We start from the raw sequence: 72,089 nt of genomic DNA, 5'->3' as shown, positions 1-72,089 counted from the left end.
CCTGCTTTTTCAGAGTTCTCAAACAGAAATTCTGCAATCACACCTGACATTTCTTTCAGTACTTTTGACTCTGGTTTCTCTAGGCCTGGTGATGAACGCAGTAAAGGGCAGCTATCTCCTTTATTCCTGTTCTCCACTTTATTATGGAAGTCATTTCTCCATTAGCTTTTTAAAAAAATTACATCCCTTCCAATCCCAAAAACTAGTTTCTGTAGCAGAGAAAAAAAGAAGCCAAATAAAGATACCAGCATCCCTACTGTCCTATCCACATCAAATACCAATCCATCCCTTCTTTGATGCTTTTTTCTTCCTCAATACAGCTTTTAAAAATGCCTTTTTTGTTTTTTTAAGACTTTCTTCATCAATTTCAACTCAGACTAGATTTTTATACTTCTGACACTTTTAGGAATGTACTTCAGTTTCTTTTCATCTTACATTACCTCATTTTCCTTTCATCTAGATATAGATATAGATATACATGGTGGCCTGGAGCTAGGAAGATATGAATTTAAATGTGGTCTTAGACACTTACTAGCTCTGACTCTGAGTAAGATACTTATCCTCTGCCTCAATTTCCTCAACTGCACAATGAGAATAATACTAGAACCTATGTTACAGAGATGTTGTAAGGATTAAGTGCAATAATTTTTTTTTAAAGAAAAAACCCTTAGCACAGCTCCTGGCACATGGTAGGTTCCATATAAATGCATATCCCTCAAATTCCCTCTTTTTAAAAACATCTTTGTTGAGCAATGAGTTAATTTACTGTGCATCTCCATTGGTCTTTTTAGATAGTTCTCTTTTGTATCCTTTTTAGAATTATTTCTCTTTGTGTCTTTGGAATATCAATTTCTCAACCTTCTTAACCTAAGTCCTATACAGTTTATTCTCCAAATTCTTTAATATCCTCTCTCCTCAAAATTGATGAAACATGTTAGACTAGAGTCTTATTTCTCTATTATCACAAATTCTGTTAAAATATGTTTGCTCTCTCAGAGGGTCTCACCATTTTCTATCTTAGCAGTTATTCCCTCCTTGTTAATGAAAATCAGGTTAAACTTCTCATTTACCTTTTGAAAGATAATATTATCATTAAAGTAAGTCAAGAAATTATTAATTATTCCTTTGGCAGAAAAAATTTGGATAATTGATAACTCTTATCAATGTCATATTATACTTCTTAACAGTCTTGCAATTTATTTCCTGAGTTCCTCATCCATTTCCTTCTGATCAAATGGTCTGTAGTATACTTTAATGATAATATGGCTCTTGTATTTACCCCTTGTATTGACCTTTACCCAATGTTTTCCACCATGCTGCCACTATTTGATTCCTGAATTTCCTCATGGGTATACACCCCTTTTACATATAATGTTCTTTTTAAATAAGGTATGTCCTTCCAGAGTCATATTATTAATATGGATCTCAAATTTTTCCCTTTGCATTAAAATCACTTAAATTCTCTAAGAACCTTCATTTCTTCATCTCTAAAGTGACCTCCTAGAATTCTTGTGAAAGAAGTACTTTGCTTAGATTATTTTATAAATATGTTGTTGTTCTAGTCATGTTTTAGTTATTTTAGTCATGTCTGACTCTTTGTGACTCCATTTGGGGTTTTCTTGGCAAAAAGAAAAAGGATTTTTAAATGATTTGCCATTTCTTTCTAGCCTATTTTATAGATGAAGAGGCTGAGACAAACAAGGTTAAGTGACTCATTTAGGGTCACACAACTAGTAAATGTCTGAAGCTGAATTTGAAACCAGGTCTTCTTGACTCCAGCTGAATTTGAAGCCAGGTCTTCTTGACTCCAGATCCAGCATTCTATCCACTGTGCTACCTAGCTACTCATATAAACATGAACTATTATAATTATTGGCATAAATCTGAGACGTGGGAGAAATCCTGAAGCTCATCTAGTTTAACTTTTCACCCAAAACAGAAATTTCTTCTATAACAGAAGAAATTTTACCTTCCTGTTTCTCATTTTCTCATCTATAAAATGAAGCAGTTGATTTTGCAACTGGCACTCTCTATCTTTTCAGACTTCAGACATCTTACTCCCTGCATATGTTCTAGTATTCAATGACCTGGCCACCTTGCTCTTCCTCACACAAGACACTCCAACCATCTTCTAACTTAGAATTCTCTCCCTCTTCACCTCTCTCTCCTAGCTTCCTAGAGATCTCAGCTAAAATCCCATGTCTGCATGATGTCTTTCTTGGTCTTCCTTAATATCAGTGCCTTTTCTCTGGAATTATTGTCCATTTATCAAATATACACATATACATGAATATATACAGTACATACATGCATATGTGTGTATGCACAGAGATTCACATTCTCTAACCCTTTACATTGTGAACTCTTTGAGAGCAGGATCTAGTTTTGTTTGTTTGTTTGTTTGTTTTAGTTTTCTTTATATTTCCTGGAAATGGAAATATGGTAGGAAAGCATAGAATGGGAGTCTTGTATATAAGGAGTAACAAGTAGACTAGTATGACTGAATTGTAGAGTGTGAAAGGTAATATCTAAGTAGATTGGAAAGGTATGAAAGAGCCTTTATAAAATAAAGAAGTCTATATTTGATCTTGGAGGGAATTATTATGGGGAAGAGAGAAGGAAACTTTTTTTTCCTTGAGCTTTTGGAAAATAATTTTAGTGGTTGTGGGGATGATAAATTGAAGTTAGGAAAGATTTGGGGATGGTCATATTAGGATGAGAATCTGTACTTGGGTTGGGAGTCTGGGGACTAGAAGAATGGTAGTGTTCTCCATGATGATAAGTAAATTCACAAGATGGGGAAAAGAGGTCAGGAAGATAAGAAGTTCTCCTTTGGACTTGTTGAGTTTGAGTTGCATTGCATTGCAGGATACCTATTTAGAAATATCTAATTTTTTTTCCTCAATAGAATTTTATTTTTCCAAATACATATAAAGATAATTTTCATCATTCATTTATGCAAGATTTTATGTTCCAAATTTTTCTTCCTCCTCCCTTACCTCCCCCACTTCCCAAGACAACAAGCAATCTAATATAAATTAAATATATACAATTCTTTTAAACATATTTCCATCTTTGTCATATTGTGCAAGAAAAATCAGACCAAAAGGGAAAAAACAATGAGAAAGAAAAAATAAACAACAAAAAAATAATATACCTTGATCCACAAGAAATATCTAAATTTTTAATAGGCAGTTTGTGATAAAGGACTGGAGCTCAAGAGAGACAAAAAATAGACCTATAGACTTGAGAGTCATCTGAATAGAAGTGATAATTAAAACCAAGGAAGCTGATGAGATCACCTGGTTAGAGAGTATAGAAAAAGGACAGACATTTGAGGAATATCCCATAGTAATTAGATGTTATATAGATGATGATCCAGTAAGGAGAATGAGGAGTGATCAGATAGCTTGGAAGAAAATCAAGAGAAAGAACAATGTTTTGGAAACTTGGAGAGAAAGAGAATGAGGGTGATCAACAGGGACAAATGCTAGAAAGAGGTCAAGAAAGATGGGGATTTAGAAAAGGGATTAGATTTAGTAATTAAGAGATCATTAATGCTTTTGGAGGGAGCAGTTCAAACATGGGGATTTACAAAAGGAGATTAGATTTAGCAATTAAGAGATCATTAATGACTTTGGGGGTAGCAGCTCAAACACAGGGATTTAGAAAAAGAAATTAGATTGAGCAATTATGAGAACATTGCTGACTTTGGAGAGCAAGCAGTTTCATCTGAGGTTGGAAGTCAGATGGTTAAGTAGAAAGTAAAAGAAAGTGGAGGCAGGAAATGTCAATGACTTTCTGAAGATGTTTCATTTAAAAAGAGAGAAGAGACATAGGATAAGAATAAGTGAAGATGCTAAGATCTAGTAAGGTTTTTTTTTAAGGATAGGAAAAAATTGTTCTTGTTTATAAGCAAAAGGTAAGGAGTCTTTAGGCACCGGTTGAAATTAGAGAGAAGAAAAGAATATTTTCAGGGTGTTTTTTAAGAGGATAGGGGGAAAATAGAATTAAAGGTACATGTAAACATAACCCTGGTGAGAAATACCTCTTCAAAAAACATTGGAATAAAGAAGGAATTAGTGAGAGGTAAAGGCAATGGGTTGTGTGATAAGAGGAAGGAAAAAAAGAGTTGATAATAGTAAATTGTTTGGATTTTCTCCATAAAGTATGAGGTGAAAGCCTCACCTTGGAGGGTGGAAAGAATGGATGCTTGTAAAAGAAGGTCTGAACAAATATTGTTGTCAATGGCATGGTAAAGATAAAGAATAAAATTAGAAGGAATAAATAAATCATAAGGAAAGGATGAATATAGATTATTATTAGATAAAGGAAGTTCAGAGTTTTTGATCATGGGAATGAAATACTTATAGATAAAATCAAAAATGTGACCATGATTATTTTAGCTAAGGGAGTAGAGGAATAGGCAGTGACAGCTACATAAATGGAGGAAGTAGGAGGAGTATCAACATAAATATTGATGTTCCCCAATATCAGGATAAGAATTAAAATAATGAGCTAGCATTGAACTTGGTGATAAAGGAGGAAACATGTCTTGGTTGTTGGTAGATAACAAGGATTAGAATTAGGTGATAAATTTAGATAAATTGAATCTCAAGAGAAAACATTGCCCAAGTAATAGTACTACAAATGTTATCTCATTTGATCCTTACAACAACTGTGCAAGAAACTGAGGTAAATAAAGGTCACATAGCTAGTAAGTGTCTGAGATGGATCTGAATTCCTGTGATCCTGACATCTAACTCTAAACTGTCTGAGGATTAGTTGTCCTCTTAAAACAGGTTCACCAAGGGAACCACCTTTGCTCACCATCCCTCTGTCATGCAACACATCAATTAAGTCTACCATTATATGCAATATTCTATACCCTCAGATCCCTACCTCTGTAAATTATAGCAGGTGATGCATCCTCTTACCTTTTCTTCTGGAATTAGGTTGGCAATTATAACATCACAGCATTCACTTTTTGTTGCTATTCTTTTCATTTGAATTATTATAGTTGTTTTATATGTATGTGCGCATATATACAAAAAGAGTTTTCTTGAACTTGCTACTTCATTTTGAATCAGTCATATAACTTCCCATGCATCTTTGTAGTCTTCAAAGATAAACATAGATGTGAGGCAGTCTACCTTTTTTATTGAAGAAATACCTAAACCAAGTAGGATGAAAACAGAGAAAGAAAATTATAAATCAATTTTCCTAATGAATATTGATGCAAAAATCTTAAACAAAATATTAATAAAGAGATTACAGAAAGTCATCCCCAGGATAATACACCATGACCAAGTAGGATTTATACCAGGAATGCAGGGCTGGTTCAATATTAGGAAAACTATTAGCATAATTGACTATATTAGCATAATTGACTAACCAAACTAATAAAAATCATATGATTATCTCAATAGATGCAGAAAAAGCATTGATAAAATCCAGTACCCATTCCTATTAAAAACACTAGAGTATAGAAATAAATGGACTTTTTTTTAATATAAAGAAATTGAAACCATTTCTAATCATATGAAAAGGTGTCCTAAATTATTATTGATCAGAGAAATGCAAATTAACACAACTCTGAGATACCACTGCACACCGCTCAGATTGGCTAAGATGACAGGAAAAGATAATGATGAATATTGCAGGGGATGTGGGAAAACTGGGACACTGATACATTGTTGGTGGAATTTTGAATGAATCCAACCATTCTGGAGAACAATTTGGAACTATGCTCAAAAAGTTATCAAACCGTGAATACCCTTTGATCCAGCAGTGTTTCTACTGGGCTTATAACCCAAAAAGATCTTAAAGAAGGGAAAGAGACCCACATGTGCAAAAATGTTTGTGGCAGCCCTCTTTGTAGTGGCAAAAAACTGGAAATTGAGTGGATGCCCATCAATTGGAGAATGGCTGAGTAAATTGTGGTATATAAATATTATGGAATACTATTGTTCTGTGAGAAATGATCAGCAGGATGATTTCAGAGAAGCCTGGAGAGACCTACATCAACTGATGCTGAATGAAATGAGCAGAACCAGGAGATCATTATACACTTCAACAATGATACTATATGATGATCAATTCTGATGGACGTGGCTCTCTTCAACAGTGAGATGATTCAAACCAGTTCCAATGATCTTGTGATGAAGAGAGCCATCTACACCCAGAGAGAGGACTGTGAGAGCTGAGTGTGATTCACAACATAACATTTTCACTCTTTTTGTTATTATTTGTTTGCATTTTATTCTTTCTCATTTTTTTCCTTTTTGATTTGATTTTTCTTGTGCAGCATGATAATTGTATAAATGTTATGCATATGTTGGATTTAACATATATTTCTATGATGTTTAACATATATTGGACTACTTGCCATCTAGAAGAGGAGTTGAGGGGGGAATTGCAACACAGGGTTTTGCAAGGGATAATGATGAAAAATTATCCATGCATATGTTTTGAAAAATATAAAGCTTTAATAAAGAAAAACAAAGAAAAAAAGAAAAAGAAATGATGAGCAGGCTAATATCAGAAAAGCCTGAAAAGATTTACATTAATTGATGCTGAGTTAAGTGAGCTGAACCAAGGGAACACTGTACAGAGTAAAAACAAATGTGATGTGATAAACAACTTGTGATGGACTTGACTTTTCTCAGCAATGTAGTGACCAAGACAATTACAATAAACTTGGGATGCAAAATGCCTTCCTCATCCAGAGAGAGAACTGTGGAGATTGAATGAGGACCAGAGCATACTATTTTCACTTCTTGTTTGTTTGTTTGCATTTTATTTCCTGTGGTTTTTCCCTTTTGTTCTGATTTTTCTTTCACAACATAACAAATATGAAAACGTGTTTAAAATGATTGTACATCTATAATCTACCAAAAAACCAAATAAATCTAGCTCTGAGATAAAGCTAAAGAGGAAGCAATAATAACAGTGCTCTTAAATAAGATGGCCTGTCATTGGAAATGGAGAAGAGTTTAGATTTATAGATTGCATGCTATTCTCATTCTAAAGCTTCAGAGGCACTTGCCAAGAAATGTTGACGACTCTTTAGCCATCCCCGGAGGGTTCTTCACTCAAGTTTTTCATATTCCATTTATCATTGTCCTCTACAGGTTTATGTCTCTTATGGAACCTTATTTTGCCCAGCTAGATCATAGTTTGAGGCTATTACTTAATGATAAAGTGTTTTGTCTCCCTAGGAAGAGCTGACCTATGAAGAAAGGGCCTGTGAAGGTGGAAAGTTTGCTACTGTGGAAGTGACTGATAAGCCCCTTGATGAGGCCTTAAAGGAAGCCATGCCAAAAATTTTGAAGTATGTTGGAGGCTTGAATGACAAAGGTAAGTGACTTAATAAAATTCAGATTATCAGTGCTTTTACCTGCCCATGAGAGTTTGGCAAAATATATAGTTATTTCATTTCTGCAGCCAAAATTGCTGTTCGGTAGCTATTGAAAACCTGGTGCTGATGGCATATCAAAGCAACTAAAGTTAATACTAAATTAGGTATTTAGAGCTGACTCCAGTTTGATTCGATGAGTTATTGTGAAATAGCTTTGTATTGTAGGAAATGTAGCTTAACTAAGACATAGTCCCTCCTGTCATGGACCTAGTAGGAGGGTAAAACCTGACAGTCAATGACTATAATATCAATCAGCAGCATTTATTTTTTTAAAAACTGTTACATTCTAGACCCTGTGCAAGGCCCTGGAGGCTACAAAAACCATGGTTCCCTCCTCTGATAGAGATAATAGGGATGAGAGAAGGTAGGAGTTTAGGATTATTTGCTTAATAGCAGGTGGCTAATTAAATAACATAGGGAGAGTAGTAGTTTGATGGGAGTTCGCTATCAAAAGGGATAACAGAAGGTGACAGAGTAGAACAATCAATATAAAGTGTAAAGTGGATAGTAATAATTCAGTTTCTTAAGTTTCTTTAGCATTACTAGGATTATTTTTCTTTACAGAATCATAATCTCCAGGATCTCAAGAGTTAGATAGGACATTAGAAGTCAACTATTTCAATTCATATCTCAATAGAATCCCTCTAAAATATACCTTACATAAGATATCTATCCTTTCCTCAAAAATCTTCTAGTAAGGGGAAGTCTATTATCTCACTACCAACTGATTTTGGGACGACTCTTATTGTTAGGAAGTTTTTTCCTTACATTTAACCTAAAATTGTCTCTCTAATTTCTATCCATCGTACCTAGTTCTGTCCTATGAAAAAAAATTTTTCCCTTCAAATACTTGAAGACAATTTTCATTTTTCCCCCAAGTCCCCTATTCTCCTCTAAATATTGCTAGTTCCTTCAGGTGATTCTCAAGTGAATGAATGGATGAATGAATGAAAGGAACATGGGTGGCAAGTCAATTGTGGAAAAGATGCTCTGAAAGTTAAGTGAAAGAAACATAGTGAAAATCAGGCCTGTAAAGAATGGGAGATTGAGGCAATCACCAGTCAGGACAGTGAAGTCCTAGGGAGGTTCTGGGATTGAAAAAATTAAGTCTCCCATGGGACTCATGAGCATGGCTCCTGTTCATCCTGGAAAGGCAGTTTGCCATAATTTCTATGCCTTTTAATATCCTGTTAATTTTCCTGTGGTAACCTATTAATAACCTATCCATGTTATTAATGTCCTTTGTAAAATGTGATACCCAGAGCTGAACATACCACTACAGATGTGATCTTACTAGAATAAATACAACTACTTCCCTAGTCTTGGTCACATATCTTCCTTGATATAGTCAAAGATTAAATTAATTATTTGGCTACTTTACCACACTATGGACTCATACTGATTTTCTAGTCTCCTAAGTTCCCTGGTGTTTTTTTTCCTCCAACAAAGTCATCAGGCCCCAGCTAACCCTTGCAGATTTGATTTCTGAACATAAGTTATTTTATCCCCATTGAATTTCACTGGATTCAGTTTTCAAGCTATCTGTATCCCAACTCTGTCATTCAGCATGTTAGTTGCCCCTCTTGGTTTTGTGTCATCCACAGAGGTGAGAAATACAGCATTTTAAACTTTTATCAAAGTTATTGATTAAAAAACATTAAGGAATACAAGGAACCACCAAGTTCTTACCAAGAGGTAACAAAACAAACAGAATTTCCTTTATCTCTGTGTGAATCTGTGATACAATTTGTACCTTCTAGTATGGATTTTCCTTTGCAGAAAACCAGAAACTGGGACATCAAACTAGATGAAAAAGAGGAACCATTTTAATTTTTAGGTTGCCGCTGGAGGTCTTATTAACCTAGTGTGGTTAATAAATTATTTATAATTACAAATAATCATTTTAAAAACCAAGGATTTCAAAGAATACATTGACCACCAGGAAGTTGTGAAAATATTTTCTTCTACATAATGAGATTATCTTGGATTGGAAGGTATTTTGTAGCAGAAGTTGGAAGTCCTGATGACTCTTCCTTGTCTGTGGAACCTTGAACATGTTATTAATGTCTATTCTCCTCTGTAAAATGGAGATAAGAATACTTGTTCTGAGCATTGGCATAAGATAATTTATTTGAAAGCATTTTCTAAACTGTCAAGTACTATGCAAACTATAGTTTGGATGCATAAAATAGTAGTCTGAATATTTTTTGGCTAAGATTGCACCATATGGTGGTTATTGGGAGGTTTTTTTCATGGGAGGGGCTGGTATGATATGGTCTTATCAGTCCATGTAACTGTGTAGTACTGGCATGGAAACTCCCTTCACTGAAGCAGTTTAGCTGCATGTCTGTCATTTATGTTCTGAAAGGGTTGGTTGTGGTACTAAAATGATAAGTACTTATGGTCATACATCTTGGGTATGTATTAAATGGGAATTTAACCCCCACTCTTCTTGATGCTAAGATCATTCTTCTATCCACTGTGTTATTTTGCCTCTCATTATCATGGTGCTGGACACATAGAAGACACTCTACAACTATACCATTCAGTGTTATATATGGATTTTATACTTAAAACATTCAGCATCAATTCCATTACAAGAAAAGAAGCTATATTTTCTTGACTTTAAAACAATTAGTTATCAGCATGCAGTTGTATCAGTGACCAGTTTTTTAAAAATATTTAATGTCATAATAGAACTAGGTACTATAATTAATATTTGGCTTGGTTCCATGTCCTTGTGTTTTTTTCCCCATTTTTAGGAGCTGGGATGGGGATGACTTCCCCTATATCTTTTGCTGTATTCCCTCATGAGGATGGCACTCTGGAGAAGAAAATTAAAGTCTGGTTCCGGATTCCAAACCAATTTCAAGCTGATACTCCAATTCCCAATGATAAAAGCATTGGGTTGGAAGAAAGGGAAAGCATGACTGTCTATTCCACGTAAGAGAATGTTTGTCAGAGGAAAGAAGTAGAATTTAATTCTTGGAATGATGATTTTTTATATTTTATTTTCTAATTACACATAAAAACAATTTTAGCATTAATTTTCTAAAATTGTGAATTACAAATTGTCTCCCTTCCTCTCTCCTCTCTTTTCTATAAGACAGTAGGCAATTTGATATGTTATACATGTGCAATCATACAAAGTATAGTTCTAAATTAGTCATGTTATGAAAGAAAACATGGATTAAAAAAAGAAAAAAAAAGAAAGTGAAAAATAACATGCTCATCAGTTTTTTCTCTAGAAGTGAATAGCATTTTTCATGAGCAGCCCTTTGGAATTGTATTGCTGGGAACAACTAACTCACTCACAGTTGATCATTACACAGTATTGTTGTTATTATGTACAGTGTTTTCCTGTTTCTGCTCACTTCACTTTGCATCAGTTCATGTTAAGTCTTTCCAGGTTTTTTTTAAAAGCATCCAACTCATCATTTTTTACAGCACAATAGTATTCCATTACAACTATATAGCACAGATTGTTCAGTCATTCTCCAGTTGATGGACATCCCCTTATGTTCCAATTTTAACAGGCTAATTTTAGAAAGGCCTGGAAAATTTATATGAACTAATGCTAAGTGAAACAAGCAAAACTATGAAAACATTGTACATAGCAACAGCAAAATTGTACAGTGATCAATTAAGAAAGACTTGGTTCTTCCCAGCCATTCAATGATCCAAGATGATACTAATAAACTTTGGATGGAAAATACTATCTGCATCCAGAGAGAGACCTATGGAGACTGAATGTAAATCAACACATGCTATGTTCAATTTTTTTCCCTTTTTCTTCTGTTTTTTTCCCTCATGGTTTTTCCCTTTTGTTCTAATTTTTCTCTCCCAACATGATTCATAAAGAAATGTGTTTTTAAAAATGAATGTACATGTTCAACAACAAAAAAAAAATGTTTTAACATGTAACTGGAGAGTCAAAAAAAGGAAAAAAATTCCCAATTCTTTGCTTCCCCAAAAAGAGCTGTCATGAATATTTTTTATACAAATAGGTCCTTTTTCCTTTTTTTAAAAATATCTGTAAGATAAGTTGTCTTCTGTTTTTGAAGAGGACCAAAATGTCATCACTATGTTAGAATCAAGTTACAGTTAATATGAGTTCAGAATGCTCGGCCACAAGTCAGACACAAATAATCCATATGAATATTTGGGGTAGCTTCTCTAATTTTACATATTTCCCATTTCCTTTGGGCTAATTCAATTCTGCTTTGCTCATAGAATACAGCACCTTAAAGACACTCTCAAGGTATCTCTTAAGAACTTTAGAAACAGTTGTTAAAATGGAAGACACTTCATAGGACTACCCAGCATGGCAGGCCCTCATCAGAGAAAATACTGTGCTATATGAGCAATCTCTGTAGAATAAAGACCAAGTAATAGGCAATTAATATTTTTCCAGTTATATAGATATGGTTTTATTTGTGTAAAAAGTGTTTTGTAATTTTGTTCATATTCTTCCTGGGTTTATCTTGACAGGTAGACTCTCAAGTATTTTATATTGTCTACAGTTATTTTAAATTGAATTCCTTTATTTCTTGCTCCTGGACTTTGTTGGTAATATATAAAAATGCTAATGAAAAAAGAAAAAGAAAACCCTCATAGTAATCAAATGAAGCAAAATCCCTCATTGGTCATATAAAAAAATGTCTTATCCTGCACTATGAGTCCATCACTTTTGGGTGGAGGTAGGCAGTTTGTTTCATATCTAGTTCTCTGATAGATTATTGCATTGATCACAGTTCCAGAGTTTTTCAAAGCTGATTTCTTCTGTCATGTTTCATCATTATATAAGTGTTTATTCTATTTCTATTCACTTTATCCTGCAATAATTCTTTGGTCTTTTTGTCTTCAAAGTTCATTTGGTCTTCCCAGTTTCCTGTGAATCTATTTGTTATTTTGTCATTTCTTATGGCAAAATAATATTCTAGTGTATTCATATACCATGATTTGCTTAACCATACTCCAATAGACAAATACTCCTTTAGTTTCCAGTTCTTTCTTTCTATGAAAAGATCTATTGTAAATATTTTTGTATATATGCTGATTATAGTTGGTACTGCTGAGTCAAGGACTGCCTACAATTGAATAACTTTTTAAGCAAAGTTACAAATCTTCTTTAGCACTTACTATGTGCTCAGTACTGAGGATATGTCCGTATATTTAGAGATGTACTTTGAAATGCATGTTAGTTTATATCTATAGATATAGATTTATATATATATTATATATATATATAATATACATCAGTATATCTAGAGATTTGTCCTTAACTTAGGCAGGAGAACTGAATTCTAGCAAAATTTTATAAAAGCTAATCATCTCTCTCTTCCAGTTCAAGGTTTAGTGATGTAGAGAATATACTGGAGCATGAAGCTCTAGCCTGTATATTGCTTCACTTCTCTTTGAATACACAAGGATTGGGGAAGAGATAAGACAGAGAATTTTCATGTAGTGGGATACAACATATTTTATCACTCTTTCCTGTCCCACCTTTTTCAAGGTCAGGGCCATCAAAGCTTATTTAGGGGCAAAGAAATTTAGAGAATACTAACTTTTAAAATGATATTTTTAAAGATTATGAAATATTTTAACTATGTTTTCATTTGTGATAGCATTTCCACTCCTTTAAGCAAAACAAAAACAATTTAGGACACTAGTTAGCAAGAATACTTACACTAAGCTAGCAGTTGATGCTCTTTCTCTTCCTGAAAGCCACACCTGAAGTAAACTTATCCTCACAACAGTCCTGTACTCCTGCACCTCCTATCTGAGCTAACTAAGCCACCAAAAGGTGTCTTCATGTGAATGTATGCATACGGGATCTTCTGTTTCATTCTCTCTCATTGGGCAATGTTCTGAATTCTCCTTTCTTCCCCAAATGATTTTGTTTTCATTACTTCTCATATTCTTTTTTCTTCATAAAAAAATTTTTTTAAGCACCTATGATATGCTAGTCACTATCCTACACTGGAGATACAGAGATAAAAATAGAACTGTCCTTCACTTCAAACTTATGTTCTATTGGGGGAAATATGTATATATAAGATACACATAAATTAAATCTAAGATAATTTTGTGGGCTGCAATGGACAGACTGTACAATCTAGGATAATAAGGAAAGTGGCCCTTAAACTAACCTTGAAGGAGATAGGGATTCTTTTTTTGATCTGTTTGCTTTTTTTATTTGATTTTAACAGAGGGAATAAGAAAGGTTTTTTTCTGAACCCAGGGACTTCTCTTGAATATACACTCTGCTTTTCTGAAGGTTATATTAAATGAATTCGAATAAAAGTGATAATTGGATTTTGTTAAGAAAACCTAGAATGAAATGACATCTATCTTCTACCAAAATATTTCAGAATCTAATTTCAGAGGAAAACCGAATTTATGAAGGTTTCCTCTGACTTCATGTCAGATTGACCACACATAGTCATTCTTCAAATAGCCACCGGGGGGCACTGCATAACCAAGCACAATATCCTACTCTGTAGGACAAGTCTTGTCATTTCTTGTTTCTGTGAAAAGCAGAATTGGATTAAAAGGTTAAGCAGAATTGTTACTTTTTTAAAAAATTAATTAGATGATAAATTGTTGTCATTGCTGAAATACTGTACCCTGAAGTCATTTTTCTAAATTGTGACTGCATAGTAGAGGGTCTATTGATTTACAAATATTATTTATGTTTTACAATTTTGTAAGTGCTCTCAATATTAATAGTGCTGTGGGGAACATTTGAAGTGGTCTTATTAATTAAAAAATAGATCCTGACTATGTCATCTGCACTTATAACAGATGAATGTAAATATCCTTAGGCGAAGGCCTTTGATCATTTAAAGGCTACAGACATACTATACTATCATCCTTTTTAATTCTAAAAAGTATACCTCCAGGTTTGTGAGTTTATTTTCTTGACTCATTTCATTTTTGGTCATAACAGGGGAAAAATTAGCAAAGGAGACCAAATAGGGAAAAAATTTACAGATATCTGACTCCTAAGAATCTACTAGTTCTGTTACAGCAGTTATTCAAACTGTGGACCACAGATCCCAAAGGCTCCATGAACTTGAATGGGGAAAAAATTACATTTTTATTTCAATATAATTTGTTTTCTTTATAATCCCATGTATTTTATTTATGCATCTTTAAATATTATTCTGAAAAAAATCAATAGGTTTCATAAGATTATGAAAGAGTCCATGAGACATATACACAAAGTTAAGAACTTTATGTTCAAACAACCAAAGAAAATTATATACTAGATACTTATCTTTAAATGATTGTGTTCCTGATTTGAACACTAAACAACTTAAGGAGGTGGGTGGAGTACTCTTAGCAGATATTCAATTCAATCTCTAAACTGTCAGGATATCTCAATTCTGACATGTTATCATTGTCATCATTGGTGTCATTGTAGTGATGTGGTAATATAGAGTTAGTAAAAATAAAACTAATAACTTTCTCAAAAGTCAAACTATTGTCTGTAGCATTGCGGAGCTATAACTGCAAAGTAGGTAAATACCAACCAGAGTATTATATGCCAGCATCTCTATGCCAAATATTGTGAAAGAATATATTCTTTAGGTTGATTTTTAACAGATACCAGGTTTGAAAATTTTATTCATTTATAGTATAATCCATCTACTAGTTGAGTTTATGCCATAAAACTCAAAAAGTGTTTTTTTTTAATTCCAATCTAACTGTACCCACCTCATTTTCGAAATCATCTGAGACATCAAGTTCTGTTTTACATTCATTTTATTATCAAGTATCATTTCTGGATTTTGCTTTTAGTGACCTCAGACTTTCCAACAAATTTTTGGTGGTATTGCCTTTATTTATTGGGTCCATGTGACCTCTCTCAATTCATACTTAAAGTCATTGGTCTCTTACTTTTCTTGCTTGAGAATTTCACATTTATTGGATCCAGATGACATTTTCATATTGAAGAGAGCTTCTTTGTGATACATTAGCTGCTTAATGTGTTTTTCAGTAAAGCCATGTAAGTTGACATTATCCATCTATACCAAGTGACTAATAGGATGTTTTGGTATGAATCCTTTGTTGGCTTGAAGTCAAACTCAGTTCTGTTCAGAAATGATGATAATAAATATAGAGATAGGTAAAACCATAACAAGCATAAACAATCTCCCAGGAAGACGTCAGGTTTTATATATCAATTGTTCTAAACATTATTTTGGTGGTATTTTTTAATATAGAACAATTTTCCATGTGGACTTTAACTACACTACTATATCCTCACTGTGCTTGGATCCATTTTGTACATCTGCAGTAAATGACTAAGCCATGAATGCAGAAGTAAGTAAAAGGCTTTCTAGTAATCAACAAAAGAATTGTAAGCAGTAAAGACTTCTTGTTCAGGTATCTCCCATTAATTCCTAATCCTTTTTTAGAGTGAGAACAACTGTTTCATTCTAGGTCAGGTCACAATTCTTCCATGAAGCCTTCCCTGAGTTACATTAGCGCACAGTGACTGCAAATCTTTCAATGAGCTCTGATGTGTCTATTCCAATAAATTTACCATTTAATCATGTATTCACCTTAACCTCCCAACTAGATTGAATGTTTTTTTGAAGATAAATATTTAATCTTGTGCTGTTTTTGTTACAGTGCCTTGTAACAAAGTGAGTACTTCATTAAAATTTCTTGATTAATTTTTATAAGCATAGGAAAAATTAGCATTGGAATGCTTCATGTGGAAAAATCATTCTTAGGATTATAATTAAAGGAATGTGGGATTATAGATTTAGAGTAGGAAGAGATCTTGAAGGTCACTTAACCCAATTCCATAAAGGACTCACAGATGGGAAGGAATAGGACTGCTATGATTCAAACTATGGCTTTCTAATTCTTAAATTCAGCATCCTTTCCATTATATCACGCTCCTTCTGTTACATTTTTTTCCTTTTGTACTTCTGACCCTAGATATCATTCTCCCTACCACTGACGCATCACTTTTACTAGATATTATCACCTCTGTTGTATAACTTTATCTCTTAGAAGTATCTGTAATGACTTTCTTTTTTTAGTTAATTTTTCCTTTATGTTTCCAAAATCTATAGCTTATTGTTCTTCCTTAGTGTTCTTGGTCACTGAATTATTTATTACTCACACCAGGTTATGGCATTGGTGCAGGTAAAATAGAATGACCCATGAGAACATCTTTGAAGATTTATAGACCTGTTAACAGACATAAATAATAATGCCTTGTAATTTATCTATGTATGTATGTATTTCAAGGAATTCAAAGAACTTTACAGGCATTATCTAATTTACTCTCAAAACATCTTCACTAATTAGGAAAGGAGCAAGTACTCTATTATTCCCATTTCATAAATTGGAAGCTGAGGCAGAGAGAGGTGAAATTACTTGTCCAAGATCATCATAAGCTGAGTCAGTAGCACAAGTGGATTTCCTTTCATGTACAAGGACTGAATGATAATTATGCAACATCCTGCTGCTTTCAAAGATTGCTGGTTTGCATTTGGAAGCCAGTATTGTATAGGCGAGGGTTTTTTGTTGGTTGACCATTAGTGGATAGCGTGCTTGTGAGGTGAACCCATATGGAATTTCTACATTCTTAAGCAGAGGCAGTCTGATGTAGTAAACAATGCTAGACTTCAAGACCAAGAAGACCTGAGTTCACAATATGTTTTTGATACTTGCCAACTGTGTGACCCCAAACAAAGCTCTTAAGTACCTCCATGGAACTTAGTTCCTAAGTTGATGTGGCATTTGAGGTGGTAGTGGGAATTTCTGCATTTTTCTGGAATAAAATCACAAATCCTTTATTTATGTAAATAGCATGCAGTTCAGAGATAAAATTTAAAAGTCCTATTTATAATGAGTTTAGGTTCATAATACGACTATGAGAATTCTAAAGAAGATGCATGTTCCAAAGAGTTGTATAGTGAGGAAAAATAGAGCCAGAAATGTTTGTTGAAATGTTCAAATAATTCACTTACTTATCTGGGTTTTAGCACATGGTTTGATTGGTATATATATACTATTGCCATGTAGTTGTAAATTGACAGGGGCTAATTATTAGATGGTCTTTTTAGATGAACATGAGCTCACTTTGCTTAAAAAATATATTTAACCAAATTTATAATAATAAATAACATTTTAAAAATCCTTCACCAAGTCCTTCTCTGATACCGATGGAATAAAGGCTTCATCAACAGGGAACAAACTCTGTCAGTTCCTTCTATGTGGGAAAGATGAAACCTAGAATTTGTTCTAAAAGAAGAGAATTTGGACCAATAGGTGGTAGCTTCTGAGAGGTTATTTCACCTCAACATAAGGAAGGACTATCTAACAATTAGAACTATTTTCAGATAATTCTGAGGTCATCATAGACATTTCTTCCATGGCTGAAAATGTTCAAGGTAGACCCTGAGCAATACCTAACAGAGATCTGAAGAGTTTATGAGCCATCAGACATCTTTTAAAGTCCTACCCAGCTTTAAATTTTGATTGCTAGTAAAGTATTTTCAATATTTTACATCATACTTTATAGTTTAGTGTAGTCTCCCTTAAGAATCATTTAAGAACATTTCAGTCCATTTTTCTTGTATTATTTCATAAAGATGAATGTCAACTTGCTCTCATCCACTATTTCTTGTATTTGTCTTCTCTTCTCTGTAGAAGAAAACATCTCAATTGTATATATTCTGTAGCTTTACTTTATTTCAATATGTCACTGGATGGAGGGGTTACCTCTATTAGGAATGAATAGTATTTCACCCATAGGATCATTGATTTAGAGGTAGACAGGATCTTCAAGGTCATTCAGTTCACTCTCTTTCTTGTACAGATGAAGACACTAAATACTCATGGAGATTATGGAACTTTCCAGAGTAAGAAGTAGGATGTCTGGCCCAAGATCTCTGACTCCAAAGCCTCCTTCTTAGCTGGTGTCATTTTTGTCCATGTCTATCCATAGATCCTTTAAGAAAACATCCACCAATGTGTTGAAATATCTCCAACACTCAGTACAGTGTCTGTAATGTAAAAGACATTTAATAAATGGTTGTTGATGACTTCTAGATCAGGGGTTCTTAACTTTTTATTTTGTCATGAACCCTTTTGGCAGTTTGGTGAAACCTATAGAACCCTTATTAAAATAACAAATGTAGCCTAGCTTTGTAATTGAACAAAATATTAAATTTTCATTAGAGGTTAATGAAAATAAAAATGAAACTTTTTTATGATTCAAGTTCATGAACCAACTGAAATCTGTGGATCTCAGATGAAGAATCCCCTTCCCCAAATCTTTTTTTCCATTTCAAGAGTAACAGTAAATCTGTCCATTCCTTAATTATACTACATCCTTAACCTATCTCATTTTCTGTATTTCCTCAGGGATGATGTGAATGTGGTTCACCATTGGAAATATGCTGCGGTCACTTAGACTCACCATATATCTTTCCATTCCCCTATAGGTCACTCACAATCTAATTTCTCAGAGATAGTAATATTCCAAGATTGCTAACCATGCCCAGATGTTAAAATAACAAATTCCCTTTAAGATGAAATATTGAATGTTCTCATATACCCCCATAATGAAATTGTTGAGTTTTTACTAAAAATGACTAAGCACTTGTAAAGGAACAAGCATGGCTCCACCAAAAATAATACATCTGGCTAGAATCTGCTCAGTGCAAATAGGCTTTTGAGTCATAAAAGCTCATTAGAAATACAAATTTCTCCTGATTCCTCTGAGAGTTGTTCAGAGAATAGACAGAACCCTACATGTGATATGATAAACTTAGGTCACTGGAGAGAATTTAAAGTAAAAGAGCAGTAAGAATCAGAAAGGAAAAGCTTCAATTCATATTTTCCAATCCTTTAGCCACGAAACTGATATAAGAAATGTCTTTATTTTAGGCATTACCTTTTTTTTCATTCTTTATGGAGAGCATAGAACCTTAATTTATGACTGTATTCAGATTGTATAGGTTCTTTTTCAAAGAAATGAATCATTATATGTCACTTTTAAACTGAGGGGATTGTACAAATGGTCTCAAGGCCCTTCCCAGCTGTTAATGTATGATTCTAGGTCCAGAGTTGCTAGTAGGAATCTTAGTTACTAAACTCCCACTTGTAGAATAAAAGGAATGCTTTGGGCCTGTAGCCATTACAGCTCTAAGTTCACTTCTCTCAGATGTTTCTCTTTACTTGGTGCCCACAGCTGGCTGAGGAGAAAAATCCAAGAAAGAGAAAGAGCTAAGTTAAAGGAAGCATTAGAGGTGGCAGAGCAGGGAAAAGCTATGGTCATGGGGTTAACAGAGACCATAACAAAAATTTCCTGACAGCTCCTTATGGAATTTGGGGAGGTTCATCTTCCCATATTTTTCATAAAAATAGCAAACCATGAGTCTAGATCCCTCATCCCTTGGTTGTCAGAGCTGGGGAATGCCATTTCTCAACACAGTCCCTCATTATTTTTGTCCACAGGCTGTTTAGTGGTTATGCTAAAGAAGCCGATTATGTGTCCAAAGCAGCCCAACTACGCTCAGTCCTGGAAGGAACAGCAAACTACCAGACTGATTTCTACTTCTGTGCTGGATATGACCCTCCCATGAAGCCTTATGGAAGACGTAATGAGGTCTGGCTGGTAAAAAAGTGAGTCAATGACTCACTAGGCTCCAGTCTTCCAGGAAATGGGTTTTTTAAGTTAGTTTAATGGTTGTAATTTCTACTGGAGATTAAACTTTGAAAAGGGAATGGAGATACAGAACATAACTTTCTGCCAAGTCAGTACAATATTGTATTCTTCCAGGTCTTTGGGGCTTGGTTTTTATTTTTTGTTTTTGAGATTTCCTTTCTCTGGGTGGGACATTGTACAACTAAAATAAATTGCATTCCTGTGATATTACATTGCCATGTCTATAATAGGCACTTAATAAATGTTTGTTAGTGAATTGAATTGCTTTAGGAAGTTCTGTGGTAAACAAGAGGTTTTTTTTTTTTTCTGTTACTGACTAAGTCAAAAGGAAAGTATAGTGAAAACTACCTTTTTTAAAATATGTCTAATAAATTTTGTATTTTTGTGGTTAAAAAAATACTCATTTTCTTGATACTGATTCTTACAGGTACTTTGGCTTTGAAAAAAATCTGAAAAATAATAATAAATAATCAAAACATAATAGTCTTAAAATAAAATCTCATTATATAATCAATGTTTGTAGGGCCTTCAAATTAAAAGGACAATGTTGTATCAATAACTGTGACACCAGAAAAGCAACAAATGGGGACTATGTCTGTCTCCTTTTGGGCACCATCATCCAATTCTGTCAAATGGGGAACATCATAATTCAGTTAGGTGGGATAGTGGATAGAGAGCTAGACCTGGAATCATAAGGCTTTAAGTTCAAATTCAGTTTAGCTATGTGATGTTGAGCAAGACATTTAATCTGTCTGCCTCAGTTTCCTCAACTATTAAATAATGGGGATAATGATAATACCTAATTCACAGTTATTGTGAAAATAAAATAAGATAATGTTTGTAAAGTATTTTGATAACTTAAAGCAATATGTAAATGTTACCTAATCTTCTCTCCTTATCCATGATGATGATGATGATGAAAAAACAAAATTACTTTTACCATGAAGACTAGACATTGCTCAGAGGAGGTACTTCATTCATCCATCCAAACATTTTTTATAGCTAGATTGATGCTGTCACCCCATAAAGTCCTTCATTGTCTCACATCTAGACTGATTCAACAGTTTGATCCTTCTGTCTTCAGCTTTTGTACTCTATTCTGCCAGACTCATCACTGCCAAACTTATCTTCCTTAAGAATATTTTAAATCATCTCAGAATCTCAAATTAGAAGCAACCTCAGAGGCTATCTTGTCTGTTCCATATACAAATAAAAATCCTCTTTAAAACATAGTGTACCTGATTCAACCATTCTGGAGAACAATTTGGAACTATGTTCAAAGGGCTATCAAACCATGCATACTCTTTGATCCATCAGTCTTTTCCACTGGTCTTATATTCCAAAGAGATCATAAAAAAAGGAACAGGACCTGTATGTGCAAAAATGTTTGTGTCAGTCCTTTTTGTAGTGGCAAGGAACTAGAAACTAAGTGGATGCCCATCAATTGGAGAATGGCTGAATAAGTTATGATATATTCATGTTATGGAATATTATTGTTCTATAAGAAACAATCATCAAGATGATTTCAGAGAGAGCTGGAGAGACTTACATGAACTGATGCTGAATGAAATGAAAAGAACCAGGAGATCATTGTACATGACAACAAGATTATGCAATGATCAATTCTAATGCTTGTGACTCTTCTCAACAATGAGATGATTCAGGCCAGTTCCAAAGATCTTGTGATGAAAAGAGCCATCTGCACCCAGTGAGAGGACTGTGGGAACTAACTGAGTGTGAATCACAATATTTTCTTTTTTTGTTGTCATTTGCTTGAATTTTATTTTTTCTCATTTTTCTTCCTTTTTGATAAAACTTTTTCTTGTGCAACAAGATAATTGTATAAATATGTATGTCTATAAAGAACATACTTTACTAAATTCATCCATTATAAACTTAAAACATTATTTCATTTTCTCAATGAGCATTTATTAAATGCTTACTATGTAATTTCCTAGGTCATTTACTATGTAAGTTACATAGTAACTTATACGTAAGCTTGCTGTGCTTATTGTATAACAGACAATGAGGTTACAGAGGATACAAAACTAAGCCAATCTCTGCCAACAGACAGCTTGCCTTCTATTTGGGGAAATAACATATACATGTAACAATTCAAAATTGCTGCTGGGCCCTAACTGTCTAGGGCATAGCTCAAAAAGACACACAACTCTAAAACCACAGACATAAATCCACAGATATCAGGGTCTTTTTTTTTTTTTATCATATCCTGGCTTTTTATAGTTTTACTCCAAGATCCTGGGGGAAATCAATTAAAGCTAAGATTTGGATTATGCATAGGATCTTCCCAAAAGGACAGGTGCAAATGTACTCAAGGCACAACATAAATTAGGTATGGATTTCAGTTTATTTTTGACACACAAAAGAAATGCTTATTTAAAAAAAAAAAGAATCAGAAACTTGAATTGACGATCAGTCAAACAAGTCGCAGAAACTAATCACTGTTGTTATACTGTCAAGAAGTTGATGCTTAAAACATCAAAACATGAAGCATTTTAAAGGACTTCTTAATAGTCATTTCATAGAGCTATGACATCCCAGTGGTAGGGCATCCTTTCTTTTCCAGCTTTTAAATCAAATTAAAACCTACATAAGAATAATCAGGGCAGGAATCCCACACAAAAGGGAGCCCACAGTTCTGTACTCTGAAACAGAAGCGCTTTCCAGATTACTAATAATGATTGAGTCCAGGGTTTGTTTGTTTGTTTGTTTTTTCAACATATTTATATTTATTTAATTATTTCCCAATTACATGTTAAAAATGTTAACTTTTTAAAAAAATTAAAATGCCAAATTCTTTCCTTCCTACTCCTTTCCTCCTTGAGAATGCAAAAAAAATTCAATATTGATTTTACTTGTTATATCATGCAAAATATACTGTTGCTCACACCTTAACTTAGGTCAAGAACTTGCAGAGCAATCACTCTTTGCCCTGGATCAGACTATTTTGGAGTGCTGTAAGCTTGTAGATTCTGAATCTGAGCTTGAGCCAACCCCAGCATCCTGGAATAATAAAATGCTCAATACTTCCCAAGAAGGTAGGAATAGGACCAGCCCAAACCTTTTCTTCAGAAATGTGCAGAGCCTAGACCTAACATCAAGTCCAAAGTTAGAAAGTAAACTAGAAGAATGAGCAAACAAACAAAAAGAATCCTACCACATAAAGCTATTTTGGTGACAAGGACATTCAAGATAAATCCAGAAGAAGAGAATAACTCCAAACAAAGCCTCAAAGAAAAAATAAAGCTTGAACACAAATTCAACTAGAATTGTTGGAAGAGATGAAGCAAAAGTTTTTTTTTTTTAATAGAGTTCGAAAAATGTTTTTATCAATGAAGTGAGAATGCTAGAAGGAAAAATGGGAAAGAAATTAGAACTATGAAAGAAAGAATTGGAAAGGAAATTACCAGTTTGGCACAGAAGGCATAAAACCTTGCCAAAACAACAAATATCCTAAAAATTAGAATTAGAAAAATTAGGAAAGTGAAGCAAAAAATGTATCTCATAACAAAAACAACTGACCTAGATAACAGATTGAGGAGAGAGAATTTTAAGAATCATTAGGCTATCTGAACATTATGACCAAAAGAAGAGCCTCCACATCATTTTTCCAAAAAAAAAAATCTTAAAAGAAACTGTCTAGCTCTTTCAGAACTAGAGAGCAAAGTGGAAATAAAAAGAATTCACAGGTCACCTCCTCAAAGAAATCCCAAAGTGAAAACTCCCAGGAACCTTATAAGCAAAATCCAGATTTCCAGGTTCAAGGATAAATGCCACAAGCAGCCAGAAAGAAAAATTTCAAGCCCTAGGGAGCTGCAGTCAAAATTACACATGACTTAGCAGTAATCACTTTAAAGGAGGAGAGAGCTTGAAATATGATGTTCAGAAAGCAAAGGATATGGCATTATAGCCCAGAATAATTTAGTTAGCCAAACTTAATATAATCTGATGGTGGGGAGAAGGAGGTGGATCTTTAATGAAATAGAGGACTTCCAAGTCTTCCTGATGAAAAGATAAAGAATGAATAGGAATTTTGAAGTTAAAATACAATAGTTATAAGAAAAATAAAAGGCAAACAAATATGAATGAATATTTATAAAGTACTAAAAGAGGATAAACTACTTGCATTCAAATATAAGGAAATAATACATGGTTCTCCTCAGAACCCTATCATCATTAGGAATCAGGAAAGGAGTCTAATTAGACAAGGCCTAGGAATGATTCTATTATCTCTTAATGACCTTAAAAGAAGAATGGAAAGAGAAAAGGAAAAAAGATTAGGGGAAATTATCTCACATAATCAGAATAATTATCTCACAATGTTCAAATAAACCTATACAAAAAAGGACAAAGTGGGAGGGACTAGGTGATTCTATAATCTCTCTGTCTCTTTTTGTCTTTCTCTGTCTCTCTGTCTCTTTCTCCCTGTCTCTTTCTCTCTCTGTCTGTCTCTATCTCTGTCTCTCTCTCATTCTCCCCATCTCTCTGTCTTTACCTGTCTCTCTGCCTCTCTCTCTGTCTCTCTATATATTTCTTTCTGTGTAAATGTGCTTCTCTCATCTGAGCTAGTCAATGAAAGGAATACATAAATACCCAGAGTTCAGTACAGAATGACATTTCACTCAGTAAGGAAATAGTAAGGGAAGGAAGGTAAAAGAAAGAATTAAAAGGGAGAGTAGATTAAAGGAGTAATTAGTCCTAAGCAAAACAAGTTTTAAGTATGTAAAAAAAAGTGTACAATTCTCATTACTCAATTTATGGATAGTACCTCAGATTCTAAATTGTGGAATGACTTTATATTATAGTACATAAATAATATAAATGTGATGGAATAGTATTTTTCCATAATAAATTATGAAGGACATGGTTCCAGAAAAACTTGGGAATTTATATGAACTTATACAGAGTGAAATGAATAGAACCAAGAGAACCATAAAATGACAATAATATGGTAAAGACAAATAACTTTGAAACAATTAGGGACTCTCATGAACATAAAAATCAACAATGGTTTTAGAGAAATAATGATGAAACGTGATAGCCACCTGCTGATAGAGAGCTTAAGTACCCAAAGTGCAGAATGAAAGTTTTTTTCTATCTCTGCATAATTTTTTTTGCCAAAACATACATGTTCATAACAAGATTTTGTTTTTATTTTGTGTTTTGTTGAGGAAAAGTTGGAGAGGGGAGATTTTTGGTGAGTGGAAAAATAAAATATAATTGAAAAAACAATTAAAATAATCACAAGGAGAACCTCAGAAAAAGAATTTTTAAAAATAAGGTGTTTTGTTAAAGAAATGAGAGGTCAGATATATTAATATACTTTTGATGGATCTATGAAATTATTTCAGAAAATAATTTGGTTATACACAGTCACCAAACCATATAAACCCTCTGACCCAGATTTGTTTTGGATTTGGCCTGTAGTGTTTTATAAGGAATTGATTTCTTAAGTGGATTTTTTTTGCATTTGACTGATTCTATTTTTAAAGGATTTAGTCAATTTTTTTCCTTCCTTTTCCAAGCTGCTGACTCTCTCTTGCATACCTCTCATTTCTTTTCTCATTTTTCTCTTCTATTTCTCTTATTTGCCTTTTAAAACATTTTATGGTCACTTCCAAGAAAGCTTTTTGGATTTGAGGTCAATTCATATCACTCTTTGAGATTTCCTCTGTGGACATTTTGTCCTCATCTGAGTTAGTGTTTTGGTCTTCCCTGTCACCACCCTGAAACCATAGCTTTCTATGGTTAAGATTCTTTTCTGTTTCTTGCTCATTTTCTTTCATTCTCTTTGTATTTCGTCTTTTGTGACTTTTATGTCAAGCTCCTGATCCTGGGGTAAAGATGGTGCTGTTCTAAGCCTCCCATGAAGCCCTGAGCCTTGGCTTTGAGCACAAGGACTTCTTATGTTTGGCGTCTTAGTTATAGCTCAAAATAGATCAAAAGGACTTCAAACAGATCAGTCTCACCAGGGTGAAAGGGATATTCAGCCCAGCTCAGACAGTGTCCAGAAAAGCCAGGGAGAGGGTCTTAATCACAGCAGATCAGCAACTGAGACTCTTGGTTCTGGCTCAGTAGCAGAGCAAAACAGTAGGAAAGCCTCCAGTCCCAGCTCAGAAGGCAAATTCTGGGAAACCAGGCTGTTTCTTGGAAAGAGCAGGTAAAACTAACCCATGCTGTAAGCAAAAAAATCCACTGAAGGATCTCTGAAGAAAACAATACCTTGAAAAGTAGAATTAATCAAATGGAAGAGAAGATATAATATCCAACTGAAGAAGATCACACATTAAAAACTAGAACAGGGCAAATGGAAGTTAACAACACTGTGAGATATCAAAAATTAGTCAAACATACTAAAAAGAATGAAAAAATGGTGGAGATATAAAAATTATCTCACTGGAAAAAGAGCCAACTTAGAAAATAGATCCAGGAGAAACAATTTAAAAATCATTGGCCTACCTGAAATCCATGACTACAAAAAGAATCTGGGATAGCAGTCTTTAAAAGATCACAAAGGAAAATTGTCCTGATATACTAGAACCAGAGGGAGAACAAGTCAATGGAAGATTCCACAGATTACCTCTGGAAAGAGATCCCACAAGGAAAATCTCAAGGAACATTGTTGCAAAACTCAAGAATTGTAATCTTAAGGAAAAAAATACTGCAAGCTGCCAGACAAAAATAATTCAAGTAAAAAGGAGCAACAATCAGAAAATTGCCGAAAATCTGGCAGCATCTCCAATAAAGAATCAAAGGTTCTGAAATACCATATTTCGGAGGGCAAAGGACAGGAGGATACAACCAAGAATTAACCATCCAGTAATGCTGAGTATCTTCTTTCAGCGGAGGAGAAGGATCTTTAATGAAGTAAATATTTTCAATCATTTCTATTGAAAAAAACAAAATTAAACAGAAAATTTGATCTTCAGGACTCAAGAGAAGCAGAGAAAGATAAATGGGGTGGAGAGATAAATTGTATTTTATTTAAATGTTAAATTGTTTACCTCCCTAGATGAGAAAATGATATCTATAACTCTTGAGAACTTTATCTGTTACTGGGACAGTTAGACAGGGCATAGATGGAAAGAGGATATGGTTACCATGGGATGATATCAAAGAAAAAGACATTAAGAGATGGGAAAAGGATTGATTGTACTGAGAGAAGAAGAAAGGGGAGGTATAATGGGACAAATTAGATCACATGAAGAGGCACAAAAGACCTATTACAACAGATGGAAAGATGGGAAGAGAATGAGCATTACCTGAATCTTACTTAATCACATCAGTTTTGGTTCAAAGAGGGAATAATTTTTTTTATTTTAAATAATAGCTTTTCATTATCAAAATATATGCAAAGATATTTTCAACATTCACCCTTGCAAAACCATGTGTTCCAAATTTTTCTCCCTCCTTTCCTGCCACCTCCACCCCTAAGCAGCTCCTCCCCATTCATTATCCCTTTCCCCTTATACTTATGTTCTCTCTTATATTACCTCCTTCTTTTCTTTCCCCTTTCTCCTCCTACTTCCCTATAGGAAGAGACAAGTTTTTATATCAAACTAAATATGTCTGACATTCTTTGAGCCAAATCCAATGAAATTAAGATTCACACAATGCTCATTCCCCTCCCTTTTTTTCTTCAATTGCAATTAATCTTTTTTGCCTCTTCATGTGATATAATTTACCCCATTTTATCTGAAGGAATAACTTAATCACTCAGCTGGGTATAAAAACTTATCTTACCCTATAAAGAAGTAGGAGGAGAAAGAAAAAAAAAAGGAAGAAGCTGAGTAGAAGAGAGGACAGAAACACTAGGGGAAATGGGTAAGAGAAGAGAGAAGGGTGATAAAAGGTAGGACATGTAAAGGGCAGGTTAGAAACAAAACATAAGGAGGGATAGGATAGAAAGAGAGAACACAAATATATACAGAGAAGAAAATATGATGAAGGAAAATACAGAACTGATAATCATAACCATGAATGTGAATGCAATGAACTCTCCTATAAAATGAAAGCATATAGCAGAGTGGATTAAAAAACAGAATCCCACAATATGTTATTTACAAGAAACAAATTTGAAACAGAGAGCTACATATAGACTAAGGGTAAAAGCCTGGACAGAATTTATTATGCTTCAGCTGAAGCAAAAAATGCAGGGGTAGCAATTCTTATCTTGGATGAAGCAAAAGTAAAAATAGATCTAATTAAAAGGAATAAGGAAGAAAACTACATCTTGTTAAAGGATACCATAAACAATGAAGTAATATTGATACTAAATGTGTATGCACCAAGTGGTAGATCATTGAAATTCTTAGAGAAGATATTAAACCAGTTGCAGAAAGAAATAGACAGCAAAACTATACTAGTGGGGGACCTCAATCTTCCACTCTCAGAATTAGACAAATCTAACCACAAAACAAATAAGAAATAAACTAAGGAGATTAATACAATAGAGACAGAAAGGAATACACCTTTTTTCCTCAGCAGTACATGGCAACTACACAAAAATTGATCATGTATTAGGGCATAAAAACCTTCACAATCAAATGCAGAAAGGCAGAAACAGTAAATGCTTTCTTTTCAGACCACAATACAATATTTTATTCAATGAAGGACCAAGGAAAGACAGAATATTTTATTCTAATTCTAAAGAATAAATGGGTCAAACAACCAATCACAAAAACAATCAATAATTTCATCCAAGAAAATTACAATAATGAGACAACATACCAAAACCTGTGGGATCCAGCCAAAGCAGTTCTTAGGGGAAGCTCTGTATCTTTAAATAGTAACATGAATAAAATAGAGAAAACAGAAATCAATGAATTGGGCATGAAACTAAAAAAACTAGAAAAAGAACAAATTAAAATCCCCAATTAAATACCAAATTAGAAATTATGAAGCTCAAATGAGAGATTAATAAAATTGAAACTAAAAAACTATTTAGTTAATAAAACTAAGATTTGTTTGTATAAAAAAAACAAAATAGATAAACCTTTAGGGGATAAATCAAATTACCAGCATGAAAAATGAAATGGATGAACTTAGCACCAAGGAAAAGAAATTAAAACAATAATTAGAAACTATTTTGCCCAACTATATGCCAGCAAGTCTGACAATCTAATCAAAATGGATGAATTATTTACAAACTTAGATTGCTTTTTGAAGGGATCTAGAAATTCTAGAAGTGAAAAGGGAGGACATTCCAAACATGGAGTGCAAATGCATGGGTATAGAAGATAGAATGGGGTTTATGGGGGCAAGTGATTTGGTTTAGTCTCTTGAGCTCCTCAAGGGCAATTGAGTTCTTTACCATCTCCTACTTACCTTGGATATCTGCTTTCCACTGGCCACTTTTGTTCTGCCCGTTCCATTAAAAGGATCATTCTCTTTGACATACAGGATGGAAGCAGAGTAAGAGCTGAGCAGCTATGCTTTCTCCATGGTCTGCTAAAATCACTGCTCATCCCTCCTTTGCCTATGCTCTTTGCCTTAATACAATTATAAAATGGAGTGAGGGGAGTAAAAAACAGATTTTTCCCCGATTTGGGGTGTATGTTAAAGTTTGCCTAACCTCGGTTTTCCTTTCCTTTACTATTCCAGTTTTTACAGTTGAAACGGTCATTTCCTTAATAATTCCTATAATTTAGCCTTTTCTCCCTTCAACAACTAAGCATGAATTTAAAGGTGATCTGAAGAGAGAATCACAGGTTTTTAAACTGGAAATCACTTTGGAGGCCATCCAGTAAAGTTTAAACCACCCCCCTCCTCATTTTATAGATGTAGAAACTGACCCTGAAAGGAAAATGACTTGCTTAAGTGGCAAAATTGGGATTATGAAATCAAATCCTTTGTTTCCAAATTCAGCATACCAAGATTTCTCTCCATTAAAGTAGTAATCCAAGGTAGCTGGGAGCCATGGCACCTGAGTGTAACTGGTTATCAAGAGAACCATCTTTTCATGAAAATCAGATCTAGAATAAGAGTTCCTTTCATTAGTTCCTTCTTCCACCTTTTAAAGGAAGAAATTATCGGTAAGACATGTCAAGAAATTACTTCTATGCTTTGGAGAAAGAGACAAAAATAGGGGGGAAGGGGTTCCAGCAAATAATTGGAATCTTCCATCATCACATTATCATGCTTCCATGCCAGGTTTGTGATCTATTTCTCAAACTTCTCATCTACTTCTTTCTGTCCAGGTGGCCTGCATTGCAATGATGTTATAACTTCTGCTTTTTGTTTCTGCTGATTTTCATTCAAATGCTCTCTATCTTATTTTCCCATCTTTGATTCCTAGATTTCCTCATATGATACATCTCTAATTTCATTGTTATTCTCCTCCTTTTCAATTCTAGCTATACCATTCTTTTTAAATAAGGTATAACCTTTCAGAACCATATTCTAGTCATTGGTCACACTCCACTAAGTATCCAAGATAATTATGAGGTCAAATTGCTTATATATGTTAAGTTGGATCACCTACTTGATGTAACCTAGGCTTTGTGCATTTATGTATAGACTTTTTGGATTAGGGATTTTCCTAGCTACAGGAGATATGAGGATTCTGGTCATCACAACAAAAAGAAGTTGGCTAAGACTATATTTACTTGGTAGGGAAAATGTGAAGAGGTAGAGTGGTGGTATTAAGTGTTGACTGATTTACCCTTTTTGTTTTTAAGATAGTCTCAAAACCCTTCTCCAGCACTACAATTCAAAAATATAAGTTCTATAGCACTCAGCTTTCCTTATTAGTCAAATTCTCATAGCCATGTATTGCTACTGCTATAATCCCCTTTACCTAACAAGTGGCTTTCTTTCTTGTTTGCTTGAACATTTACAGTGAGAAGGAAATTACTGATTCCAGTTATGACCAGTTCTAAGTATTAGGGAATTTTTTTCCTAATTTTGAGTCAAAATTTCTCTCTGTGTAGCTTTTAATTTTTATTACTTCTGCAGGGAATTCAAGAAAAATAAAGACCAAGAAAAGCTGCTGGATTTAGCAATTAGAAGATTACTGGTAAAAATGAAGAGAACAATTTTGGTTGAATGATGAGGTTGGAAGCCAAATTGTAAGGAGTTAAGAAGAGAATGAGAGAAGGTAAAATGGAAGCACCTAGTATAAATGGTTCAGCTTACAAAAGGATTGTGCAAAGGTTTTTTGAAGATGGAGGAGACATAGAAGTGTTTGTGCTTAGTAGGGAAGCAGCCAGTAGACAGGAAAAGAATGAAAATAAGTGGGAAAGGGGGGGGTGCCAGAGGAGGCAATCTGATATGGAGGAGATGGGGTGAAATGAGATCACCTGTACAAATAGAGGGGTTTACTTTGGCAAAATGTTGTGTGAGATGGAGGCAAAGGAAGAAATGGTAGGAAAAGGCATATGAGTGATATGAGAAGAAGAGGGAGCTCTTGGTGAATGGCCTCATTTTTTTTTCAATAAAAGTTGAAGAAAGGTTCTTAGTTGAAAGGGTAGGAGAGAGGGAGAGCCATAGGAAGTTTGAGGAAGGATGAAAAGCTTTGGAAGACCCACTATGGAGAGTTGGATGGTGAATTGATAGGGAAGGTATAGAAAATTGCTTATTGTCAGTAAGGACTCTATTGAGATTATGTAGCATAAATTTGTAACAGACCTTGTCAGAATGATTACATGATTTTCTTCACTTATGTTCAGTACCATATGTGGAGTGATGGCAGCAAAAAGTAGGAGTAATTCTACCAGTGCTAAAACTTAGCAGGACACAGTTTTTATGACAGAGGAACTCAAGAGAATACCTTGGTACAGGGTTACCAAAGAGTCAATAAGAGGAAAAGAGAAGTTAGTATCTACTGGAGGAGTGATGACTTGAGAAAGAATTGGTCAGTCAAGGGTTTGAGTTCATAGTATAAATGAAGGATTGGTGAGAGAAAACAGAGAGAGAAATAAAAAGCCAGTAGACTATGGTCAGATAAGAGAAATTCTGAGTTCTTGAATATGGAGCTTGTGCATTTTTAGCTGATGGCAAGGTCAAAAGTATAACCATCATATGTAGCTGAGGTGGGGTGGAGGAATAGTTCATGAGCAACATGGCCTTCTGTCAAACACAGTAATTAAACCTCAGTATGCTTCATCAAGAATTTATTTGACAATACCACAAGGTGTTTTTTTTAATTCATAATCCAAATTAAAGGGCAGGAGATGGGGAGAAGAGAAATATTCTAGGGCAAGTTGGGAGAGGAAGAGGAGTGTCTGGAGGTCTGTAGACAACAATTTTTATTAGGTGGAAGATATGGAGTATATGGACCTAGAACTGGGACAGTGCCCTATTCCAGTGAGGGAGGGTATTAGGGTGAAAAGAACTTATTGTTCTGTGTTGCCATCATCTCATTCCTGTATTCACACATTCAGTGTCTCTCAAAATGCCCTCTTTTTTCTCCAGTTTGATCATTATAATCAGTAATGATGAAATAGAGGTGGAAAGTCATAATGGGAGGAGTACAAAAGGAGCGAAAGGCTGTTGTGGACACAAGATCAGTTGTGCTGGCTAGGTAAATTAAAAAGAAAAACATGTAAATAGTTCAATGTTGTCTATGAATAAAATGAATAAATTGCTAAACTTCATGCAGTGTATAGGGTTTGAGATTGATGAATTAGGAATAGAACCCATTCTGGGACTGAATGTATTTAACACTCTAATAAAAGTCCTCCTCCTGTAGCAATATATATATTATATGCCCATTAATTGGAGAATGACTGAATAAAATATGGTTATATGAATGTTATGGAATATTATTGTTCTAAAAGAAATGATCAGCAGGGTGATTTCAGAGAAACCTGAAGAGACTTACATGAACTGATGCTAAGTGATGCTAAGTGAAAGGAGGAGAACCAGGAGATCCTTGTACACAGCAACAGCAAGATTATACAATGATCAATTCTGATGGATGTGACTCTTTTCAACAAAAGATTCAGGCCAGGTCCAATGGTCTTTTGATGAAGAGAGTCATCTGCACCCAGAGAAGACTGTGGGAACTGAGTATACATCACAACATTTTCACTCTTTTTGTTGTTGTTTGCTTGCATTTTGTTTTCTTTCTCATTTTTTCCCTTTTTGATATAATTTCTCTTGTGCAGCATGATAATTTTGGAAATATGTATAGAAGAATTGCATATGTTTAACATATATTGGATTACTTGCCATCTAGAGGAGGGAATGGAAGAAAGGAAAGGAAAAAAATTGGAACACAAGGCTTTGCAAGGGTGAATGTTGAAAATTATCCACACATATATTTGAAAATATAAAATCCTTTCATTAAAAAAAAGAAAAGAAAAACTATTGATTTAACAGACTCTCTGGAGGAAGAGGGGGATACAACAAACTTTTTATGTTCAATCAACATCTTTAACATTTTCCCCATCACTTTTTTAAGTATGTACAATCAACAAAAACAATAAATTAAGCCCTGATTTGTAATGTCTTGCCAGTTTTCAAGATGTAAATTATTATGCTGAAATTTTAGTAATCAGTTCTTAGTTGATATAAGCCAGCTTAAGCACACCACTGATTTTAACTCAAAATTTAGCTAAATAGAGACCAAACACAAAGCCTTTATATGATAGCACATAAAGGGGATAACCATTCCCTTTTGATAATATTTATTGTTTTCTTTGCATCTATAATGTCATCTCAAACATTGTACAAAGTTGTTTTTTTTAATCCAGTCTTAACATTACAAAAAAGAACCACTACATATTGGATTCAGCCATAGCAAGATATTTGTACCCAAATCTGAGAAGAGAGAAAAAGACAGGCACACTCACAGAAACCGAAGCTTGGCTCTTTTGTGTTTTTTCTTTCCCATTTTATAATGGAATTCACTTAAATTTTGATTCATCTTAGGCAATACCCATGCTGTTTGATCTCATTCTCTTATTCTGCTTGGCTTTAAAAAGAATCATGCAGGTAAGACAGTTGTATGTATGCGTGTGTGTGTGTGTGTGTGTGTGTGTGTGTGCATACCTGTGTGTAGATAGGTGATCCAAATTTCCTGCTGAAGCAGCAGGAAAGAATAATCCTGTGATACCACCAAATAAAATAATAATGATAATTAATGCTCTCTGTTGCCCCTTTTATCTATGGAGCTCAAAGGGCTTTGTAGGCATTAGCTTATTAATTCTTAGGCCATCAGGGAAAATCATGCTTAGAAGGCATCCCATCAGAAATTAGAATATCACACTAAAGGAAGAACTGCCATGACTAATTGAAAAGGAAGCTGTCTCGATCTCATCCTTTTTTGAGGAGGGAAAAGGAGCTATCCTAGTTCTGTCTCAGAAAGATGACATAGAAATGTAGGAATCTTCCTATTGTCTTGATAATAATTCTCCTAACCATTCATTGGGCAGTTGGCTTAATTCTGATAACTTTTTAAAAATATATATTTTAAAAAATAATTTAGCAGGGCTGAACCAGAAAGAGCTACAAAGCAAGTCCCCCCACCATGGCCACATGTGGCATGTATTTGTCTCTTTCATCCCAAATGGAGACAGTACCATTACCCTGGGCAGCTAGGTGGAACAGTGGATGGAGCGCTGAGACTGGAGTCAGGAAGGCTCATCTTCCTGAGTTCAGATTTGACCTCAGACACTTACTATCTGGGTCATTCTGAGCAAGTCACTTAACCCTGTTTATCTCAGTTTTCTCATCTGTCAAATGGATTTGAGGTGCAAATGTCAAAAACATTCTAGTATCTTGGCCAAGAAAAACCCAGATGAGGCCATCAAGAAGAAAACTGACTGAAAAACAATAATCATTACACAAAAAGAAAAATAAGAAGGAAGGTGACTTTTCGCCCTTCAACTTCTTTCTAGATTTTGGTGGAAAACAAATATCTTATTAAGTTAAGAAAGGCCTCAAAGCAAAACAATGGTTCAGAGAGAGACTCCTACAAAGTGTTTACTATGATTGCTCATTGACAAAACAATTCTTACTTAAAAATAAAATGGATACTCTGTGGCTAAATTTGAATAGCACTAAGGAAATCACAAAAATCAAACTGCACAAAATGAGAGAGAGTAGTTTTAATTAAAAAAAAGTTATGAGGCAGGCAGTGCTTTATTGATCTGTGAGTTCAATATCAGTCATCAATGAGAGTTTAAACCTTGCTGCATAAGCAGTCATGACCCATAGCTGGATGTTAAGAGAAGAAACACGGTCAGACATAATAATGTTAGTCTGTTTGAAGGATGAACGTTGACTGGAGAGGGATCTTCAGTGTAGTCTGGGAAAAAACTGTTAGGAGTCCAGTGTAATCATTCAGTCAAATCATAATGAAACTTTATAGTCATTGATAAAGGCAGCAGGAATCCAGAGTAGGAAATGAATGATGAGTAGTAGAATAAACTAAGTAGACTGGTCACAGAATTGACAGAACATTTTACACTTCTATTGAATATCCCACAGTGCTGAGCACAAAAGCTTTCCTGTAGCTTTCCTAATGGATATGTCCCTTCCCCTAATGTTTCATAAAGAATTTTGTTTGAATGTTTCATACAGTTGGGTACTCTAGCATAAAGACTGAACATTGACCCCTCTATATATCTTATGCTTATCTTCTGAGCCTTTTTTCTTGCTACTCTCATGCTTGAATTCCCCTCCCCATAGCTGCTAAATTTTACTTATCTTATAAAATTCCCTTTATATACTAATTTCTCCTTGAAGTTTTCAATGGTTTCCCCAGTTGGTCATGTTTTCCTCCTTGAATTTCTCAAGTAATCTTGTTTTTTAACTTTATCTTGTCTAACAGCATTCCATGTCATGTTCAGGATCATATTTGTTAAAGTCACATTTTTTTTATTCCATGTAGTTGTGAGGAGAGTTTTTAAAGCCAACATAGTGACAACATAAAACCTTTAATAACCAACAAGATAAAGTAGCTTTTATGCATTCTCAAGAGTAATCAAAGTGGTTATTTGTTTATTAAACAGGTGCTATGGGTAGTACCTATTTTGATGTTTTTGTTATTTTGATGAAATAAACTCAGAGACTTTGAAGTATTAACTGAATAAAATATAACACATATTCTCAAAGACCCTCTAATGTGGGGCCCTAACATTTTACAACTCTAAAACCTCTTTTTTAGTGGTTGTTAACAGTTTTCAAAACAAAGAGTTTTAGTTCTAATGATTATTTTCCTCCTCTCCTATACTAGTGTCTTCATAGCAAACTTGGCTTCAGGAGGAAGTGTGTTCCCTATGCTCCTACATAGTTGTTTCACTGAAACACAATATTTCATTTAGATGGGAACTCAGAGGCCATAGGTTTCAAATCATACCTGATCAAAAACCCCATTTGCAACATTCACAATCACTTTCTTGAAAACTTCTAGTTTTGATAATTAATCATCAAACAACTTATTCCAGCTTCAGGTAGCTGTATTTATTGAGAAATTTTAACTGAAAACTATCTAAACAACTTTTATCTATGACATTTTGTTCTTCCCTTCAAAGCCAAGCAAAACAAACCTAATCCTTTGCCCAGGTGACAATTAAGTACTTGAATATGGCTATCAAATTAGTCATCCTCATTTCTTTTAATTGAACATTACATGGCATGGTCTCAAGGCCTCTCATCATTTATAGAATGTTCTCTAGTTTATCAACAATTTTCTTATGATGTTACATTCAGCTCTAAACGCAATATTTCAGATGTAATCAGACCAAGGCTGACTAGAGAGACATCACTTCATTTTAGACACTAGACCCCTCTTATTTTTAACCTAACATTGCAAAAGCATTTGGGGCTATTTTTCACCCTGTTAACTTATGCTTAGTTGGCATGTAGCCCATTAAAGAACCCATATCTTTTTCAAATTAACTGCTTTTTAGTGATACCTTGTAAATCTTGGAACTGTGGCATTTAATTTTTTAGCTCAAATGTAAGACTACATGTACATTTATTTATTTTTAATTAACTGGTTTTTTTTTTCTTTTCCTGGAGAGCAGTTTGGATCATTAAAAGCATGGAACAATTAATTTCCCAAATGAAATCCTCTCTTCCTCCTATTCAATCTGGGACCAATTCCTTCTCCATCTGAGACAAATATATGTGTTTGTGTGCTAGCATAATGGATATAATGCATTAACTTAATCCAACTGCAGATGATGGTTTAGTAGACAATAAGGAGCACCCAGAAAGAAGAAGAAGAAATTAGTTGATCTACACATCCAGAAATTGCTAAAGTACATGTTGTCACCAGAAACTCATAGGAACTCAACCTAATTCTGTAATTCCCCTAGAAGCAACAGTTCAGTATTTACTAATGAAGTGTTTGTGATGACTTTATAGAACATAATGATAAGTATCAACTATGTATACATATATATATATGTAATCTGTTGTATTGAATAATTTATCGAAGTTGCTGTTCCTTTCTTATATTCAACATGGATATCCTTGATATACATGGATATCCTTGATATATGTACATCATTCTCATTAAAAAATTCTTTAAAATAACAAAGTTATGTTGGTAGCTTTTGACAATCTTTTGATCACTGGTTTTGGATTTTAATATAATTAGGGTTTTTTCATCCTTTTCATATCTTTGTTCCCATGAATTTATCTTACAAAATACCTCAAAGCTTTTAAACATCTTTTAAATTTCAATCCATTAGATTTGATTCAAAATTCTAATCTGTTGAATCATTTGTGGATCCAGACTTTATCATTCAATATCCACTACCATTCTTCATTTTGTATTACCTATAATATGACAAATATAGCATCTATGCTTTCTTCCAAATCATCGACAAAAATATTAAAACATATACATGGCCAAAGATGGAGCGCTGTGATATTTCACTTGAGACCACTTTCCAAGTTCATGAGTCATCAATAATTGTTTTCTTACTAAAGAAAAGTGATCTTCAGACTAGAAATGACAGTACAAAAACAGCATATAAGGACAAATGCCTAAGATAAGTAAACTCTTGATGAATTCAAGTTACCTGACTTAGATGAACTACATCTTCAATTCCTAGAAAAATTAGCAGATATGATTTTTTCTTTTTTTTTTTTTTGGATGCAGATGGCATTTTTTGTCCAAAGTTTATTGGGATTGCTCTGGATCACTGAACCATTGAGAAGAACCAAGTTTTTCATAGTTGATCATCGCACATACTTGCTGTTATTATTATCGAATACAATGCATTCCTTGTTCTGCTTGTTTCACTCAGCATCAGTTCATGTAAATCTTTCCATGCCTTTCTAAAATCAGCCTGTTCATCATTTTTATAGAACAATAATATTCTATTACCTTCATATACCATAACTTGTTCAGTCATTCCCCAATTGATGGCATCTACACATCTTCCAAATCTTTGAGCAGAAATAAATTAATGGGCTATTGGCAATATCTTCAAGTTATATAGGAAAATAATTTTAAAAGTTGGACTATAAACAAGATTTAGTAATTATTTGTTAAAAGAAATCAAATCAAATCAAAGGTCCCTATCCTTGAGGAACTTACAACCAAGTTAAAAAGACAAAACTAATTGATATAGAAATTCAGAGGGAAGACTTCAGTGAGGGCTTGAATAGTCATAGAGGTTTCATTAAGCAAGTGGATCGGGATATGGATCTTAGAATATGAGCAGAATTCAGAGGGATGAGAGAGAGGCATTCTAGTTGAGGTGAGGATGGGCATATCTGTTTTGAGGAGTGTGAGAGTACTCTCTCAAAGAAGTTACATGGGGAGTAGTAGAAAATAGGTTTTGAAAAAGAATGTGTGTTCATATTACTGAGGGCCTTGGAATCCATGCAATAGAGTTCAAATCTTATGCCTTTATGTTTGGGCATTGTGTTTTTCCACTAAAATAAAAATATCCTAGAAAAGGGGGGAAAAGTTAAGCAATTTTCAGCCATTTAATTGTGTGTCATTTTAAATTGATTTAACAGTTCCATAATGAAATAAGAAACGGGATGTGCAGGTAAATACTGATGTGCAGAGGAAAAGATATGTTTATAATGTGGAAGAAAATACAGAAACAGTCCATCTATGTAATATTCCTATAATGATTGCTAGACATCTTGAGGCAATGGGAAGGGTAGTTCATATTATGGTATAAGCCATAATAGTTCATATTATGTGCTAAGCCTTTAATATTATTTCATTTGATCCTCACAACAACCCTAGGAGGAAGATGTGATTATCCTCATTTTACAGTTGATGCAACTGAGGCAAACAAGGTTAAGTGATTTGCCCAGGGTCACATAGCTAGTAAATATCTAAGGCCAGATCTGAACTTCCCGACTCTAGATTCAGTACTCTACACATGGCACCACCCAGCTGCCTCAATTTGCTTCTGTGTCTGGAAGGGTTAGAGGGAAATTGGGAATTGGAAGGGGATACTCCAAAAGAAGAGAAGGCAAATACAATTCTTTTGTAATTTTACTCAGGGCTATCCTTATTCAAGGTTATAATTCTTCCTCTATCTGGTGATTCCGACAATCTTTAAAAAAAATTCTCATTAGCACATATTGGATCATTATTGAAAATCTGGATATACTTTTTCCCCGATTCATAAATAAATGGTAGGGGATTAGTTGGAAATCCCTTTGTTATGAGTTCAGGCAGAGAGTAATAGAAATGTCATAATTTTATGTTATGATATCTTCCTAAAATCTTCTGGAATCATGGGAATTGTGATTCCCATAGATTCCCTTGCACTCATATTCCCTAGGTCCTTTCAGTCAATCAGAAACCAATATATTTCTCTCCCAAGCTTGGATAAGACCCTCTGACTTGTAAGAATGCAACAAGGACTTCCCTAGAGAACGGTTGCTGTGGAACTGGAATGGGTGTGTCCTCTAGGTATGTGTGTATGTGTGTGTGCATGTGTTTTTAATAGCTGCTGAAGGAACTTGGGTGAGGGCCTTCTCTTTACCCGCCCATTTGGGGAGAGATTAAAGCCACTGAGTTTGGTTGTCCCATTCTTACTCATTGAAAACTACATCTTCACAACCACTGAAGCCTCAGCTTTACAGACAGGACGCAGGAAAGGTAAGTCCAAAGTATGACTTATGAATCTAGATCTGCTGAATTTTCCTGACTTGGGAGGCAATAGGTGAGAATATGAAGGGAAGGGTAGATAGATAGATAGATAGATAGATGGATGATAGATATATGTGTGTATGTATGTATATATATATATATATACACATCTATATATCTGTATACATATTGATATGGATATATGGATATGTGCACACACACATATACATACACTTATATAATATATAGCAGTTTTCAAAAGAAAAGTATTCTCTTTCTCAAAACTTCATGGAATTTTTTTCAGATCTGTCTTGATACTCTGTCATGCTTTAAATTTCCTAAGAGCAGATACTAAGTCATTTACTTTCAGCTGACCATATAATAAAGAATTAACAAATGTTAATTGGTTTACACTGAGATGAACAGTTATTGAACAATTTTGGAAAATTTCTCTTTTAAGTTACAGATAATGTGGTGACCAGAAACTTTAGGCAGTGTTGAAAGTATTCCCATGATCTCAGTTTAATTTCAAAAGAGATGGGTCAGGAGCAAGATATAATTGGAAAACCAGCCCAAGTACAAAGATTCTCCTACCCATTTTGTGAAAAAACTCAAGGTTTTGTGTAATATTCAATAGGACAAGCCCAATTTTAAAAAATGACATGAACATGATCCTGTTAAGCTGGAGCCCCATCAATGAAATCTCTTTTTGGTTTTCCCATTTAAAAGAGATGAATTTTTAGTACGTAGGAGCATTTTTTTCTCTTTCCAAAAATTCCCATCACATTTAAATGAATTTTGTCATACGTATTTGATTGTCTGTATGCCTGCTCTTTGGTACAGAAAACACTTATACTTTTTGGAGTCTGATTCTTCATGTATTTGTTTTCCCAGCAAAGAAAAGATTAAGATAAGTTAGCATAAATACTTGGGTTCTCTCAATGATGATTTTAAAAGCTTTTACTTCTTAACTCCCATGTTGTTGTTGAATTTGGTTATAGAATTCAACTAACAGCTGGTCTTTGGGGGTGGAAAGCAATGATGTGTCTTCCCCAAATTTGATTGTCAGTATGTTTCTGCAGGATTCTCTGAGAAGAATATTCTGTTTGGTGCCACTTAGATGCCACCATGTATTCAGACTGTTTTGAGACCACCAATGACTACTATCTCCTCTGTAACACCGAAGAAAGTTGGGGCATTGTTTTAGAGTCGCTGGCAGCCATAGGGATTGTTGTATCAGTTCTGTTCCTCCTGGCATTTCTCTGGCTCATGCACAAAGTTCAAGACTGCAATCGATGGTGCATCCTTCCCACTCAGTTTGTCTTCCTCCTGAGTGTGTTGGGTCTCTTCAGTCTCACCTTTGCCTTCATCGTCAGACTCAATCTGCAGACTGGCCCTATCCGCTACTTTCTCTTTGGTGTCCTCTTTGCTCTCTGTTATTCCTGCCTTCTGGCCCATGCTTCTAACCTGGTGAAGTTGGTCCGGGGAAGAGGCTGCTTCTCATGGCCAATATTATTGGGCATTGCTATTGGTTTCAGTCTGTTACAGATTGTCATCGCCATTGAATACGTCACCCTCATAATGAACCGAGGTCCAATGTTTATATATATGACCCCTTATCAACTCAACATAGATTTCGTTGCTCTTTTGACCTATGTCCTCTTCCTGATGGTCCTAACCTTCTTCATATCCAAGGCCATCTTCTGTGGCCCCTGTGAAGCCTGGAAGTGTCATGGTACCTATATCTTCATCACTATGGTCTTCTCAATTATTATCTGGGTGGTGTGGATCACTATGCTCTTAAGAGGTAATCCCCAACTACAACAGCAGCCCAGATGGGATGATCCTGTCATCTGTATTGCCCTGGTCACCAACGCCTGGGTCTTCTTACTGATGTACATTGTGCCTGAGTTCTACAGTCTCTACTGTTCATGTAAGCAGGACAATGCTTTCCAAGCTCCAACATACCAGCAGAGCTTCAAAATGGAGACTCAGGATCTTTCTCGAGGTAAATAATATATAGATCTCTGTACAATGGGGCGGTGATAGAGTGGAACAAGCTGATTAATTTTAAGTAATATGCAGATTTGAGGTAAGTTTTAGAAAAGATGGTGATTCAACAGTACAGGCATAGAAATGGAGATTCTTGGAATTATTTAATAAACATAAACCCAAAAAAATCAATTTCCTCAAAATATAGAACATCATAGAAGGATCAAAAAGGAAATGAATCGCTGGCACCAAAGGAGAACAGTTTGACTCTAAGGGTATGTGGATAGCTATTTAAAGCAGATATTCTTCCCAGATGTCAAATCATTTTGGAGCTGTGAAGCTGTTGTGAAATAGAATGTTTAAGCCAGCTGGTTGGCTATTAAATGCAAACATCAAATCTAGAAATAACTCAAAGTGAATTGACCCAAATTGAATATGAGCTTTACACAACTAACTTTAAATATACCTCTATTAAAGTCACAAGACCCAGGGCTTCTATAGATCTGATCTTTTGAAATGGAGTTTATGGGAAGGTATTGGCATTTTAAACCCTGTAAATTTTTTCTAAGAAGAAAGAAGAAAATTTAAATCAGGAGTCCTGCATAAAAACTCCAATAAGTAAATCTTACTATGGGGTGGAGGGAGGGACTTGTTTTGCTATGTTTGGGTCACATTTTCTTTCTATTCCAGAGATTAGTTACAGTTCTTTGATTTAAGACCAAGTTTCCTGTTTATCTTTTCCTGAGGGACAAGTCCAGAAATATGGTACAGTGAAAAGAGTATTAGCTCTGGAGTCAAAGGATCTGGGTTCAAATCCTAACCCTTTTTTTTCTTTCCTGTTGGAACATAAACAAGTCACATAACCTATCTAAGCCTTGGAATTTTTACCTTTAAAATTAAGGCCATTGGACTAAATAATTTTACCACTTAGATCCAGTAGTAAGATTGCTTTAGTCATTCAAGTTCATAGAAATCCTGTAACCCTGCAGCTTCTTTGGGAATTAGAGCTGATAATACACAGTACAAAATGCTACTGCTTAGCCACGATTTTCATTTTCCAATAGGAAATTCATTTCTTACAGGTAAGTTTATAGAATGTAAGCCTCCTAGATATTTAATTTAATTACTTAATATCTTGTACAGCTAAAGGTGTGCTCATCACACTCAAACAATGACTAATGAAAACCTTCCCTTGAACACACAGAGGCACCAATTTGTGAAATTGTAGGTGACACTTCCTAAAATTGTTTTAAATCCATTGCTAATTATAAATATAACTTCAAAATAAGGCTTATTCATACTTCTCTATTAACTGTATCAAGTCAATTTAATGTCTCCAACATTAATACTATACATTACTCATTTATAGTATAACTTCAGTAAAACAAACAAGATTTGCTATGTCCAAATACAAGTTTATGATGGATAAGCTAATGATAAGAGGGCAACGACGCATAGGTTTGTTTGCTTTTGCTTTCTTAAAAAGCAAACCCTTGAATAGGAGTGTAGCATATGATAACAGATAATCCTCTCTCTCCAATAATATGGCCACTATGCTAGTTGAATCTAAACTATACAACTGCCAAAATGATTTTTATGGCCATGTTACCATCCTTAATCAGTAAAGCCCAGGATTTCCTATAACCTCCAGGATTCAAATTAAAGTCCTTCAGCATTGAAACTCTTCACAACCTTACTTCTTCCTACATTTCCACTCTCTTCACACTCTACACTCCATCCATGCACTTTACAATCCAGAAACACCATCCTACTTGGTGTACCCTCTCTATGCCTTTGCATTGTTTGACCCAAAGGGTTGGATGATCTCTCTGCATATCTCTACCTCTTGACATCCCAAGTTTATATAAGACTTAGCTCAAAGATCATCTTTGGCAGGAGGCCTTCCCAGTGCCCTCATCCAGGCATTTTCATCTTTCCATTTGAAGTTGCTTTCCTTCTATTCTGGATGTATCTTATTTATCGTTTATTTATTTATTCATTCATTCAATTATTTGTTTATTTATTTACCTGCTGCCTCTTCCACTACTCTTTGAAGGCATGGATTTGACTTTCTTTTTTATCCCCATCACTTAGCACAATGCCTAGCACATAGTTAAGTGCTTAATAAATATTGTTGATTGATTGATCATCTCTTTGTATGAAACATTATTAATAGGAAGGCTATTTATTAGGGCCTTATAAAATTCTTTTTCAAATAATTCAACTTGACATTCAATCAAGTAACTTTATTAATTTAATGATAGCTAGCATTTATATAATGTACTTTAAGGTTTGCAAAATGTTTTGCATTATTTATCCTATTTGATCTTCACAAAACTTCTTTGAAGTAGTTGCTATTATTATACCTATTTTACAGAGAAGGTAATTAAGGCTAAGATAAGTGAAGTGACTTCCTGCATGATTAAGTGGTTTGGGCTTATGAAATATCACAGTAAATATCCAAGTGAGAGTTTTAAAACTAAAGCAAGAAAAATAAAGCAACAGCTAAATGAATGAGATGTAAAGGAAGATTTTTACTACTTTTTTTTTCTACTAGACTTAGGTAGAATCTGACAATGTAGGATGATTTGAAGGGATGATACCTTGTATTTCTTATAATATACATTTGTTAAAATAAATTGAGTTCTAGGTTCTAGGAAAGGTCTGTACAAAAATAAGTGAAAACCTTGTTCTCAGTTTACTTAACATCCCATATAGTCAATAAGATAAACAAAAGCTACAACAAGATGAATACATAAAAGTTGCGCAAAAATGGTTCATACCAGGAGCAGTTATGGTCTTCATTTGATTTTGAAAGTAAGAAAGTCTCAACTTTTTATAAAGTATACCAAAACTATGATCAGAGCTGACAGATTTAAAATAGCATGATTCATGGGCTGACCTGATGAAATCTGGTTCTAAAAGAAAATTTCTTCCCATGAGACTTATTCCCTCATCATGAATCATATATTCAATTTATTTCCTAGGGTACATGGGCAAGAATCTAGTACATTATATCATCTAATAATGGAAAAACTATTTGCCAAACTCACTAAACCATGTTGGAAGAAAAAAGCACACTGTATTATTTTTAATTTTAATTTTTTGACTTTTTTAAATTTTTTTTTCTGAGGCAATTGGGATTAAGTGACTCATTCAGGGTCACACAGCTAGAAAGTATTAAATGTCAGAGGTCGTATTTGAACTCAGGTCCTCCTGACTTCAGGGTCAATGCTTTATCTACTGTGCCATCTAGCTGCTCCAGCATTTTTTTTATTATAGCTTTTTATTTACAAAATATATGCATGGATAACTTTTCAACACTGACCCTTGCAGAAAGTTTTGCAACTTTTCCCCTCCTTCCCCTTACCCCCTTCCCTAGATGGCAGGTAGTCCATTACAGAACATTATTTTTTTTAAATAAGATTTTGAGTTCCAAATTTTTCTCCCTTCCTCTTCCGTAAGACAGTAAGCGCTTTGTTATAGATCATATAAGAACACACAATATTATCAAAGAGCAATACATCTCAAGTTTGAAGAGACCTCAGAGATCATCCAGCCCAATTCGATCATTTTGCAGAGAGAGTAATTGAGATCCAGGGAGGTTAAATTACTTGCCCAAATAATGCAAATAGAAACCATTAGAAGAAGAATATTAATACAAATCATTGTATTAATGACTCCAGAGTCAGTGTTTTTAGTCACTTGTTACATGGGTCACAACTTTTTTTCTTAAGAAAATATTTTGTCAAAAGGACCAAAAAAAAAAATTTGCACCCTAATCAACCACTGTAATTCTCCTGCCTATATATCAAACTAATTCAATTGGCATTTATAAGTGCCTATTGATTCCTAGACACTATTCTAGACATTGAGAATATAAAACAACAACAAAAAAATCCTTAATCTGAAAGACCTTACATTCTTTTATTTCTATGTTGCAGCATTGGGTGTTCTTATCCTTAATATGAAGTAATAAATCACAAGTGTCTTTGCAAATAAACATACTCCATTTCACTTTTTTTTAAAGCCAATCTCCCTTCTTTCCAAGCTAAGTATTCCTTACTAAAGCACTCTCTTGGTTTGAAGGCTAGAAGAGGCTATTTGTAGATCACTGGGTCTCTTTATAGCTCTAATATGATATTTTTTCGAATGATTGATGCTAACCCAGTGCCTCTTTGGCTTTCAGCCCGAGACAGTGATGGAGCTGAGGAAGATATAGCACTAACATCATGTGGTACCCCTATTCAAGTACAGGTAAATGTACTCTCCTCATTTCACTAAGACAGCAGAACAATTAAGTACCAAATGAAGCCCTTACATTTCATTTTTATGTGCTCTTATGTATATAAGAGAAATAAAGGTCACAACCAGATAAAAAGAAGGCAAGAACTGATTTGGGATTTTGCAGATACAAGGGCAATTCTTAAGGGCCACAGTAAGAATAAATCACACACTATGAATGTTCTTTCCCTTCTCCCAACATTTCTAAAGGGGAAATCAAGTTCAATGATAACCCTGGAGTAGCTAGGTGGCACAGTGGGAGGTACATTTATACTATCCCCATTTTGCAAATAATGAAACTGACACTAGTGAGATTAAGTAATTTGTCCTGGATCTCACAGTTAATAAATGTCTAAGGCTGAATTTGTACTTAGTCTTCTTCACTGTAGGTCCAGTGCTCTATCTACTGTGCAACCTAGCTATTCTAGGTAGGGAAAATAGGAAATAATATCTATCCACAATAAGATAAGCCAATACCAGAAAGAAAGAAAAAAGCCTAGGAGGAATATTTTCAGTTGGGGAGATGAGGAGAATGAGGGAAGAAAATCAAGAACCACATATAGTGAATTCCCCTTAGCTCATGTAGCTAAACTGATCTTTGTGATAGATTGAATGGGGACTAGCCTACTTTTACTTCAAAATGACTTTAGCAGAAACATATTTCACTCCTTAAGAGATGCCTTTTCAGTCTCTCACATAGAATAAAGGAAATTTAACTCTTTTTCAATCCAATAATTCTTTCACTTAGTTTCCAATTCCACGAATTAGCCATTGAAGAAACTTCCCAAAAGATTATGGTCAATGGTTGAGGAGGCAGGGAAGAAGGTAAGGCACATTTGGGAGGAAAATTAGAATCTGTTTCCTTCAAAAAATGGTAAGTGGAGATGGAGTTATGTGCAGTATCCCATTTCTCTGTGTTCAGCTTTGAAGGATAATGGGGACATTTCTTCCTTTGTAGGCTGTTGATCCAAATCAAGAATATTACATTCCCCGGGCCAAAGTCAACCTCCACCAGAATACAGGATTATAAAGGCACCAAGAAGCAGCAAGGAGAATTTGGGAGAAAGACAGAAGCTATCTAAGCATACAATTAATGGGCTGCAATGAGATATCAGCATTGCAGTTGAATTTCAAGAAAGCATCATGCTAAGGAAGCACCTGCATCACCTTGCTTCTTTCCTGATGTTCAAGGAGCCTCTTTAACAGTTCTGCATGAAAAAAAATTCATTTACCTTACAGAAAAATTACAACATTGCTGCCTGTTCATCTTAACTGAGTCTCTTTTTCTTCATTTATATCACTGAGAAATTCACCTTCCCTAGAAGCAATTTCTGATGTAACACTTGGCATTTGATTGGTAGAATTTAAAGCAAATATCAGCTAAGCTCACTTATTTTATGAATGAGTAAACAAAGGTGTGGAGAGGGAAAGTGATTTGACCATATGGTCAATAAGTAGCAGAGTCAGAAATCAAACCCAATTCTTCTAACTTCAAAGATAATTTTCTTGGCATTGTGTGAGGTTGCTTTGTCCTGGTAGACCCAGCATCCTCTTGTCTAAGAGAATTGTCATTCTATTTATATGGCAAAAAAGGAGGGTTAGATTCCACCTCCTATCTGCTTTTAATAATATGACTCCTGTCTTTATCCTAAAGGAATCATAATCTGTGCCTAAAATTTTAATGGTCTCTATCATTCCATTAGAACTTGGTAATCCAAACTACACTGGCATGAATCTTTAGAAGTCTTAGTCCCATAGTATGACTGACTAGTATAACAGCAGACCTGGAATAAGGTCAGTGATTTGTTTGATGAATCAGTGACACCAGAAGCAAAGGCAAGCCAAATTATACTTACAAAGAACTTTTAATAGTGAATATGAAATGTCATCCTGGCTTGGTGTTTCTAACACATATGCCTTTGAACTAATTGTGACTCCTTCATGAAGTTCACCACATGTGTAGGAAATCAACATGATTTTGTTGAAAATTTATTTCCTTATTTCATATATATTTTCAATATTCTATGACATACCATGATCATATAGTGCTTTAAGGTTTAAAAAGTGTTTTACTATACTGTTTCATGTTAAATATAGCATCGAACACTAAGAATTAGTTTATCAAATAATCAGTTTACCAGATAATTTGATATATTTAAATTTACTGAGCACTTCCTTAGTGAAAAACTCTTTAGGGGAAAAATACAAATATCTATAAATAAAGTATTATTACTGTTGCGACCAACTTAAAGTACAGTACAGGTTAACTGGTTGGGTAAAGAATCTCTGGTCAGAACTTTGGTTCATTTCAATTTAACAAATTTTACTGAGTGTCATGTTACTTGGCTGTGCTGGACTCTTTTCTAGGTCCTGGAGGGAATATCTTATGGATAACATCAGTGAATTTATGATTTCAAACTTCTTCTGGGTATTCTTTCCAATAGTATAATTCACAACCTATCCAGGGCTTCTCATCCTGTGGGAATGTAGCCACTTGTTCTCTGGCAAATTTTCTTGGTGAGTTAGAAGGGTAGGGAAAAAAAGATCAATCAACAGAGTAGAAGCCTTCCTTGAGATTTCTTGACATTAAGTCAACAGAGCTGTCCAGTGGGTACTGTTCTTTTGATATGTAACCATTCTACATCTTTTTCTGGTTATTTATTTAATTAATATTACCTTTTAAATATACCTTTTAATAATACCTTTTAAAATACCTCACTTCTCTTGTACAATCTATCAGTAACATGCTATAAAGTATTTATACTATTACCTATGTGTTTCTTTATTGTCCTCCGGGGGAGAGAGGGAGGAGGGGAAGAAGGGAGGGAAGGAGGGAAGGGAAAAGAGAGAAAGAAGGAAGAAAGGAAGGAAGAAACCAAGTAGGAAGGAACCAAAGGAGGAAGGATGGAAGGGAGGAATGGAGGGAGGAACAGAGAAAGGAAGAAAGGAAGAGAGAAAGGGAAGAAGGGAGAGAGGGAGGGAAGGAGACAGTGACAAAGACAGAGACAGAGATTTGAGGAGAAAAAAACATTTGGAACAACTATTGTGGAGGACAAAATGATTAAGGAGTTCAGTGAGAGTCCAATTGAGATTTGGTAACAAAAATTTGTAGTGGGCCCAATTAGCATATTTGTGGGACTTCCTCTTCTTTCATTATGTAGAATGTGAATAGTGGACATTATCTTATTATACAGAATTAGGATTTAGCAAAATATGAATGAGGAAAGAATAATGGGGCAAAGATTTCTGAAAGCAGAGTAAAATATAGTGTTGTTATAAATTAGTATGGATTAACTGTAATTTTGACATTGGGGAATAAGGCCAGAGCATGGTCAAAGATATGGGGAAATTCTAAAGGATAGGTGTATTAGAGATCTATAGTTAGGCACCGTGCTAGGTGCTCACAAATGTTATCTCATTTGATCCTCACAACTTCTGAGACATGAAGGGTATTATTATCCTTATTTTTAAAGAAAAAAAAAACTGAGGCAAGTAGGGGTTTAGTGACTTGCTCAAGGTCACATAGTTAGTAAAAGTCTGAGGCCAGACTGAACTCAGGTCTTCTGACCTGAAGAACACAATAAGTACAAAAACATTTATTCACTTTCATCTTAGGGTGTCCTGGTGCAAGTGGTTTCACATTGAGATCTCACCTTACAGTTTTATATAATTGCCTTGAAAATAACAAAACTGTATCTATATAAAAATTCTATAACTTCCACTATGAGTTGGGGAGGGGAGTTGTTGCCATTGTTGCTGTTGTTTGTTGTTATTGTTTTACCATATGAACCTTAACTTTTCCCTAACTCAGATACATAAAAGTATATTTCTAATTCCAAAAATTTTTCTTCTCAGTTTAAAAAAAAACTATAAATACAAAGTCTTTTATGGCCATCGCTTACATGAAATTGAGGAATGAAATATAAAATGGGCAGAAAAGGGTATTACTGGAGCTGAACAAGTGATTTATCCCTATCCTAAGTTATTCATAGGAGGTTTCTAATCAGAGGCAGGATTTGAGTTACAAAGTTCATAAAATGTTCTTACCAGCAAAGTCCTCAGAATTCATGTACTTTGACCTCCTTCATCACCTGTCATTACAAAAGAGAGGCAGTATGGGTTTTTGGATAAACTGTGGGTTCAATTCCAACTGCTGATACATGCTAACTGTGAGAAACTTGATAGTCCTTCAGGCAACTTTTCAGACTGTAAGTTACAAAGTTGCTCTCCAGCATTTGATGAAGAACTTTCCATTTCAGGGGTAACTTGCTCGATAAAGTCAGAAATTCAAATCAAAAAGAAAAAAAGAAAAAGATTTGGTGCACGTGAAAAATTCAAACTGCTTAATTCTGCCAATGCTGGTGACATTGTTCAAACTACACATTTCTAAAAGGAATAATTCATGAGGTTATGGTAGCAAAACAAAATGAACACAAAATTTAGAAAAGTAAAATATAATTATTACTCCCCATATGGAGTTGACTGTCAAGTTTTCTGCATTCTATTTCCAAAATTTTTCTGAATCCATCACTTTCTATTTTTGTTGCTGTCATTCTCATTACGTACATACTTGGACAATTGCAACAATGTCCTAACCATTTTTCTATCCTCTCCAATCCACCTTTCCCATCTTTGCCAAGATTCATCTTTATTCAGAGATCTTACCTCCTTATTTCTCTGCAAAAGGTCCTTCAGTGATTCCTGTTTGATATGAGACAAGAACTAAGCCCCAAAACCTGACCACAGAGCTACAACTAGGGATAAGCAAAGTACAGAGCTGCCTAAGGCACATAATGTTAGTGACAGGGGTATGTGCATGGCAATATTTTAATATTACTTTTTTCCTCTAAAGATATGTATGTCTACATATAACCTAATGCCATAAAATTCTGCTTTGCTAATCATGTAAATACTTATATTGCTACAAATCAAATGGCATAGGTGACAGTGGATGCTTGGTACTTCTAATCTCACACAGAAGACATTATTTTTGAATGTAGGGGCAGGGGTGCCATTTCTAAATTTTGTCATTGCAGCATAAATGCCTTGATCTGCCTTTGCCAGCAAAGATGATTCTCCATTATCTGGTACCATCATGTCTTTGCACCTTCTCCTTATGCCATTAGACTATAAGCTCCTTGAGGGAAGCTACTATCTTTTGCCTTTTTTGTATCCCTAGTGCTTAACACAGTACAGGGCATATCTGTTGTTGCTGTTGTTCAGTCATACAATTGTGTCCAACTCTTCATGACACCATGAACCATACTGTCCATGAGTTTGTCATTCTCTCATCTTTGACTGTTGACATTTTGTGTAGCTTTCAAGGACTTATTTAAAATCCACTCTTTCTAAGCAGGCTTCGCTTACTCTCCCAATTTGTAGCATGAGAATAGAGCTATAGATTCATGGATCAAGAAGGATATCTTGACTGACATTTACAAGATATGTGACCGTAAAGCAAGTTATTAAATCTCTCTGTGCTTTACTTTCTCAATTGTAAAGTGGGGATAATAAAGCAGATGATACCTCTCACAAAAGAATTTTTGTGAGGCTAAAATGGCATGTGGATTGCTTTAAAAAGCTTAAATCATTATATAAATGTCAGCTATGATCTTTTCTTCTTCAGAGCACACATTGCTCCTGTATAGACTTCTTATGTACTTGTCATGCTCTATTATGTAATATTGTTATTTATTTAAATGTGGCATCTTCCTACTAGATTTGCAGGTTGCATGAAGATAGTCACTGAATCTTCCTTAATTTTTGACTACCCCCAAAAAACAATCTGATATATTGTTTAAATATGTGTTGTCTGCTTGTTGAATTCCAATGAAATATAAGATCCTTGAAAGAAGAACCCATTTAAAAAAATTGATTTGATTGACTAGATTCACATAGATGAAAACCAATACCAAATTAGAAAAACAATAAAAATGAAAAATAGGCATGAATCAAAATAGTTCTACCTTATATATTTAAACAAACTGACACCAATAATGGGAAATAGATGAAAGAACAGACATCAAGAAAGAATAACACTATTTCCTCCAGAAATTTAAACAATGGAAATCAGGCAATGAAAAGGCCAAAAGAACTTAGAATTTATTTTAGTCAGCAAATACTTGCCCCTTGCCAAACAGAAAGATATGGTGATCAAGAGCAATACCTGTTTGGTAATAAACTTGTTTGGAAAATAATGTGGTGTGGCAATAAGAAGATTATATGATAATCAATTCTGATGGATGTGACTCTTTCCAAAATGATTGAGGCCAATTGCAATCATCTTGTGATGAAGAGAGCCATCTACACTCAGAAAGAGGGCTGTGGGAACTGAGTATGGATCACAACATAGAATTTTCACTCTTTTTTGTTGTTTGCTTGCATTTTGTCTTTGTTCTTATTTTTTTACTTTTTGATCCGATTTTTCTTGTGCAGCAAGATTATTGTATAAATATGTATCTATTGGAGTTAATCTATATTTTAACATATTTTGGATTATTTGCCATCGAAGGGAGGAGTTGGGGGGGAAGGAGAGGAAAATTTGGAAAGCAAGGGTTTGTAAGGGTCAATGTTGAAAAATTATCCATGCATATGTTTTGAAAATAAAAATCTTTAATTAAAAAGAAAGAAAATGTGGTAGAGATTACTGGAAGATTATGAAAAGTTATCTTATTAAACACTGAAAATGGTGTAGGTATAAAAACATTTACAGAAATCTTGGAAAGAGCTTCAATGAAATTAGATCACCAAAGAAAAGGATAAAACTGAATGATAAATGATAAATGCAAAAGATGTATAAGGATTTATATTTTTTAAAAATTATAAGTGCCAAAGGAAACACTACATTTAAACTTTAACATCCCATTACCTAGATGCTCCACAAGGAAGAAGAAATGATAGTTTAAAAAAAACCCAAAGATGAGAATAATAATTGAACTAGGCCAAGGCTATTCAAAGAAAATTGATTAAGATGGTGCTGAAGCCAATGCAATTTGAAGGGCAATGAGGAATTAATTATGTCAAGACATGTGAGAAAAGTGGCAGGAGAGTAATATATCAAATATTTGAGGGGGGAATATTGTACCCTATTGGTAGCAAAATAAAAAGATGATTAGAAAAATATCAGTAAATAACACCACTATGCCCATTTTCCTCCATCTCTGTCAGTTATTTATGACTCCTCCCATATGGAGGGCATATTGATGAATATATGATAAGGAAAGATGTAAGCTTTCAAAAATATTAACCTACCACAAATCACACACAGTTTATAAAAGGTATAGCAAATATGACTTTCTTTTATTTATTGTTTGTTGACTATAAAAACATTTGATTCAGTAGAACAAAATGCCACCTTAGAGATAAATCCATACAATATCACTTTACAAGTTTAACATCAGAGATAATTTTGTTTGATAACTCTTATAGCAAATAAGAGATAAAACAGGAGCCTATGTGCCTGACAAAAGTGTTTCATATTCATGAAGGATGTCCAGCCCACAGTCCAAATATAAAAGGGATTCCCTGGATTCAGTAAGGTCAAACAGATGTTACAGTTTGCTGATTGCTTCAAGCCCTGGATATGGTCACTGTGACTAAAGAGTTGTCAACCTGCCCCTGTCAGGGAGACTTTTCAATCATTGTACTCTAGCCAGGTTGAGTTAGGTGTCCAGCAGGTGTCACTGAAGAGATGTGCCTGGAAGCAGGTAGTACAGAGCAATGCAGTACAGTCTGTGACCCAGCCAGCAACCACTAGCCACTAGTTAGTTACCCTGAAGACCGTCTCAGACCAGCAAAGCCATATTTGGCTGAAACAACTGAGTATGGCAATTCCCAGAATAACAAAACCACTAAAAACCAGAAGAACAGCTCACTCAAAAGAAAGGGCTCATATAAAAGTTATCGAACCCAATGAGAACAGTAAGATGACATTACTGGAATACACAAGTAGGTCTTGCAGCATCTGAGACATGAGTTTCCCCTCCCCATCCATGTGCTCTAATCATATATATCCTCTATATTTATGCCTTTCATGAATATTCCCTACAAACACTCATTTTCCTTTATATGTTTGTATTTGTGGGAGAGGGTAGCTTGGTTTTGAAGAGATTTCTATTGCAACTTGTCTTTATATGCATATATATGTATATATTTATATATTATTAAATATGCTGAGCTAATTATCCCCTCCCTGACTAGACTAAAGGAAAATGCATGAGTGGAAGTTTTACAGGCTCTTTTTACATCCTCTTTTTGGACCATCTGAACAATGACAAAATTAGTATCTGATTTTTTTCCCTTTTCATTAAACTGATTATTTCAATCAGTTGGGGGGGGGTGTTTTTGGTTTTGTTCTTTGGTAAAGTTAACAACCGATTGATTCACTAAAATATTTCACTTTGTAAACAATCAATGCTTTTAGGTTATCAAACAGACATAGTCTCAGCTCCAGAATTAGACACCCAATCATGATAGAAACATATTGTCAATCTATCTGACACAATTATTACTCTTCTCTTGAAATCACTCCAATTTGAAACCTCAGCACTCTTTGATTCCTCCCTGCCCCTACTCTTCTCATTTGTTCCATTGTCAAATCCTATCAGTTGTCTGCATGTTATCTTGCTCAGCTACTGATACTACTGGGAACATAGTTGAAGTTCTCATCAATTATTGCCTGGACTAACTCAGCTTCCTAAATGGCCTTCTCTGCTTTCTCTTTCTTATTTTCCAATTCATCATCATTTATTGTATTTGAATTTGCAATACTGAGAACACTGACATATACCAGAAACTTATAAATACTTTTTAATTGGTTGCTTTAGGAAACTGATTTTCCTCTCATTGGAGGTCCTTAAGCAAAGGCTAGATGGTTACTTCTTGGGATGCTACGCAGGAAATTTTTTCCCTTAGCAATACGGTTGCCAAAATAAACTTCCTAAAAAATAAATCTTGCCACAAAATCCCAGAATTTATTTGGAAGGGTTCTTAGAGGTTATCTATTCCAAATTATTGCTGAAAATAATTCCCTATACAGCAACTTAAAAAACAGTATCCATTTTAGCCTTGACTTAAAGACTTTGGGGAAAGGAGAGGAGAGAGGGTGGAAATTACCATCTTTTAAGGCAATCACTTAACAGGCAATTAATTGTAGGCATCAATCTATGGTGTTAGTGCTTGGAATTCAAGTACAATAAATGAAACCCTCCTCAGAAAGATCTTCCATTCTAAGGCAGCCTCTTTCACTTTCAGATTGCTCTAATCATTAGAAAGTTCTTCTTGACACGAGGCTTAAATTCTGACTCTTCAACTTCTACACATAGTTCTTTATTTTGTTCTTTAGCATCAAGCAAAACAAATCTAATCCCTTTTTCACAACACAGTCTTTCAAGGACTTGAACACAGGTATCATGTTTCCATTATGTCAAAACACCCTGAATTTATTCTACTGATCTTAAGGACTCACTTAGTGGATACTCTTGAATGGGAAATATTTGATTATGTAGAAAGTTTCTCCCAATAAAATCTGTTTATGATGCAACCTGTTCATCTGTTATTTGGCAATTAGTACATTCCTGTCAATCCTAGCAAAGACAGAAGAAAACAGAAGCCTGTAATCTCAAATCAAAGTCTTTATCTAATTAGATCTAATCTCCTTTCTCTTGATCCCCAGATATTTGCAATCTTTTTGCTTCTTTTTTATATTCCCCTAGGAGATATAATTCTCCCTGAGAACAAGCACCAAATTTTATTTACTTAGTATCTCTCCATGAAGTTGCTTAATAAGTGCTCGTAGGCATCTATACTGTTCATTCAATGAAATGAAAAGGACTAAATCAATCAATGGAAGTGATTTAAAGATTAATCCCAAAGCCAACTCTTTCCCAATGTACTTTTAAGGAGGGACTCTCCCAAATAAAAGGAACTTAAGAGGACCTGATCTTTTTCAAAACTCTAGTCCATGCCTAAAGATCACTGACAGAAATTTTGTTATTCTTTGTTCCATGATTAATATCACAGGCAAAGGGAAATTCAGAACATTTTCTTCAAAAACAAAAGCCTATTTTATGAGCACCTTGAGTGGTTAAGACTTAAAGATAATAAGTTTAGAATATTAACCCTTTGGGGCATATGAGATGTTTAAGGAGGACTGAGATCTATTTGAAAGCATTTGCTAAACCCTTTTAAGGGATGCTTATCTACCCTTGGTGTCAACCTGGCACTCCACTCTCCTCTGTGACTCTGGGAAGCTGCAGCATATACAGTAGCCACATCCTGGTAAATCATCTCTAGTAAAATTGTCTTGGCAGAGTGGTCAAACAGTCTTGGCAGAGAGATCAAACCAGGCTGAGGTTAACCAACAGACTTCAGAGCATTGATAATTGGGGGTGGGGGAAAGGGGGTATCTATCCTAGCCTGTAAAGACTTCCTCCAGCTACATACATGCTATTCCTAGTGATTTCTATGGGAGCTGTGTGTACAGAATCGAGAATAGAAATTGGCTGTATATAAATGTCCTTAGGAATATGAGAATTTCTACTTGTGTTACTTTTATCCAAAAAGATAGTTACTTGCATCTAATTAATGATTCTTCCTGTGCCATTGTGCAAAGTAAGCTCTTCATTTCCAAGATATCAAAAAAAGTTTGAGAATACTAAATTCACAGTTAAGAAAAATCAGCTATTCTTGCTTAAAAGCATCTTAGGGGAGCATTTAGCAATTTTCTATCCTTTCTAGTATTTGTGCAGCTAATTTGATAAAGTGATAAATAGCTTAGTATGTATTTAATTGGTGGAAGTTGTAGCTAGGAGGAGGATATTCATTGTTCTCTCTTGTACAGCTCTCACGTTTAGGTAATTGTATCTATTTTTACTCCTATCTAAAACAATTTCTTCATCTCTGCCTATTAAAAAAATGTTTTCCCTTCTCTCAAGATCCACCTCAAATGTCATCTCCTCCATTGGCACCTTCCCTGGTCCCTCCAACTATCTGGAGGACAAATTGCCATCCTATTCTTTGATAAGGATGCAATTGCTATCTCCCTGGGAAAGGGAGTGGATCAGATCCCAGAACAGATTATCTAATCATGTTACATATGAATCAGTTCATATTTTATGTTTTTAGACAATGACCATACACATGTACCTAAAATTTATAAGAACTAGATTTGTGGATGAAACCAAATATTCAATAAATATCTTTAAGATTTAGGAAGTGTTTTATTTCATATCTAGTTAGAACCTTCTAACCTCATGAGGACCTTCACAGCCATATCCAACTTTCTTTCCCTTATCTTACCAACTTCCTTCTTTTCCTCATGAATTTTTCATCATCCTCATCTTCCAATGCTCTTTTTCCTCCAATCCTTCTTTCCTCCTCTTCCTTCTTCTCCTTCAATGTGGGCTCTTCTCCTTCTACTCCTCTTTTCCTTCTCTAATCTTCATCTTTGAATCATTCAGACAGTTAGATGGCACTGTGAATAGAGCCCTGGAACTTGAAATTAGGAAGACCCAAGTTTGAAATCTGCTTTGCACACTCACTAGCTGTGTGACCCTGGCTAAGTCACTTAATCTTTATTTGTTTCAGTTTCCTCATCTGTAAAAATGGATCATTTTGAAAAGCAAATGGAATAATATTTGTAAAGCACTTTGCAAACCTTAAAGCCCTACATAAATGCTACATATATATTATATTCCCTTCTTCTTTTTTCTTTTTGAGCCAACTTTGAATCCTTTTCTTTTCCTTCAATTTGAGGCCTTCCCCTTCTCCTTTGACTTCCTGTACTCTCTCATAATTATAAAGCCCTATAAATCTTCTCCACACTTGTTTCTCCTCATTCTTCTTCTTCAATTTGAATTCTTCTCCCATCCAACTTCTAGTTACTAAAAGTGGAAAACATTATTTTCTAATCAATAGCAGTAGCCTTTGCATTTGTAAATTCAAAACAATAAATCCATTCTGAGTCCCATCTGAAGCATTGGATATTCTTTGAAATCTGTTTTCTCTAAACTGAAGTGACGATGTTCACCCATTTCCATTAAAGGAATCTCTGGAAAATAATAAATACTTCAAAATTCTTTTTTTCAATATGATCTTTTGGAGATAAGGTGCAGAGGTAGCTGTTTGGTTTCTATAGTTGAACTTTGTTTTTATTTAATTATCCAAAGGAGAAATATTTTCTCAAGTTGGAAAAAAAGCTTTAGGCAAATAACAATTTAGATATGCTGAAATATGTTCTGCCTGCCACCATAGAAGGATTGCCTTTTTTCTACCTTGCCTTTATATAACTTTCATCATATTGAGATATAAATGTTCTTCAATATGAAAACAAGTTCTGCTATTTGTCCAGCCAGAAATAGTTTAAATTCTTTGAGGACAAGTTGAAATTTGAGATTCCAGAACTGAGAGTCGGAAATCAGATAATGGTTTCAAGAAAAAAAAAGGATTAAGAACTGAAATTGCTTTCTTAAAAGATCTCCCATGAACTCTTAATTACTAAATCTAATGGGGTTTTTTTCATCTCTCACCTTCCCTGACCTTTCCACAGCACTTGATGTGGTGATCATCCCACTCCTCCTAAATATTCCCTTTATCTTAGATTTGTGTGAGAAACATTTCTCCTGCTTCTTTTTGCCAGCCTGATAGCCCCTTCCTGCTCACTTCACACCCTTTCATCATCATCCTTTGGCTTTTTCAGTGTAGATGGTCAATAAATATTAAGTGCCTACTATGTACCAGGTCTTATGTTAAGTGTTGGGGATAGAAATGGCTGGGGAGGGGAGGAAGGAAGGGCGGAAGATAGCTCCCTCCTTCAAAGAGCTTACAATGTAATGGAGGAAAACAGCACACAAAAGGAAGTTGGGGGTGGGACAGCAGACACTCAAAGAAATAACTGGCCTAGGAGCCTGCTTTAAAAGGAGGATTTTGGAGGAACTCCTTGCTTCATAATCTAGTAAGAGAAGATTTTACTAAGAATACTTATGAGCTGTGAGAACCAAGACTGAGACAATCTGACAGGATGTTGTTTCCTAAGGATGAGGGTACTGGGGCCACCATGGAGTCCAAAGAAGTACAACTGAGTGGGAAATGAAGGATTTTCTCTAGCTATTATTATCTCTGCTCTCTGTACTTTTTTTTCAAGAGAGATTTCAATCATGCTTATTGGTGTAATTAACAAATCTGTTGAAATGACTCCCAAATTTAGGTATCCAGCTCTAATTCAGATAGCACAGGGTTTGCTTCTCTAGGTGATGAGTGCTGGGATTAGAGACAAAGCTGTTGAATCAGAAGACATTGCTGTTCTGAACATTCTTGGGCTTAACTGTCTGGCAGTGGCATATGGCCAACATAAAGGATGATGCTCCTTTTTCATAAAGGGGATGTATCTCTAATGGGGAAGGGGAGTTCAATCAGCTATATTTCCCTGCTAGGTATTGAAGTTCAGTGTCATTTCCATTATAGTGGCCCAGGTGAGTATTTTTCCCCAATTATGAAGCATTTTTTTCTCACTGATCTCCCCATTTCCATGAAAAGGAGAAGAAAAGACATAACAAACATAATTAATCAAAATGAAATTTCACATTGGAAATGCCTAAAATGTCTCATTCTGCATATTTAGTTTTCATCTTTCTGTCAGAAGCTGGGAAGCATTCCTCTTTGGTCCTTTGGAATCATTGATCAGTATTCTTAAGTCTTTCAAAATTATCCATTTTTACACTTGCTACAGTATTAATTGTTCTGTTCATACTTTACTCTTAATCAGTTAGCACAAGTCTTCCTAGGTTTCTTTGAAATTGTTTCATTATTTTTTACAATGTATTTATTCTATACATGTATATATTCTATTATATTCTTATACTATAACTGGTTTAGCCATTCCCCAATTGATGGGTACCCCTTCAGTTTCCAGTTCTCTACCAATACCCGAAAAAATTGCTAACAATATTCTTGTATCTATAAGACCTTTTCCTATTGGGCTCATTCTTTTTTACTTCTTGCAACTGTCTTCTATATTAGGCATCTCTATATCCTCCAATCTAGAACACTCAGCTCAAGTTGTAATGGAAATTTAAGTTTCTTGACTTCCTGTCACTTTACTGTTAATTTTTTTCCTTGTTGATTCTATACCAAACTTCTACCTTCTTTGCAACTATTCCTTATCATCTCCCTCTCTCATTACCAGCCCTTACACTTTTGACTCAGCTTTAATCTCCTCTCTTGGCTGTCTCTTTACAATTAGCTGTTAAAACATCATGAAGGGTTTTAAAAGTTTACAGAGAAATTGGTGACTCAGATATTTAAACTTATACCATACAAATTTGACCCGACTACCTTTTTAACTTTCCTGAATGATGCAAATAATAGGGTGGTTTTATTAAAACCCATAGCTAATCACTTTCAAAGTATAGCATGTTCTGTGTTTATGTCCTTTCATAAAAGGTAGCTTTCCAATAAAGAAGTGAATAAGGTAGTGTAACTCTTATGTTACAAGTCTGCCTTTTGACGATAAAGGGTGCAAGTACATCTTGGAGGACTCTTATTTCTCTGGTGTGGTCCCTAATTAGGCAACTGGAAACTCCCTCAGAGTAGCCATAGGTCCCCTTTACAAGCACACAAATAAGCAGGAAGACTCATCTTTGTAAGTTCAAATATGTTCTAAGGCACTTATTCTGGCAAGGGTGTGTTTCTTTTTCCTTCAAGTGGCTATCTTTCTGTATTTAAATTTGTCCTCAATGTGTCTCTCCCTGTCCCTGGGTATAGCCTCTCCTTTCACAGATGACCATCTGTTTGCCCTTACTCTGCCTCTCTACTCCCAGTGGGATACCTTGTCTCTAATTGGTCCCTTCTATCTGGTGACATGGTTAATGAAGCAAGACAGAGATACAGAGAGATAAAGGGGGAAAGAGAGAGAGAGAGAGAGAGAGAGAGAGAGAAAGAGAGAGAGAGAGAGAGAGACTCTCGCCTCCTCCAAGAGGGATTTACTCTCTGATACCTGAAACTAAGGCTATTTGCTATAGAACAGGTTTGCACCCATTTGACTGCACTCACCACTGAACCTGACTACTTCTTTTATAAGTAGTCTAAGAGATGTGCAGAAAGCAGTGACTCAGTGAAAAAAGGGAAACATTTAATGACCAAATGTTTCCAATATGGCATCATCTGGGTTTCATCCAGTGGCCAAAAGTCCTATGATCTCTTCAGTCTGATTATGGGCTTATCCCTACATTGTGATGAGGTTATAGGGAAATTCTTTAATACTCTGTTGATTGATAGATTTTACTCTGCTGATTGCTAGATGGATGGGTTGAATCAAAGTTTCTATCCTTCTGTAATTACCTTAATTGGGGTGGAAATAGAAACTCTCCCCCCCCAACACAAAAATTTTGTTTACACAGTAAAGGACTCAGATCTGAGAACATTAAACATTCCTCTCTCTTGGGCTACCTTCCCCTTGAGATACAGAACTTTTTTGTTCTACTGAAGTCAAGTTAAGACTTGTCACAGCAGTCAACCTTCATTCCCCCAAGTCAGAGCTCTGCATTACATTATTCTTTCACTAATAGTGCTCTCTCAGTTCTGTTGCTTCTCCCTGTCCATGTTCTATCACATCACTACTATCTTTATTCTCAATATCTGAAAGGAGACATAAATCCTTCCTATTGTTCCTCTCACTGTTCTCAGCAATGATGCACTACTCTAAACTACTCAGCTCTCCTTCAATAGGAGGTCCTAGTTATCTCCATTCCAGTGATGATTCCTGACTATTCACATTAACCTGTGGCCATTAGTGGCTCAGTGGAAAGGATGTTAGTTATTTTGGGCCTCTGGAAATGAGAATGTCTCCAGCCTATTTAGGTCTTCTATTTTCTATACCCAGGCCCTCTGGTCCTGATTTTCCATACCAAGGGTATTCTCAGATGCTATGAGGAATACGTCATTCATTGGGATCACTCATGGTTTTGTTTTGTATCAGCTTGTATCAGCTCATGGCAAGTCAATTCTACCACCTACTTTCTCCTCCCCAGTGCCTCGGTGATTAAAAAGGCTTGTTCCTATCATCATTAGTCTTTTGGTGTTCAGAGAAGCATACTTACTCTTTTTGACATTTGTCTTTCCATCTCCTATTTTTGCAGTTGAGCCAAATAATGCAAATTGCTTCTTACTTTTCTTAAATGATCTGTCCAAAAGGAAAGGGGGAAAGCCAGAACATCTCTTCATTTTTAGGCATTTTTTAGGGAAACTCTCAATTCAGGAATCATTCATTCATTAGGCATTATATGAAAAGAATCAACCTTCTAAGATTCAACATTGGTTTTAAAAATATTGATGCCTTTTGTTTTGTCACATTCATTTCTGAATTCATATAGCTCTTTCAAGGGAAATTAAGGGATGAAAGAAAAAAGATAAGAAGGAAGAAAGGAAGAAAGAGAGAAAGAAAGAAAAGAAAGAGAGAGAGAAAGAAAGAAAGAAAGAAAGAAAGAAAGAAAGAAAGAAAGAAAGAAAGAAAGAAAAAATTCAGCAAAATCAACACTTCTATATCTGACAGTGTCCTCAACATTCCATTTCCATAGCTCCTCATCTTTCCAATGAAGGCAAGAAGATATATTTTCTCATCTTTTCTTCTATACCAAGCTTGGGCAATATAATAGTATAGCATTAAAATTTGTTTTGTTGTTTATTCTGGTTATATTTTTATAGTTGTTTGATTGCAATTTATTTATTTTTATGGCTTAAAAATATTGCTTCACAGGATGATTTCAGAGAGGCCTGGAAAGATGTACATGAAAAGATGCTAAGTGAAGTGAGCAGAATGAGGAGAACATTGTATATAGCAACAAGATTTTGATGGATGTGGCTCTTTTCAATAATGAGATGATTCAGGTCAATTCCAATGGTCTTGTGATGAAGAAAGCCATCTAAACCCAGAGAGAGGACTGTGGGAACTGAGTATGGATCACAACATAGTATTTTCACTCATTTTGTTGTTGTTTGCTTGCATTGTCTTTCTCATTTTTTTTTCCTTTTTGATCTGATTTTTCTTGTGTGGCACAATAATTATGGAAATATATATAGAAGAATAGCATATGTTTAACATATATTGGATTTCTTGCCACCTAGGGGAAAGGGTAGGGGGAAGGAGAGGAAATTTGGAACACAAGATTTCGCAAAGATTAATGTTGAAAAATTGTCCATGCATATTTTTTATTCTTTTTTTTATTATAGCTTTTTATTTACAAAACATATGCATGGGTAATTTTTCAGCATTGACTCTTGCAAAAACTTTTGTTCCAACTTTTCCCCTCCTTCCCCCCCCCCACTTCCTCCCCTAGATGGCAGGCAGTCCCATACATGTTAAATATGTTAAAGTATATGTTAAATACAATATATGTATACATATTTCATATTTATACAGTTATCTTGTTCATACATGGGTTCTGAAAATAAAAAGCTTTACCATATGAAAAGATGCTCCAAGTCATTATTAATCAGAGAAATGCAAATTAAGACAACTCTGAGAAACCACTACACATCTGTCAGATTGGCTAGAATGACAGGGAAAAATAAGGTGGAATGTTGGAGGGGATATGGGAAAACTGGGACACTGATGCATTGTTGGTAGAACTGTGAATACATCCAGCCATTCTGGAGAGCAATTTGGAACTAGCTCAAAAAGTTATCAAACTGTAAATACCCTTTGATCCAGCAGTATAACTACTGGGCTTATATCCCAAAGAGATCTTAAAGAAGGGGAAGGGACCTATATGTGCAAGAATGTTTATGGAAGCTCTGTTTGTAGTGGCCAAAAACTGGAAACTGAGTGGATGCCCATCAGCTGGAGAATGGCTGAATAAATTGTGGTATATGAATGTTATGGAATATTATTGTTTTGTAAGAAATGACCAGCAGGATGATTTCAGAAAGGCCTGAAGAGACTTACATGAACTGATGCTGAGTGAAATGAGCAGGACCAGAAGATAATTATATACTTCAACAACAATACTATATGATGATCAATTCTGATGGACATGGCCCACTTCAACAATGAGATGAACCAAATCAGTTCCAATAGAGCAGTAATGAACTGAACCAGCTACACCCAACGAAAAAACTCTGGGCATTGACTATGAACCACTGCATAGAATTCCCAATCCCTCTATTTTTGTCTGCCTGCATTTTTGATTTCCTTCACAAGTTAATTGTGCACTATTTCAAAGTCCAACTCTTTTTTATACAGGTGTGAATTCACAAAGTTACAAAGTTAACTTTTGTGAATCTCCCATACTTGTGAACTCCAATGAGTACTTAAATACTTCTTGTTTATATGATCTCTCTAAAGGTGTGAACACAAGCATTATTGTCTATCAGTTCTACTTAGTACCTTGTTTCTTCTGGCCCATAACATCTCCTTCTAAGATCAGATCAATCATACTGAGCCATGCTAAATTAGATAATTGTTGTCTCTATCAACTCTAATGACTTAACAGTTTGTAAAGATTCTAACATCTCCCCTTTTATTTTGATTTAGAACATAGGTGGTCATGGTTAATTTGTTTGGACATGTATACATATATTGTATTTAACTTATACTTTAATGTATTTAATATATATTGGTCAACCTGCCATCTGGGGAAGGGGGGTGGGAGGAAGGAGAGGAAAAGTTGGAACAAAAAGATTTACAACTGTTAATGCTGAAAAATTACCCATGCATATATCGGTAAGCAAAAAGCTATAATAAAAAATTAATTTAAAAAGGAAAGAAAAAGCTTTAATAAAAATGATTGCTTTAAATCAAAGGTAAGAGATTCCAATCTTTGCTTAAAGTCATTTAAAAGAACCTACTATCACCCCTGCTATCACCTCAAATCAGCAGTCTTGGAGAGCTCTAATTCTTTGGAAACCTTTCTTACACATTCCTAATTCTGCTTTCTAGTCCAAGCATGACAAGAAAGCTTATATACAATAGCCTTCCCATTGGTTTTCCTTCCTCAAGTTTCTTCCCACTCCCATTCATCCTCCACTCAGCTGCTATATGATTCCTCTAAGGTAAGGCTTCTTAAAGTTTTCCCATTCACGATCCTTTTTCACCCTAGAAATTTTCATGTGACCCTGAGTATATAGATATATAAAATAGATATACAAACAAAATATTTACTAATAATAAATCACAATTTCATAACTCCCATATTCAGTTACATGATCCATATAGGGTCATGACCCAGAGTTTAAGAAGCTTTCCTGTAAGGTACAAGTTGGATAGTTGGATCATGTCACCCCTCTATCAAAAAAACTCCAATGACCCCCTATTATCTCCACAATCATGGTAGCAGGAAAGAGTGGGATATGTTTGGGAATAACTTAAGTAGTTGGTTGACTGTTGTTCTTCATTCTGAAAAAGAACCAAAATGACATCATTATATTAGAGTTAAGTTAGTGTGTCCAGCTGTAGCTGATCAGACAAATACAAATTCAGAATGCTCTGCCACAGATTGGGAACAAATAGTCTCTATGAACATTTAGGGTGGATTGTCAAACTTTGCACAGCTCTCATTTCTTATGAACTAATTCAATTTGCAGCACCTTCTCTGATGAGGGTATGGCATGTTGGGAGGTCCTGTCCCAGTGTCTCCCAGGGGATACAATCAATTCTAAAGTTCTTGAGAGACTTTAAGAGTACCCTTGCATCACTTTTTCTGACCACATTGTAAGTGCCTTCCCTGTATGAGTTCTCCATAAAATAATCATTTTGAGATAATGATAAATGTTGGAAGGGTTGTGGGAAAACTGGGACACTAATGCATTGCTGATGGAGTTGTAAAATTCTGGAGAACAATTTGGAGCTATGTCCAAAGGGCTATAAAACTCTGCACACCCTTTGACCCAGCTGGGTCTGCATCCCAAGGAAATGATAAAGAGAGAGAAAAGAACCCACATGCGCAAAAATGTTTGTAACAGCTCTTTTTGTGGTAGCAAAGAATTGGAAAACGAATATATGCCCATCACTTGGGGAATGGCTGAACAAGTTGTGGTACATGAAGGTAATTGGATATTATTGTTCTATTAAAAATGATAAACAAGGTGATTACATAAAGACCTGGAAAGATTTACATGAACTGATGCTGAAAGAAACAAGCAGGAATACATTGTACACAATAACAACAAGAATGTCTGATGATCAACTATGAAAAGACTTGGTTTTTCTCAGGAGTTCAGTGATCTAAAGCAATACAAATAGACTTTGGCCAGAAAAGGCCATCTGCATCTAGAGAAAGAACTAAGAAGACTGAATAGAAATCAGTACATGCTTTGTTCATTTCTTTTTTCTGTTTTTTTGTCTCTCCCATGGTTTTTCCCTTTTGCTCTGATTTTTCTCTCCCAACATGATTCATAAAGCAATGTTATTAAAAATAAATTTTAAAATTTTTTAAATAGTCTTTTTGGAAATGTTATTTTTGGCACTCAAACAATATGGTCAGTCCAGTGGAGTTGTGATCTCTGAAAAGAGTTTAAATGCTTGGCCATTTAGTTCAAGAAAGGACCTCAGTGGATGGTATCTTGTCCTTCCAGGTGATTTTCAGAATCTTCTTAAGACAATTCAAATGGAGGTGGTTCAGTTTCCTGACATGAAATTGGTATGCTGTCCAGGTTTCACAAGGAGATCAACACAAGGACTTCTCTTCCACATTTTCCTTTAGAGCCTCTCAAACACTAAGCTTGCTCTGGTCATGTGTCTATCAACCACATTATCAATGTGCATGTCCCTGGAAAGTATACTGCCAAGCGAACTTATCTATAGGATTCAAAACTCCAATGGTTACACCTATGAATGATGTGGGTCCGGCTGATAGAATACCTGTGTTTTCTTGATGTTAATTGTTAAGCCAAATATAACATAAGAGCAGAGAATCAATCCATATGTTGCCGTATCTCAGCTTTGGAGACTGAACTGAGTTCACAATCATCAACAAACAAAAAAAAATCATCCGCCAATAATCCCTCCAAATTGAAGAATTTACCTTCTGTGTGGTAGCTGACTTTGATGCCATGTTTTTCCTCATTGAAAGTATTTGACAACATGGCTGAAAACATCATGCTAAAAAGCATGGGAACATGCACAGTCTTTTTGCACACCACTGGGAAAGCTGGAGAACATTTGACATTAATGCCAGGCCTAGGATGGTCCTTTTTCTAAGGAGGGGAGAAGGAAGTTGACTGGCTGCCTTGCCACTTGAGACTTAAAAAAGACCCAGACAATTAAGAACCAGTATCTGGATTCCCCTGAACTTCCACAGTCGGGGAAGGACATTTGCCTAACCTGGTCAATTGTAGAGCTAGAGAAGAATATGTTTTATATCATTTTAACTGTGAAATAGATTCTTTGGATCTTTTAAATAGTAAAGTGATTTTTATTGTATTTTAGGCTTAATACATAAATGAGTCATTGACTACTGACCCTTCATTCTCAATCATTAGAATGACCTAGAATAGGCCAGATCCAGAATAAAACCAGATTGTGGAGAGTTTTGAACTTTCTTTTAGTAGACAGCAGAAGCCATACGCTTAAAGTATAGTCATTATATTTAGTCTCAGTCAACCATTCTACCAAACAACACAACTCATATTGACTATATGCTTATTAGTAATGGAAATATCACTAAACTTAGAGCCAGGAAACCTGGGCTCTAATCATGTTTTCATGATTATTAATTCATTACTATGAATTATTATCATTACATACAATAATTCATCACTAATCAGTTGTGTGCCTTCGAGTTTCATTTCCTCATCTGTAAAAAGAGATTAGACTAGATGACTTCTAAGTTCTCCTGCTAACTGAAGAGTTAGAAAATTTGTTTTAAGTAAGTTTGCAAGGTCAGCTGCCTCCATTTATGCAACAGAAACCTGTTTTGGTTGCTCTGAAAGGACTGGAACATTCTTGAGCCCATTGGCTGGAATAAAGCAAATTACTTTTTGAGAGCAAGAACTGCTTTTTACCTTTCTTTATATCTCTAGTACTTAACACAGTGCCTGACACTTAATAAATAATAATTAAATGCCTGTTGATTGATTTGCCAAATGACACAGAAGACTACTGTGCTAAAATCATATAAAACTCATCAAGGAGTTTCTGAAAAACAGTCATTTCTCAGGAGGGCAGCTGCTCAGACACTTGAAAACGTCTCAGAGAACAATATTTATATGGTTCACATTTCTGTGTAAACAGCTGCCTCTCTCTCTGAGGCAATCTCTTTTTCTTTCCCCTGTGTTTCAAATCAGTTTATAGAGCAATGACTGACACACTAATTTTGTGTAGAAGTGACAGAAAACAAAAGATTAATCAGGCACAGTCCAGTAATGGGAAGGAATATATAGTACCAACTTTTTTTCAGCAAGGTTGTTACTGTCTGATTGGACCCATAGCAATGTCCTTCTGCTGTATCCCATGGATACTAATCAACACTCAGTGACAGCAGAGACGCCTGACATCCATAAAGATATTACATGGGCATACCGCTGGGCTTGGAATATCTCTGGGCATTACCAGAAATAAGCCATGATTACTTTTTCCAAAAGTCATCCAAAGAAAAATTTTAAAAGAAAGGAGGAAAAGAAGAGAAGAGAGAGGGCACATTAAATAAACCAACAGACTTTCAAAAAGGACAGGATTTAAATCCAGAATCTAAGTAACACAGTAGATTCTGTCCTTAGCTTTACAGAGGAAAAAGTCATAGTTATTTTATGTTCTGATGTCATGCTGTGACTCCTGTGGATATGACAGTTTTGCAATAATCAAATTAAACATTTGTTACCCATTTCGCAAAGTTACAGTGATTCTGACCAAGAAGAAGGAACATGAATCTAAACTGAGAACTTTGGGAGAAACTAACGTCTTAAAATGAGCAAAGAGAAGAGAGCCAACCATATAGACTGACATGTACCCCGAATTTGGGGACTTTATATTCTAAAGCATTCAGAGAAAAGATAAGTTAGCATATCATAGTCTTAAATTTAGCAATGGAAGTAAAAGAGAAAAAGGAAGAAATTTTAGAAAAGCAATCAATAATCAAGCAAGGTGGCACATGGGGGAGCTGAGGCTGGTGGCTTATTTGAGATCAAGAGTTTTGAACCAAATGCAGTAGGGCTAAGGCTGATTGGGTAGCCTACTAAGTCCAGCACCTAAAACAATGAATTTTCAGGATTGGAGAGTCATTGGCAAAAGCAGTCCAAATTGGGGGGTGGAGGAGAGGCAGGGAGAAGAGCAGTTTAAAGTTTCCATGCATGTTAGTTTTGACACTCAAATCTCTGAATGACCACTACACTTTCATTCTGGGTGCAATAAAAAAGGGTGAGGGTGACAATTAGTAACAATTGCAGTGGTAAAGATATGTATATACATATCTATATATAGTGTCTACATATACATACATATATACAGATATCTGTGTGTGTGTATATATCTATAGCCAATGAGGAATATTGTCTTGCTTAATTTCACATATTCATTACAAAGAATTTTTTTTTCTTTTCTCCTTTTTTTTCCCCATGAAATGGGAAATAAGGGAAAGAGAAAATATATTTCTATTAATTAAAAATATTAGAAAATATATGGGGGCAGGGATCAAGGCAAGAATATTTCAGATGTGGAATGTTTCATGCACTTTTTGAGCTGGCTATTTTATTATTTTTATTAATTATTTTACTTTCATATGAGACTTGTGCAATACAAGTCATCTGGAAATGTTTGTAATATAAAACCAAAATACATTAATAATTTTTTTTAAATGAATGGCACTACACATCAAAAAATTAAAAGTGAACACTAACAAAATTATACAAACCAAGTAGAATTCTAATGAAGAATTATGAGAAGTCACCGCCATCTTACTCCTTTATGATAGTGGGAGGCCCATATGTATTTCACATTGTATAGGGGTTTTGGACACATATCCATCAGTTATGCTGGCTTTTTTCCACTCTAAAAATATCATTTGTTATATGGGATTGTTTTCTGGGGAAAATAAGGGAAGAAATGCTTAGGATAACCATAATTATGAAAAAATAAATTAACATGATCAATAAATACTTGTTTTTAAAAAATGAATGGCACAGTGTGAACCTGGGTGTCTCTAGAGGAGTATTTCAGGATCCTTGGCCCTGAGCTATTTAATATTTTTATCCGTCATTTGATTAAAAATGCATAGATGCAATGCTTATCAACTTTTCAGATGACATAAAGCTGGGATAAATAGTCAAGATGTTCAATTACTCAAGACAGTTTCTAGAAAGATCCCTGCAGGCTAGAATCATGAATCAGATCTAATGAGAGGAGTAGAAGAGATAAATATAGTCCTACATGGGTTCAGAAAATTACTTGAAGTGATATGGCTAGACAACAGTTCCTATAAAAAAAAAGATCTGGTTGTATTAATGGACTATTGCAACATAAATCAATAGTGAGATGCAGTAGCCAAAAATAATAATAATATAGTCTTAGACTATGATAAAAAGAGGCATGTGGTCTAGAACTGATGATCTGGCCCATTATACTTCACCCAGATCAGACCTCACATCTATATATGCTATACAGCCCTGAATACCACATTTTTGGAAAGAGACACTGGCAGACTGTGGAGTGTCTGGAGAACAATGAAGAATTGGTTAAAGGAACTGATATTATTTTGCCAAGAGAAGACTTAAGGGAGGTAGGATAATTACTCAAGTATTTAGAAGACTATCACCTCGAAGTGAAATTAGGCTTTTACAACTTGGTCCCAGAAGGCAAAACTGCAGAGAAATGATTGGAAGAAGTTGCAAAAAGACAAATAATAAGCTTGAGATTAAGAAAACTTCAGCTACCCCAAGGAGGAATGGGCTGCTTTAGGATGTAATGGTTTTCCTTCACTAGAAGTCTTCAAACAGATTGAGTGATAATTCATTGGGAATGTTGTGGTTCTCAAACTTTTGTTTTCAGTATCATTATCCTATTAAAAATTATTAAGGATCTCTCCAAAGCGTTTTTGTTTATCTGGGTTATAGTTATAGACATTTACCATATTGGAAATAAAAACTATTTTTGAATTTGTAGACCCTCTAAAAGGGTTTCAGAAATCCCCAGGATTCTCTAGACCATACTTTGAGAACCACTGTAAAGGATATTTGGTGGATCAGACAGCCATGGAGTTCCTTTTCTACTTAGACATTGTGATTCTGTGAGCCTCCCCAGACTAAAAGCACAAGCTCTGGGACACAAGAAGAGAAGGACTGTTTAGTCAGAGAGGTTTACCCACCTTCTGGTATAGGGACTATGTTCCCCCTGTCTATCCAATAGACACAGCTGAGCCTAGAAGAGGAGGGCAATGACTATTACTAGTAGCTTAACTTTTAAAAAATATGACTAAGGTTCAATGACTACAAATTTTCCTTCTAATCTATGGTAAGACCTCCAGAATAACTGTTCTATTGAGTGTACCCTAAATGGATCAACTTCCCAATTTTCCTTTACTTCTAGTTCCCAGTTTTTTCCAATTCCAAATAATACAGCTCCCATAAACATTTAAATAAATTTATATTATTATTATCAATATGTTTTTACCCAGTTAAACACTTCACACTCACTCTCTCACACACACCCATACATCCCAAAT

At 34.9% G+C, this 72,089-nt stretch overlaps 2 protein-coding genes across 3 annotated transcripts in view; both read left to right on the top strand.

Moving 5' to 3' along the window:
- The window catches only part of HEBP1 (heme binding protein 1), a 25,877-nt gene extending 5,357 nt beyond the window's left edge, over positions 1 to 20,520 (top strand). The window contains exons 2-4 of the mRNA XM_003771266.4: positions 7,221 to 7,359; positions 10,183 to 10,363; positions 19,913 to 20,520. Coding sequence (XP_003771314.1) covers positions 7,221 to 7,359; positions 10,183 to 10,363; positions 19,913 to 20,084 — 492 coding nt within the window. The 3' untranslated portion in view covers positions 20,085 to 20,520. The remainder of the gene's footprint in view (positions 1 to 7,220; positions 7,360 to 10,182; positions 10,364 to 19,912) is intronic.
- Positions 20,521 to 39,389: 18,869 nt separating this feature from the next.
- GPRC5D (G protein-coupled receptor class C group 5 member D) lies at positions 39,390 to 49,229 on the top strand. 2 transcript variants are annotated; one of them, XM_003771267.2, is made up of 4 exons: positions 39,390 to 40,179; positions 41,253 to 42,178; positions 46,352 to 46,419; positions 47,405 to 49,229. In XM_003771267.2, the coding sequence occupies exons 2-4, from the start codon at positions 41,299 to 41,301 to the stop codon at positions 47,474 to 47,476; spliced, it is 1,020 nt and encodes a 339-aa protein (XP_003771315.1). In that variant the 5' UTR covers positions 39,390 to 40,179; positions 41,253 to 41,298; the 3' UTR covers positions 47,477 to 49,229. The 2 variants fall into 2 exon arrangements, with proteins under 2 accessions (XP_003771315.1, XP_031794084.1); XM_031938224.1 differs by lacking the exon at positions 46,352 to 46,419 and having other exon boundaries at positions 47,405 to 47,490.
- Positions 49,230 to 72,089: the final 22,860 nt, after the last annotated feature.

This window comes from Sarcophilus harrisii, chromosome 5 (assembly GCF_902635505.1).
Source record: "Sarcophilus harrisii chromosome 5, mSarHar1.11, whole genome shotgun sequence".
In the NCBI taxonomy this organism is placed as follows: domain Eukaryota; kingdom Metazoa; phylum Chordata; class Mammalia; order Dasyuromorphia; family Dasyuridae; genus Sarcophilus; species Sarcophilus harrisii.
The sequence above is the reverse complement of the archived record's forward strand: the minus strand, read 5'-3'. Positions and strand labels throughout refer to the sequence as shown.

Excerpts from the sequence above, each read along its gene's own strand:
- GPRC5D (XM_003771267.2), top strand. The coding sequence starts at position 41,299 with ATGTATTCAGACTGTTTTGAGACCACCAATGACTACTATCTCCTCTGT. Across the intron at positions 42,179-46,351 it reads GACTCAGGATCTTTCTCGAG|CCCGAGACAGTGATGGAGCT; the intron begins GTAAATAATATA and ends TTTGGCTTTCAG. Across the intron at positions 46,420-47,404 it reads GTACCCCTATTCAAGTACAG|GCTGTTGATCCAAATCAAGA; the intron begins GTAAATGTACTC and ends CTTCCTTTGTAG.